At 43.9% G+C, this 72089-nt stretch overlaps 1 protein-coding gene across 1 annotated transcript; it reads right to left on the bottom strand.

Annotated features, from left to right (window-relative positions):
* Positions 1 to 22112: 22112 nt before the first annotated feature.
* th (tyrosine hydroxylase) lies at positions 22113 to 65865 on the bottom strand. Its single transcript, XM_041197582.1, has 13 exons — positions 65782 to 65865; positions 63033 to 63245; positions 50338 to 50509; positions 47632 to 47720; positions 41559 to 41626; positions 40772 to 40822; positions 38911 to 39056; positions 34428 to 34563; positions 26891 to 26960; positions 25178 to 25234; positions 24919 to 25014; positions 23712 to 23845; positions 22113 to 22272 (listed from the first exon to the last, which is right to left on the bottom strand). The coding sequence occupies exons 1-13, from the start codon at positions 65863 to 65865 to the stop codon at positions 22113 to 22115; spliced, it is 1476 nt and encodes a 491-aa protein (XP_041053516.1).
* Between the last annotated feature and the right edge of the window lie 6224 nt (positions 65866 to 72089).

The raw sequence follows: 72089 nt of genomic DNA, 5'->3' as shown, positions 1-72089 counted from the left end.
CTGCTCTTTGCCGTTGAGCTCATGCAGTGAGTGAATGCCTGTCCGGGTGCTGTTCAGATATGGCAATAGGACTTTCGACCCCATGAGGTCACAGTGGGGCAGGACTTCCTGCCCGTCCCACCACAAAATTTGCTGAGCACCTCGCTGATGCATAGTTAATAAGCTGAAAAGCGGAAGATTCTGTGTGTTCATCCACCCCATCATCCAGTGAGAATTACACCAACTTTCCCATCACCACTGCACATATTCCCTAGAATGGAAAATTCTGCTCTTTGAAACTATGGGCAGAATTTTCTGTTTGCCGGTCAGGTGGGCCCGACTGTCTCGGCGGTGGGCGGGCAGTCGATTGCCGTTGCCGAAATGGGCCACGCCGCCATTTTCCGCGGGTGGGCCATTTAAGGCTCACCCAGCGGGTAAGCAACTCCCATGGAGAACGGGAAAATAGTCGCAGGGTCGGGCGGCCTCAGACTGCCGGTTCCAATGGGGAGCCGGCAGTCTGTATAAAGAGTGGCCAGGCAGCCTGCTTGAAGCAGTGCACCATGGCCACTCGGGGAGCAATGGAGGGAGGCCTGAATGCACAAGTGCCTGAGCAGGAGGAGAGGGGGCAGGCTGCAGGAGAGGCCAGCAAGGGGCCACTGTGCCCCCCCGATACTTTGATGCAAGCCTTGCTGTCCTCCTCCAAGAGGTCTCCATCTGTAGGCACCTGCTGTGTCTGGAGGATGGGAGGAGGAGGGCCCCCCATGTCATCAGCCAGGTGTGGGAGGAGGTTGGTGACGCTGCCAGTGCCCATGATGATGTGCAGCGCACTCGCACCCGTGCCCAATAAGATTCAATGATTTGCTACGCTCTGGATGGGTGAGTACCATGTCGGCCTTGGCCATTTGACCCAGAAGGTGGCCTTAGCCTTTGAGCCCCCCACGTCTTGCTGTCGTTACTGCATTGGGCATTTTGCACACACTGAGTGGGCAAACGGGTACTGACCATGCTTACGTCAGCCTTAGTGATTGAGGAGAAGAAGGGTTCTCCCCACAGCATATGTTGGTGTTTGTGGCATTTGAGTAGTCTGGGGGCAACCTTCAGTATGTGGGGCTAGACACATACTCAGAACTCCAACACATTTCATATTGATGGTGATGAGATGGTGCAAGGTGTGCCTAAAGTTGTTGTGGCCAAATGTTATCTACTGGCATTTGCGCTGTACATAGTTGCGCCTCCTTGCCATGGGCGCCAAGACCCATGTACTATTCAAAGTGATGGACGCCGAATGTTTCCAAGGTGGCCACTGGGGAAGGGGGTGAGGCCAGCCGTACTATCTTCTGGGGACTGATCACCAGTACTGTGGACAAGAGCCGCTGGAGGCCTCAGATGGGCCACTGTGGTTGGGGTGCGACATGCACATGCAGAGTAGATGAGCGAGCAACCCCAATAAATCCTCTTCTCTGCAGAAAGACAGCACAATGCACAGGAGCCCAGAGGACTGGAGGTGGGCACACCTCCTCCAGCGCCTGACAACTTTTGAAGAGCAGGCCATGGAGCTAGGCAGGATGCGGGAGGCCAGGGAGGCTGGGGGCGGTAAGGCTGGGGTCCAGTGGCTAGGTATTTGAGGTCCACAATCTATCCACTCTGTCTGCGCACCATCCAAACCACTGATGGTTGCTGCAATCGTTAATGCTGAAACAATGCTCATTCAAAGACTGAGACTCTCTGACGTGTGGTTCATAGAGAAGGGACCCTCGTCTCCTTGAGGAATCGCGTCTTCACCACCTTCCAAAGTCACCTCATCTCATTTGTGACCACTAAGATCCTAACATGCCATTGGATCGCTGCTGCACAGCCAAAGCCTTATTGCATCTTAGGGGGTTTGGGACCTCCTCCACCCTTTCAGCCAGTGCGCCCCACATTACTTTATCCAAATGGTCCTCAGTACCTTAGCTGTGAACCTCATGGCACTCAACTTAGATAAATACCACCATGTTACTCATCCCTGAACCAAGGGGAAATGTTGCCTTCTGCCCACCTGGTCTATGCCTCTCCTAACGGTATGAAAGTCAATAATGTGACCTGTCAATCTCCTGTGATCCATGGCAAATGTTATAAGTGTTTGCGATATTTCCTCAGCCCCGCAACTATCCAGGCCAGCACGCAATCTGGTCAGGTACTTCTGCATTCTCCCCACTCCAATGGCACATAACATGTCATGTGGCATTCCTGAGGCCATCTGATCAGCCTGTCTGCATGTGCATTTAATGTTTGGGTGCCCTCTTGAATCTTTTCCACCCCACCAATGTTCGTTTCCTATGGGCCTTGAAAGGTGAGCGACTTATGAGGCTGGGGGGGAAAGGGATGTAACGCTTAACTGACTGTTTGCTAACTGATGCATTGTCCTCGTTGTTAATTTCAGCATCACCACCAGAGCAACGCACCCATCAACACTGAAGCCCCCTCCTCCACACCTGAGGCCCAACATGTGCAACTTGCGGCACATCGTTTTAGCTAGCCAGGCACCAGCGCAGGCACATACACCTCGGTGGGGACTAAACCATTGGCTAGTGTCCCGGGTCACAGTGGAGAGGGCACATCACAATTGCTGGAGGAGATGGTAGGGGCAGAGAGTGCCGATGGCGCCAGCAGCTGGAGGGCTGCAGGGGATGAGGCACATGCTGTGTCCGGCACTGATGACGTGCCTCTGGAGTTGTCCCCAATGCAGCAGCTGCAGGAGAGGCGACAGGAAGTGTGTTTGAATCGGGCAGGGTTGCATGAGGGAATGCTTCAGTTGATCTCTGCGATGGAGGAGTCCAGGCAGAGTGCACGTGAAGATTTGACCCTCAGGGCAGAGCTTCAGGCTTCTTCCAATGAGAGATTTGCGACTCTCATAGAGAGGGGTTTCAATTGGATGGAACATCTATGATTGGGTTACGCTCTGACCTGCAAGCCCTCACAGCGGTACTGGCCAGGGGTGGTCATTCCCAATGTGGGAGATGTTGTGGGCACCAAGCACCGGCACTCAGTGTCCATGTATCTGCAGTGAGCAGGGAAGTCGAAAGGGATCTCACGTCAACACAGCAGCTGCCTTTCATTGCTGCGAGCTCCTCTCAGGGCACTCCGGATGAGGGCAGCAGCTCCTCCGCCCCTCTGCCAGTCAACGTTTCTTCCGGTGAGGCTGTGACTACTGGGGAGGTGCCAGTTCAGGAACTGGCCACTCCCTCCCAGGCGGAGCCATCACAGGCTCCACAGGCCAGAAGACACCCACCAAGGTCTTTGAGGCCAATAGGACAGCAGAGTCAGCAGGCTATCTCTCAAGCCACTCTGAACGACGGGACGGCACCTAGATGTAGCACCCGTAAGCATAACGCACGTTAGGCACTCAATGGGAATGTCACTGGTGATTTTGTGTTGGCCTTAAAATAGGGACCCAAGTTCTTCTTGTTGGAATGGAGAATTGTGTGATTTTGTTTTGGACATAATAAAGTCCACTTTTGTTACCATGGCTGAGGGTGTTTCATTTGTGGTGCATTTTTCTTTTTCACGGAAATATCATGAGTGTTTGAATGGACATTGATGTTTCTCAGCCCTTAGTTGCAGCTGATGAGGTGGAAGATGTAGCACCTAAATGCCATGTGTGGAAGTTCCAGGCAATGCTGGTCCTGCAGATCCATGTGTGTGGAGCTAGCTGAAGGTTCGTTGGATTAAAGTGTCCCGGATGTCCCTGCCTCCTTGGTGCAGTAGCAGGTCGGCGTGCTGCCCCTCATCATTACTCTGTGCTTCCTCATCCTCTGAACCACTGCTGGATTCATCCTGTGCAGCCTCATCCAGGGCGTCAAAGTCTTCATCGTCAACAGCATCCCCCCTTTCCAGCGCAAGATTGTGCAGAGCACGGCACGCTACCACTATCACAGAGACACGATCTGGGGGGTACTGGAGTGCGCCCCCTAAGTGGGCCAGGCAACAGAAGCGCATCTTGAGAAGACCGATGACTCTCTCCACCACAGCCCTTGTGGTGCTGTGGCTCCTATTGTACCGCTGCTCAGCTTCTGTTCTTGGATGGCGTAGTGGTGTCATGAGCTACCTTCGCAGGGGATAGCCCTTGTTACCCAGCAGCCAACCATCCAGCCGAGCCGGAGCACTGAAGAGCCCCGGCACCTGGGAGTGTCTGAGGATGTAGGTGTTGTGGGAGCTGCCTGGGTATCATGCACAGACTTGTAGAATCTGCATCCTGTGTTCACACACCATCTGCATGTTCATGGAGTGGAATCCCTTCCTGTTGATGAAGGCATCGGGCTCACCTGCTGGCTGCTTGATGGCCACATGCGTGCAGTCTATTGCACCCTGGACACGGGGGAAGCCAGCAATGGCTGCGAAGCCTCTGGCTCGCTGTGCCTGACTTGCCTGGTCACAGCAGAAGTGGATGAAGGTCGATACCCGTCTGAACAGAGCAACTGTAACCTGCTTGACACAAGTGTGGACAGCTGATTGGGAGACACCGCAAAGATCACCCACCGAGCCCTGGAAGGAGCCAGAGGCATAGAAGTGGAGGGCAACTGTGACCTTCAGAGCCGTTGGCATGGGGTGTCCACCCACATAGTTAGGGGAGATCTCAGATATAGTTGACTGTCCTCCTTGACAGTTGGGGACTCCTTCGGCACTGCAGCTCAGTCATATTGAGGTAGCTGCTTCGCCATCTGTATACCCTGGCAGCAGGATAGTGGCGTCTTTTGTGGCCCCTTGCACCTTGGACAACTTCTTGGCCCTGTGCCCCTTGTGCCTGCGCCTGGCCCCCCAAAGGTGGCTCCCCTGGAGGCTGATTGTCCAATCCTGGCTTCCTCCTTATTCTATCCTTCCCTTTCTCCTCAGGGGAGCTGCCTCCAGTGGAGAGGTCAGAACCCATATCCCCAGGCTAAATGGAGGCCTCCAGAAAGCTGCAGGCCTGAGAAAGATAATTGTCTGCAGACTGGTTTCAAAGTACACAAAAAGCTCTTGAAAATCGATGCAAACTGCTCACAATCACATAGGCAACTTTAAAACACTTTCTGCAATTAAAACTTCATGGAAAACATGAACAACCCCTCTGAGTCCACATATCCCGACATTGCATGAGGTTTATTAAAAAATCTCCTACCCGCCTGCCTGTTGGGCCCATGTGCTGACCCAAAGTTCGCACGGGCCCCTCAAAATCCTGGACAATTGGCAAGTTAAGGGCCTTAATGAGGCCTTCAATTAATGGCAGGCGAGCGCCGCGCTGCTGAGCGCGCCCGCCGACCGAAATATCGTGATGCCGCACACTGATGTCGGCACGCTCGCATGACATTTTAAGCGCTGACGTGCTGGCTCTGCCACCTGCATGTCAGCCAGAAAATTCTGGCCTATGATCCTGTATATGGAGGTCTTGGTCATTAATATATATCAAAAAGAACAGTGGTTTTAATATCTGGGAAACGCAACTGTACATCCTTCTAGTTTGAAAAAAAAAATCCACTATTACTCTCTGCGTTCTGTCCCTGTCCCAATGTTGTAGCCAAGTTGTCACTGTCTTTTTAATTTCATGGGCTTTAATTTTGCTAACAATTCTATTATACGGCACTTTGTTAAATGCCTTTTGAAAGTCCACATATGCAACATCAGCCACATTACTTTGTCATCCCCTTCGTTACTCCATCGAAGAACTCAATTTCGGCAAACATGATTTACTGTTAACAAATCTGTCTGACTTTCATTTATTAACTCATACAAATGCCAATTAATTTTGTCTTGTATTGTGTCTAAAAGTTTCCCCACCACCAATGTTATGCAGAGTTGCAGGGTTTATCCCTCTTTCCTGTTTTAAACAAGGGCAAACCATTTGAAATCCTCCTGTCTTCTTGCATGTCTCCCATACCCAATATCTAAGGAAGATTGAAAAATTATGGCCAGAGCCTCCACAATTTCCACTCTTTCTTTCCTTGGTAACTAGGATGTATCCCATATAGACCAGGTGACTTGTCTGTTTTGAGGGCTGGCGATCTTGAAAGTAAGCTAAGGTAATTATCCATAGTCCACGAGGGACCATAGGCATCCCTCTCCCCACAGGCATCCTTCTCCATTAGAGAGAGACAATTGGTTAAATAGCTTGAGGGGCACCTGTCCACATCAAGCATGGGGCAAGATAAGGATGTAGGCCTTCATGAGCTATCACAGTTGGTACAGGGATTGAAACCATGTTGTTGGCAGTGTTCTGTACAATGCACTAGCCATCTAGACAACTGAACTAACTAATCCCCCAACCTTTTAAGTGCATCCTCTTTATTTTTATCATATCCAATATTGATACTGTCTCCTCCTTTGCTGCTACATTAGCAGCATCCTCATCTCTAGTAAAGACAAGTGCAAAGTACTCAAATTAAAGCATTCATGCAAAGTATCTCAGCTATGCCCTCTGCCTCAACAAGATCTTTTTCACTTTGGGAGGCCAGGTGCAGACACAAGGGGCACAGGGCCAAGAGTTTGACCAAGGTGCAAGGGGCCGCAGAAGATGCCACAATCCTGCTGCCAGGGTATACAGGCAGCGAAACAGCTACCTCAATATGACTGAGGTGCAGTGCCGAAGAAGGCTCCGACTGTCAAGGGGGACAGTGAAATACATCTGTCAGATGATTGGCCCTGGGATCTCCCCTAACTATGTGGGTGCACACCCCATGCCAGTGACTCTGAAGCTCACAGTTGCCCTCCACTTCTATGCATCTGGCTCCTTCCAGGGCTCTGTGCAGTGTCTCCCAATCAGTTGCCCGCACTTCTGTCAAGCAGGTTACAGACGCTCTGTTCAGATGGGCATTGACCTTCATCCATTTCCACTGGGACCAGGCAAGTCAGACACAGCGAGCCAGAGGCTTCACAGCCATTGCTGGCTTCCCCCGCGTCCAGGGTGCTATAGACTGTACACATGTGGCCATCAAGACACCAGCAGGTGAGCCCGGTGCCTTCGTTAACAGGAAGGGCTTCCACTCCATGAACGTGCAGATAGTGTGTGACCACAGGATACAGATTCTACAAGTCTGTGCAAGGTACCCAGGCAGCTCCCTAGACGCGTACATCTTCAGACACTCCCAGGTGCCGGGGCTCTTCAGTGCTCCAGCCCGGCTGGATGGATGGCTGCTGGGTGACAAGGGCTATCCCTTCAGAAGGTGGCTCATGATGCCTCTCCGCCATCCAAGAACAGAAGCTGAGAAGCGCTACAATAGGAGCCACGGCACCACAAGGGCTGTGGTGGAGAGAGCCATCGGTCTTCTCAAGATGTGCTTTCATTGCCTGGACCGCTCAGGGGGCACACTCCAATGCCCCCCAGATTGTGTCTCTGTGATAGTGGTAGCATGCTGTGCTCTGCACAACCTTGCGCTGGAAAGGTGGAATGCAGTTGATGATGAAGACCTTGACGCAGTTGATGAGGCTGCACATGATGAATCCAGCATTGGCTCAGAGGATGAGGAAACAGAGCAGTGATGAGAGGCAGCACACCGACCCACTACTACACCAAGGAGGCAGGAACATCTGGGACATTTTAATCCAATGAACCTTCAGCTAGCTCCACACACATGGATCTGCAGGACCAACATTGCCTGCTGCTTCCACAAGTGGCATTTAGGTGCTACATCTTCCACCTCATCAGCTGCAATTAAGGGCTTAGTACAGAAACATCAATGTCCACCCAAACACTCATGATATGTCTGTGAAAAAGACAAATGCAGCACAAAGGAAACACCCTCAGCCATGCTCAGAAATGTAGACTTTATTGCCACCAAAATAAATAACAAGCTTCGCTCTGACGCAGATAATGAAACTTTCCCTAATCTAGGGCCAGCACAAAATCACCAGTGACAAACCCGTGGAGTACCTAACATGCCTTCTGCATACGTTTGCGGGTGCTACGTCTTGGTGCTGCACCATCGTTCGGAGTGGCTTGTGAGACAGCCTGCTGGCACTGCTGTCCTGTTGGCGTCGATGACCTTGGTGGCCGTCCTCTGGCCTGTGGAGCCTGTGATGGCCCCGCCTGGGAGGGAGTGGCCAGTTCCAGAACTGGCACCTCCCCAGTTGTTGCTGCCTCAACAGATGCAATGGTCACTGGCAGAGGGGTGGAGGAGCTGCTGCCCTCATCCAGAGCACCCTGAGAGGAGCTCGCAGTGACAAAAGGCAGCTGCTGCACCGACGTGAGGTCATATTGGACCTCCCTGCTCAGTACAGATGGATGGGCACCCAGCGCCGACACTTGGTGCCCAGAACATCTCCCACATTGGGAATGGTCACCTGTGGCCATTAGCACTGTGAGGGCTTGCAGGTCAGAGCATAACCCAATCAGAAGATTCTCCATCCGATCGAATCCCCTCTCCATGAGAGTTGCCAATCTCTCAATGGAGGAAGTCTGAAAATCTGTCCCGAGGTTCATGCCCTCACTGACACTCTGCCTGGATTCCTCCACCACAGAGACCAAGTGAAGCACACCTTCATGCAACCCTGCCAGATGCTCCCGCCCATCCTGCCGCTTGTCCTGCAGCTGCTGCATGGCTGACATCTCCAGAGGCACATCATCATTGCCTGAATCATCATGTGCCTGGTCCCGTGCAGTCCCCCGGCTTCTGGCACCATTGGCACTCTCTGTCCATGCCATCTCCTCCAGCGATTGTGAAGTGCCCTCTCAATTGTGCCCTGGGACACTAGCCAATGTCATATTCCCCACCGATGTGGTAGCCACTGCGTTGGTGCCTGGCTCGCTGATATGATGTGACGCAAATTGCAAGTGATGCCCCTCAGGTATGGAGGAAGGACATAGACTTGTTCCTGGCGGCCATGCGGTGGTGATGCTGAAATTAACAACAAGGACAGTGCATCAGTTAGCGTTCAGTCAGTAACACCATTCATCCCTTTCCCTCCCCAGGCTCATAATGCACTCAACCTTCAAGAACCTAAGGAGACGAACATTGGTGGGGTGGTAAATAGTCAAGAGGAGGTCCAAACATTACTCATGCATACAAGCAGTCTGGTCAGATGGCCTAAGGAATTCCACATGTAATGTTACATGGATAACTGTGAAGTTAAGTACTTGGACAAGATAAACAAGGTACGGGAATACATGAGTAATGGTAGGACAGTGGAAAGTCATGACGATTATAGGGACCTTGCTGGGCAGACCTGTTAAGGTAGCAGAACAGGAACATAAGGCGTTTAACAAGGTCAAAGCCAGGCTTGCCTTTATTAGCCCAGGAATAGAATGTAAGAAAAGGGAGGTCATGTTGCAAGTGCAGAAAACGCTGTTGAGGCCACATTTACACTTCTGCGTTCGGTTGTGATCTGTGTTTCATGGAAGGGATGGCATTGGAGTGGGGAGAGTGCAGAGGTTCCTGACTTGGATGCATGCTGGCCTGGAGAGTTGGAGTTATGAGGAAACATTGCATACGCTTGCAAAATTTGCCGTGGAGCACAGGAGATTGACAAGTCTCATTATTGACCTTCATATTGTTAGGAGGGGCATAGAACAGGTGGACAGAAGGCAACATTTCCCCTTGGCACAGGGATGACTAACGTAGTGGCATTTATTTAAGTTGAGTGCCATGAGGTTGACAGGTGAGGTGCTGAGGACATTTTGGACAGAGTAATGTGGGACACACTGGCTGAAAGTGTGGTGGAGGTTCAAACCCTCCTAAGATGATATGTCTTTGGATGTGTGGCAGCGATGCCATGGCATGTTAGGCCATGGGGATAGTGGTCACAAATGGGATAAGGTGACTTTGGAAGGTGCTAGAGATGCACACCTTGGACACATTCGGCGTCCATCACTTTGAATAACACACGGGTCTTAGCACCCATGGCAAGGAGGTGCAATTAGGTGTGGCATTGAGGCCAGCAGATGGCTCTTGGCCACAACACCTTGAGGCTCCCCTTCCACCATCTTATCACCATCAATAAGACATGTGTTGAAGTTCTGAGCATGTGTCGAGCTGCCTCCCCTGCAGGTTGCCCCCAGACTACTCAAATGTGACCAACACCAACATATGCTGTGGGGAGAACCCATCTTCTCCTCAACCACTAAGGCTGATGTAAGCATGGTCACTATCTGTTTGCCCACCCAGCATGCGCCAAATGCCCAATGCAGTAATGACACTAAGACAAGGGGGGGAGGGGACCTCAAAGGCTAAGGCTACCTGCTGGGTAAAATAGCCAAGGCCGACATGGTACTCACCCTTCCAGAGCACAACTAATCATTGAAGCGCTTGCGGCACTGGATCCCTGTGCATCGCACAGCATCTTGAGAGCTTACTACCTCTGCCACCTCCTGCCACACCTGCCTGGTCACGTGGGGGGCCCTCCTCCTCCCGTCCTCGGGAAAAAAAAACCTCCCGAAGATGTGACTCCTCTTTGAGGAGGGCAGCAAGGCAGGCATCGGAGAACGGAGGGGCACATTGGTCCCCTGCAGGCCTACCCTGCAGCTTGCCTCCCTCCTCCTCTGCCCTGACCTCCTCAGGAGCTCGGTCGCTGGCCATGGTGAACAGCCTATAGGAGGCTGCCTGGCCTTTCTTTATACAGACTGCTGATTCCCCATTGGAACCAGTGGTCTGTACACGCCCACCGCACATTTGAATTTCCCGCTGTACATGGGAGTCTGAAACGCGCTGGGCGGGCCTTAATTGGCCCGCCCACGCAAAATGGCGGCGTGGCCCCTTTCGCGGGCAGAGATCTGCTACACGCCCACCGCCGATTGGGTCGGGCCCGCCTGACAAACATAAAATTTGCCCTCTGTCTTTGCTCCTATGATTCCTTTTCTTAAGATTGCCTCTCTACTTGCTATATTTGGCTTGGCTTGTTACTGTATTGCTAACATTACAATTTTTAAGCTTCATCTTTCTCTCTATCTCTTTTGTCATGCAGGGAGACCTAGTTTTGAATGCCTTTCTTTTTCCCCTCATAGGAATATATCTACCTCAGTGCCAAACCATTTCTTCTTTGAAGGCCTCTGATTGTCCAGTCACTTTTTTAACCTACTAATTTTTGATTCCAATTATACACCTGGGCCAAATCCCTTTTCAACTCACTCGACTAATAGGTTTAAGGGGAGATTTTCGACAGTGCGTTCTGATGCCGATAAAGCCATTGAGGTGGCTAAAGTGGGATCTTCAGCTAAAAAGTCAGTTTAGCTTCTGTTTAGCACAAATCTTGGTAAAGGAGGCAAAGCCTGTGCTAGGAATGGTTTCCAGAGGCTTCTAAAGGAGCTGTTTGACAATTAAAATGCCTGCTAACATTCATTAAGGATGAAAACCCTGGTTTAAACAGTCCAAAAGATGAAGATAGAGCGAATAGGAGGAAGAATTAAAGTTGCCAGTTGCAGGTAAGTCAGAGTTGTGGGCTGAACAGACATGTGATGGTCCCTACTAACAGTTACCAGCTGTTTGGGAGTAAGCATGGCATTGATGTGGATTTCAGTGCTATTTAAAGGGATACTCAACATTTCATGTTCACTTGCTGCTTGAGCTTTGAGGACCTTGAAACACACTGGGAGACTTTCTGGGGCACTTTATCAACACTTCAACAGATAAGCAACATTCATTCTGGAGATTCTCCGAGGACATCACCTAAAAAAAGTAGTGCTACTCCACTTGTAGTAGTCACCAGTGAAAACAGAGTGCTTGGCTTTGAGCACAATCCTTAGGTTCCCTTGGTCTGGATGAGGAATGTGAGGAGGTCATGTGCCCAGGCAGGTTTCTGGTTTAGCATCACCAAACAAGTTCAAATTATGGTAATCAGCAATTAGGAACAAAAATTGTGTGCTAAACCTTTCAAACAGGTGTGTTGTATTAGCACAGCATCCATTTACTGCCTTTTTTCACTCAAAGGGCAAAGTACCTCTCTAATGTTTTAAATCTATATAGAAATCCAACCCGATTATTTATGAGGTGTATTTTGGCCACTTGGTGATGACAGAGAGCAAGCCTCCAACTTGTGGCAATATTAATTGAGGAACATTTAACAGGCTCAGACCTCACTGATCTGTTCTCTGTTTTAGCTGAAGCATTTCTTCACTTAAAATAAACAGGTTGAGGGGAGTGTTAAAATAACAGTTCATGTTAAAATAGAGGAATCTCAAAAGAATGCGTCAAATCATTTGGCCTTGAATTGGTTGAATATAAGTCTTGCTGTCAGCTCCCTCTACTGGCACAAGGGTGAATAATATGAAATCCTGAAATAAAACCAGAAAATTCTGGAATTCTACAGTAGCACCTTTAGCAACTGAAAGAGAAAAGCTAGTTGTGGTGGAGAGACTTTGTCAAAATACACGAAAACTTTACTGTTTTTCACAAACTATGTCATCATTCTTTGTGCACTGGGCTTTATGTATCCGAGACCAAGATCAGTCTGCTGCCTCTTGCAGCTGATAAGAAATTGTAATTTGAATCAAAAGATGCAACAGCTTCTTTATTATATGGACGGAATCGTCCAAGATTTGCACTAAGTGCGATAGCGGGCATTAAACAATGTTTTACCACCTCCCCCGGCTGTGATGGTGGCTTTTCACATCATATCGCCCCAAACCTGCCCCATTATTTATGCATTTCCAGGAAACACGCTGTTTCCATGGCGGGTGGGCTCTCTTCGATCACCTCACCGCTTCAGCACACCAGGCGCCACATTTAAAGTACAGCTGCACTCAGTGCTTTCAGCCCAGGACTGCAGCAAAGAAGATATGGCCCCTAAAGGCAAGAAGATTGCAGCCCTCGAGCACCTTTTGGACACTGTGGAGGGCCGCTGTGATGTCCTCTGCCCCCCCGCTCTGGCCATAGCGGAGGTAGCTACCACACTGGCTTGATAGGCAATGGCAGCGGTGGTCAGTGCCAATGCTGCATAGAAGAGGTTGGCCATCCAATGCCGATAGAGGATGAATGATCTCATCTGTGGTATAGCCACCATCTCATCACTCTAAACTCACACACTCAATCTCATCACACATTCACTGGCATATCACTCACTGCCAGCTCAAGGGACATCACCATCTATTCTCACACACACACACCCTCACATCTCCATCTGTCCTCATCTCCTCTGGAGACTGCATCCTCAGCCCTCACTATCTTGAGGCCACTTGCACAGATCAACATGTGCCCCCCACACACACCTTGGGATACTCTCCTTCCCCAGTACAGCCCTTGTCCTTCAGCCTCTTCCCTTGCCTGAGGCCACTTATCCCCCTTCCCAAGCAAGCCCTTGCCTGCAGCCATTGAAAAGCCACCCACACATGGCTGATCTGGTAGGTAGAGACCTACCGGTGAGCCCCCCTAAAAGTGATGTGGTGCTGTCTTTGAAGCCTGGCACTGATGACTGCGAGTGCTGCCCGAAGCAAAGTAGGCAAACAAAACTTGAAATCCCGTGTGAAGTGCAGCCTGCCATGCGTACATCACTAATGTGTTGTTGTGAAACACGTCAGGGTGTTCTCCTGACGACTTGGGGGGACAATCCAGTGGGGTGGGGGGGGGCGCGGGGGAATGAGTCCAGTGGGCTGGCCTTATAATGATATGCTGATATATTACAATGAGGTTCCTGACATCCGATGGCGGGAAATGCACCATTGACAGGCTGAGCAGATGATCGCATACTGGTTTTACGCCATCGTGAAATTTATCACGCCATATTGTCTACTCACGCCATCAAATACGCCCGATGCCAGTGGGCACAGAAATTTCTGGCCTATGTTTCCAAACTGTGCTAACTTGTCATCATTTAAAATATGCAAATTCTTGAAGGTCAATCATTGCAGTTTGGGCAAAGTATCTTATCTGATTGCCAAATGGCAACCCCAGTATTGCAATCCAAATGTAAAACACATCTTTCTTTCAGCTTACAGTATCAGCTCACCACTGAGCACATTTTCCCCGTCCCCTCTCTGCTTATTTACTCTTTCACTCCACTGATTTTCAGCTGCCCTTCCCTGGGTACCTCATTGTGCAGCCTAGGTGATGCAACAGCTGTTCATTTGGTAGTACAGAACTTGAGTATTGCTGAAAAAAGAGACATGTTGAAGCTTTTAATCTTGCACTCATCAGGACACTTTGCAAGAATACCAATATAAGGGGAAAACAACAATTTATACTGTATGAGAAGAGAGTGCTGATTGATTGGCAAGTGGACTCTGATTGGTGTTGCCATAGAGAATGCACCAATGATATGACTGACAGTTAACTGCCAAGCATTGTTTGAAATTTAAACCATGCAGCTTGACCCTGATTGGTCAAGGCATTGCCCTGAAGAATGAGTCATCAAACAGCTGTCACTTCGACATATCTCCTTTTTTAGCAATTGCTTATTTATCTTATTTATCTTTGCACATGCCATTGTCCATGGCACTAAAATGCTCCTTCAATCTGAGATAGCATTGAACATCTATTTCTTATTCTGTAAGCTATGGCTCAGTGGTAGTACTCTCACTCTGAGCCAGCACATCAAGATATATTTCATTTCAGATATTCCAAGCTGACTCTTGATGCAGTACTGAGGGAATGCTACAATATCAGAGGTATATCATTGAGAAGTGACATTAACCAGAGGGTCTATCTTTATGCTGAGGTGGGGTGTAAAGATTCCAAGAACAGGGAGAGCAGGGAGTTCTGCCAGTGTCCTGAACGTATATCTCTCAACCAACACCAGCCAAAGCAGGCTATCTGGTCATTTGTCTCATTGCTGCGTGTGGGGCCCAGCTTTGTGAAAATCACAGCAATGACTACTTTGGTTGCAATTCAGTGTGACCAATGGTCCCGGATTTCTCAGGACTGTCCTGTATTTTAGACGCTTGTCACGCATCCCAGGATATCTGTATCCACTGTTTGTTCCATAAAATTTTATTTAGAGGGCCCATGATTTTAAATTATCAGCAGCCAATAATTCACTTTTAGAAGCACTGCTTTGGACATGTTCAAGAAAAGTGAGGGGATGGCATAGGAAGGGGCAGCAGTCAAATTGACTAATGCCATGGCCAACTCTGGCTGAATGATTTCTTGGAGGCTTGGTCGGGTAACATTAGATTACTGGGAATTTGCCTTCAATTTTCATATGCTGTTAGACTTGTCTTATAAAATTTGCATCCCCTCTATTTGAATGTTTTTGCTAAAGCTTAACTGCATTTTTCAGAAAAAAATACAAGAATACTTAAAGCGCTGTTATTTTGTGTAAAAATAAACTGTGAATACCATCATGTCTTCCATTTCTTTTCAAAGGTGCATCCACGTTTTAGACTTGTTTCTTTGGAAAACTTCCCAGTCACTTCCTTAAATTTGAAAGATTTGATAAATGTAATGGAGTTTCTAGGAGTTTATTTAACAAAAAAAATCTCCTATGTAATTCAATTTATTTTTGCATATGTTGATATTTATTATGGTTATTGATATAGAATGATCTCACATCATCTCAATTTTACTTCAGATGTTGCTCGTTCAGGCTACAGAAATAGCTGCTGAAGATTTCTAGTTTGCTGATGCATTTTAAGTGGGAAATAATAAAGTAAGAAACAGAAAATGCTGGAAATACTCAGCAGACCAGGCAGCATCTGTAGAGGGAAACAGAGTTAACATTTCAGGTCAATAACTTTTCATCAGAACTGATGGAAGGTTATCAGTCAGAAATGTTGGGCTGGATTTTCAACCTGGGGTTGAGAACCTGACACCTAGAGCATTTTCGGGCCTTAACCCCATGTTGTGTATTCATCAGTCTGGGTTTGTCATTTACTGAGGAGATGGTGTAGTAGGGTTTACAGAGGGCCAGTGTTGGCACATGCAGGAGTCCATTGTCGTAAGGTTGTTTGGTTTCTCACTAAGAGGTCTGGGTGTTTGTACAGTTGAACATTAAGCGTTTATTGACAACCCATAACTACATACATCTCCAAGGTACAGCTCTGCATGGGTGCTGTCTTCATACTGACTCCTTCCAGACTCTCCAACACACAAGTAGCATGGGAACTCTCTACATCACACGGTGGGCAATACTATTCTCCAATCCCTCATTAACGTTTGCTCTGCCCGAACACCCTTGTACTACACCTTCCCCCAAGTCTTTACCCAAATATATTTAAATAAAATCTTTACTTTACTTGCTACCCCATCTCCCCTACCACCCACCGCTCCCCACCCCCACCCCCAACTTCAAGTTCCTGACATTAAAGATGCAGATAGTTTGGAGGCTTGATAATTCTTCCAGTTCTTTGCTCTGTCACGTTTGGAGGAATGGTAGTCTCAGTTGTTTTGGGTTGACTTTGTTGGTTTGACATTGAGATTGTAGTGCTCAGTGTTTCCAGTACTTGGCTGTCTCTATTTGATTCACTTTTTATGCTCCTTGAGTTGCATTTCACTTTATTGCATTTCACTTTATTAATCCATCTGCTGTGTTTGGACACCATGGGTTTGTTCTGTTCCTTCCGAAGTTTATGTACATTCCATTCATTCCTAGAGAGGGCTCGGATTTTCCTTTTCCATGGTCTTCCTGGAAGCTGATGTTTCAAAAATGGAACCTTCATTTCCATTTGTTTCACAATTTCAACCAAATATTTGTTTACTCTCTTATTTTCCAACCCTTTTTCAAGCTTAAGAATCTTCATTCAGCTCAGAAATTACTCTGATGAGTTGTTTTCTTTGTTTCAAAGTTATCTGCTTTTAAAGTCTGGATTTGCTCTTCCACACTATGCATCTCATCTTTCATGTTCGTCAGATTGGATCAAAGTTGAAGAATTTCATTGCTCTTTTCACAATGCTTAATAGATACTTCTGATACTTGAAGTTCATCAAATTCTAATTTTTCATTAACAAACTCATCTTTTGTACATGAACATTGGTACTCAGCACTGAACTGCTTTTCCTTAGTAGAGCCGAATTCCTGTGTGCTATCCTTCAAGCTCACGCTCTTTAATTTTACTTCTGCTAGTTGTTTCTGAGACTCTTCAGTCTCTTCTTGTACCTCTTGGCTTCCTTCTGGAATATAGAACATTGCTGAATCTTCTCTGCCTACTTGTTCTTCAATTCATTCAGAGTGCCATTAAATTAATTTTGCTTCTCTTTGTAATTGTCCAGAGGAACAAATTTTGATATGAGGGATCCTTGTAGCACCAAAATGACCTGAATTGAGACGGCTGCAGAGATCAGCAGTGGAGGAGTGACCAAGAGGACATGGTCTCAATGTCATGAAAGATTCAATGACTTGATAGGATCGGGAATGGTGAGTGTTCAGTGACACCTGGGTAACAGGTCTCTAATTCAGTATACAACAGCATGCGCACGAGCTGAGCAGACTGAGTACTCATTGTTCTCACTTACATTGACAAAGCAAATGGCAAGTTGAATCACGGAGAAGTCACCCCCCCTCACATATGGGACACAATTGAGAAGGGGGCATCACTCAACTCCTTCAACTGTCGTTCACAAGAGCTTCTTCTGCCAATGCCTGCTGCTCAAGTGATGCCAGTAGCTTCACTTCTCAGGAGTTTCATCTCTCACTGATCACAAATGCAAGCCTCTCAGTACCAGCGATGGCAACTCTGTGCTACTGGTTGTGCAGTTGAGCATTATTCCCCATTTGCCCTCATAACTCTCCTGTGTTCACAACAGCTGCACCCTGACATGTCCCAGACACTGGAGCAGAGACCTGGGTGTATATGTACATAGATCATTGAAAGTGGCAGGACAGGTGGAGGGAGCAGTTAATAAAGCATAGAGTATCCTGGACTTTATTATTAGGGGCATGGGTACAAGAGCAGGAAGGTTATGCTGAGTTTATGTAAGACACTAGTTAGATCTCAGCTGGAGTATTGTGCATAGTCCTGGGCACTACATCCATGAGGATGTGATCGCATTGGAGAGAGAGTGCAGAAGAGGTTTACAAGAATGGTTTACAAGAACTTGAGTTATGAAGACAGCCTGGAGAGGCTGAGACTGTTCTCCTTGTGAGGAGAAGGCTAAGAGGAGATTTGATAGAGGTGTTCAAAATCGTGAGGGGGCTGGATGGAGTAGATAAGGAGAAACTTTTCCCATCTGTCAAGGGATCAAGAATGAGAGGGCACAAATTTAAAGTGATTTACAAATGAAGCAAATGTGCTGTGAGAAAAGAACATTTTCACAGAGCGAGTGGTTTGAATCTGGAATGCACTGCCTGGAAGTGTGGCAGAGGCACGTTCAATTGAGCCATTCGAGAGGGCAATAGATGATTATTTGAATAGAAACAATGTACAAGGGTATGCTGATAAAGCAGGCAAATGGCACTAAGTCATGATGCTCATTTGGAGAGCCAGTGCAGACACGATGGGCCAAATGGCTTCCTTCTGCACCATAACAATTCTCTGTGCCTCCTGATTGAAAATTTCAAACTGGTCTTTTGGGGCTTGTTAATTAGCTCATCAATGAACTCAGCAGCAGTTAATTAGAGGCTTGTGGGTTACCAGCTCATCCATTGAAAATAGCACCACATTCCAGATGCATCAGGATCTAGTGACATCCTCTGGGTAAGAGTAGGTCTGAACTTTGTGGATTCATTTGGATAGCCAGGATACCCCCTTTGGAGAAGTATGGGACCTTTTTGATATGGTTCTGGGACACCTTTAGGAGAAGCCAGGTACTCTTTGGGATTGTTAAAAGTAGAGATGATTGTGCATAAAAAGTGTACAAATCCATTGGAACTGTCAATGCTGTCAAGGGATTTAATTCTTTTGGGCTTTAACTTTAAAAACAATGTGGAGTTTCAGTGCTTGTTATTTCATTCTACCTGTTGACATTAGGTTTAGGATTATCATTATAGGATTTATGCTGCATGTCTGATTTTACAACCTAACATTATCACAGTGTGGTTTCTGTTAAATGAGCAGTTTGATTGATAGCTCCAAGTGGTTATTGCATGGAAATGTTTGTTTTCATAAGAGATTAAGTCCTTAAGTGAAATCCTTGCTTTCATAAGATTAGCTGGAAGAATTTCAATGTATTGAATGGTATTTCATCAATTAGTGTTTTATGTCAGCCTGGCTCCTGAGATTTGCCGATGGTGGATACTAGGTGAGTTGACATGGATGAGGTAAGGGAAAAGAGTGGTGGGTGGGGGGGCATAGGTTGGCATGAGTTGGCACTATGTTGGCATAGGGGCTATAATGCACCATGGGGATGAGTGGAGACTTGGGTTAGCATAGAGGGTTTGGGGATAGGTAGAGGGACATGGGGTGGTATGGGCAGTATTAGGGGCCAAGGTAGAGGTCCATAGGTTAACATAGAGGATATTAAGGGCAATGAGGGGACGGGTAGAGGGGAATAAGGACACATGGAGTTTTGAGAGGGTGGGTGGGACATTAAGTTGCATAGGTTGGCATGAATGGGGCATGGGAGCATGTGGTGTGATGAGAGGAGGTGAGAGATAAGGGCTGGAGGGAAGATTTTTGTTATAATCATGATTTTTAATACAACATAATGGACCTTCTGTCCAACCTGCCTCCACATTTGCTTTGGAGGTGGTGGGCCTGACTTCCAATCCAGCTCGCCCTCTTCTCAGACTGAAAATCTGACCTTCTGGTTCCTCTTTTCCTCAGGTTGGGTTCCCGGAGTTAGGAAATAACCCGTCTCTCCACTCCTGATGCAGGAGTGAAAATTTGGGGCCTAAGTCTCTATTTCTAGCTTAACATGTTTTGTGACTCCATTTCCTCTCTTGCCCAGTTTTTGCAGGTCCAAGCTTGATGACCACACTCAGGTACAGTAGTGTAGTGGTTATGTTACTAAACTGGTGACAGACAGTCATGAGTTCAAATCCCACCGTGGAAGCTGGGAAATTTAATTTCAGTTAATTAAATAAATCTAGAATACGAAGATACTATGGTGACCATGAAACTACCAAACTAAAAAAAAATCTGGGTCACTAATGTCCTTTGGGGTAGGACATCTGCTGTCCTATATATGAATTCAGATCCACAGTAATATGGTTGACTCTTAACTGCCCACTGATATGGCCTAGTAAGCCAATCAGTTGTCTCAAGGCTGATTAGCAGTGGGCAATAAACACTGGCCTTTCCAGTGATGTCCACATCCATGAATATTAAAAAAAAGTTGTTTCCCTGGTGATAAGCCCTAACCACAGCTTTTCATAAGTTCTGGGTAGAGAGGAGGACATGGAGGAATTGACGGCAGAACAAGAGGCTATCGTGTTAGAAGTCCCATTTGTGAAAACCACTGATGTGACAGATGATGACCTGAATCACAAACTCTCTATCCTCATTTTCTCTTGACTTGCTCACAGCAAGTTTTGGGAGGTCAACCTTTCAATTCCTGGTGAGTCCAGGATAACCCAAGAGGGTCAGCTACTTACTAGCTAGCTAGTTACTACCTACTTACTCCTTTTTTTTCATTCTCTGTTCCCCATCCAATTTATTTTTTCTTTACTTGCAGATATCAGTGCTATAAAAAGGAGCTTCAATATACTGACTGCCAGCTCTGATGAATAAGAGTCAGGTTATCTTTCTCTTTTGGATTCTAACTTGCTCGTGTAGCCTTTCAATCATTTTGTTTATTTTAATTGAAGATTTCTGGAGTTGTGTGTGTTTTGGATGTTGGTTTGTAAATGTTTTCTCACGTGGCTACTGGATTTTCCAGCCCCGTCATGAAGGACCCACCACTGGAGATTTGGCGGCCCAGCCAAAAGACTTTCAAAATGACTGGACAATCCCAGCAGAGGGTGGGGCCAGAAAAACCTGCCCAAGTCTTTGGAGAGGTAATTCAAACAAAATTACAGATGTTTTTTCCAATCAAGATGCTGTTTATTCCATTAACAGAGCAGAGACAACATTCTATCCCAAATGCTGAATATCCCTGGGACAAACAAGAATTTGACCATTGCCACATAATACGTGGAGGGAACAACAAAAATCAATGCGACAGCAACAGGCTTGTTGGTGAGAATGCACACTCTGAATGAGGGTTGGCCAGTGAAGCAATTGGTTGACACAAACAGGTTGATTTCCCAAAGCATTACGCATGTTCATTACTAATAGCATTTCAAGCAGAAGGTTACGACATCATTAACAGAGACACCAAATTATTTTACAGGGCAAAATTAATTCTCATATGGAGAAATATGTATGAATAAGGGACAGGTAGCACAGATTTGTTAATGGTAAATCATTACTAACTAACCTAATTGAACTCTTTGATAAAATAACAGAGGTGATGAAGGTAGTGAAGTAGTTTTTGTACATATGAACTTTCATAAGACATTTGTTAAAGTACCACAAAATAGATTTATTCAGAAAATAGAAGCACATGGTACTAAAGAGACAGAGGTAATGGGTACATAATCACATAATGGATAGGGGATAGAGGGTGATGATGAAAGGACAATTTTCTGACTGAAGAGAAATATGCAGTGTGGCTCCCCAGGGATCAATATTTGGATCATTGCTTTTCTTGTCATATATTTATGTGACATGGACTTGGGTAAAGGGAGCACAATTTTGAAGTTTGCGGATGATAGAAACTTGGCAAAATAGAAAGTAATGAGTAGGATAGTAGCAAACTTCAGGAGGATGTGGACAGAAATGGGCAGACGCATGGCAGATGTGAATAACTGTAGAGTGATCTCTTTGGGAGAAAATTTATGGAGAGGCAGTTTTGAGGGGGGTGCATGAGCAGGGGGGACCCTTTCAACAAACAATACTAAAGAACAAAATGGGGGAAAGGGATTGGTGAGACACACAAAGGGTAGATAGATCCCCATTCATTCAAACAGGCCTGGACATAATTTGGAACCAGGGTGGGGGATGTTGCAAAACAGGCCGATAAATTGATAGCCAATTTAACACCACTCCCCATTTTCTTTATCCATGTTAAGCGGGCTGTCAACTCACTATGAGTCCATTTTATGTTTTGGCAAAGACCAATTTCTAATACTCCACTATTCAGGAGGCAAAAGGAATAAAATCCGGCCAGCAGAAGCAACGAAGCAAACCCTCCAGTTGCTTGAACTTTACAACAGTGCCTGCACACACAATGCTACATCAAAATGAAAGCTAAGAAATCTGACCGACGAATGATGAAGCTTAGAATGCAGCAGTAATATAGCTGGAACACATCTGTATTATGGGACATGCAATGAGCCAGAGGTTAGGATAGTACATCCAGTGCATCAGTCAGCATCTTCAATTCATCCTTCAGATTGTCCAGCAACTTCCTGATTTTCTGAGGATTGTCCAGTACTTCAATGGTCTTGGAAAATGGATCATATTTCACTGAAAATGGCCGCTTAATACTCGCTGCATACTTTCTATAAACACAAAAGCCAAACTTTCTGTCAGAAATAAAGATCAGTGCAAACAACTGTTTGATTCAAATTATTAAATGCTGGGTTCAGTATATTGACAACATTTTTATACCATAACCTTTTACTTTCCACAATGGCCTTGATCAATGAGCATAACATCCACAAAGTTTGAACTATGAAAATTAAGGAACAAGTTTTATTTTACAAATTTAGGTCTATTGAGGAAGTAACCAATTTAAAAGGAAGTGTTGTTCTCCCTGGTTTAGTGTCTTCTCATTGTAGAAAATTATTACATTCTACAATAGTATATTACGAAAGTGACTACACTTTGAGAGTACTTCATTGGTTGTAAAGCATTTGATAACATCCTGAGACAGTGAAAGGCATTATATAAATGCTATTTCTTTCTTTTAATTTTGGATGTCCTCCAATTCAACCAGCAAAATTTGAATATTGAAGGAGGATTGAAAAATTGTGATAAATACCTCTGCTGATGCTTCCTAACTTTTAACAAAGTAGGGTGCATAGCATAAGGGGCTGACCTTTCCTCCTAATTTTCCCTCCAATTTTCTCCTTTTAATACTCCTATCCTGATGCCATTACCCATGCTAAGAGAATCATGGTTGAGCCCAGCTTTGTCCTCACCTATTCTCTCTGCACTTGCTTTTTTTAAAAAAAATCTGAAATCGCTGGATAGTGTTGAGGAACAGAAATCTGTCTAGCTCAAGGATGCTTAGGCCAAGAGACCCTAGGCCTCTCTTTGTATAATCCCAGAAGACAAAAAAAGGATGGCAAATCCACTTACACTGTTGACACATAGCCTCTACCACTGATACAGATATAAAATGGTGCCAGGAAAGGCTGAAGAACACATCCAGTAAAGAAAACTGATTACTACTTGGCTTTGAATAATATATACTTTTATTTTAGGAGGTAGGTATCACTGGAATTTAATGCCAATTCTTAGTTGCTCTGAAGAGGTGGTGATGGGAATTACTCATGAATCGCTGAAGACTTTGATGCAATTGACTCTTTGCTCGGCCGCTTCAGAGACCAGTTACGACCCAATTGTGTTGGTGTGGGAAAGGCAACACATGAAGGCCAGGTCAGATAAAGGTGGCAGCTTTCCCTCCTCAAAGTACATCAGTAAACTAGTTGGGTTTTTGGGCAAATCCAACAGCTCTTAGCCACTTTGACCAGAGGCAGTTTTTTATTTCCAGATGTTTTTTGAACTATCATAGTGAGATTTGAATTCCTTTTCTCTGGATTATTAATCCAGGCCCCTAAATTACTAATCCAGTAACACAATCCAACCCAAAAATGAGGTGATAGTGAGTGGAAGAGATATCTTTGGTGAATCATCTGGGTGATCAATGCAAATATTTTGACCTTAACCTAACTGTGCAGGCATTGCACTGTTGCATTTTGACAAAGCCACTTACCTCAGTTTGTCTTTAGCGTCACTAAAACTTTCAGATACAAAATACACCGGTTGGTATGTCTGATCCTGATAGGGCTGCATCGCAGTAGAGTTGGGGTCAAACTCCCGTAGCTCAGGTTCACCAGACAGAGAATGCTGTGAACAAAACATTTGTGTCAGGTGAAAATCAGCCAACCCGAGTTCTTAGTTAAAGTGTAATGCAGGTTTGAAATCTGCTTTCATACATTAAGGGGCATGCAGATTTTTATTTTCAAAAAGTACCAAAGACATATAGAATATTGCCTGTTATATTAAAAAACAATACTTTAAATCCTCTTTAAATCACCCAAAACAGATGCATTTTAAAACATGCTCTAGGTTCTGACTTCTCATGTCTGGTTGGGTTACAGATTCGTGAAAGCAAACAGTCATTTAGTATCTTGTCAAATTCACAGAATTTTTCATGTGTGAGGCCACATTAGCAAACTATTTGAATATTGGGACATCAGAGCAAAGCCCAATGCTCATAATGGACCAAAACAGGGGAGGAGGAGTGCCTCATTAAGAGGGCAATCAGAGAAGAGGTGATCACCCTAAAATTTGCAAAAGAGTTTGAAACTGAGATCAACACAGAATAGTAAATATTCTGAATGACTACCATGTTAATATGGAAGACATGAACAACATGCTCTCTCCAAAAAAGAGATAATCAATAACTTTAATATCAATGTGAGACAAACTTAATCAAATAAGTCTCCTAGAATCTACAATGCTTCTTCCATTGTGGTGCGAGAGACCACAGGGCGATCTGTGAGGTATTGACAATCATTGTGAAAGAATCACTGGACACTAGCGAGGTCAGGAGATTGCAAACAAGCCAGATTATCAAGAGAAAACTTAAAGATTATCTACACAATAATAACCTAGTTAACGGCAGTCAACATGATCTCTGAAGGGGACAGTGCCGCCTGATCAATCTCCTCAACCTCTTCAAGGAAGTAACATCCTAAGTGTACCACGGAAACTCCTAAACTGTGTTGTAGACTTGCAAAAATCAAACTCAAAGCCAGGGAATTTCAGCATAAATCCTCATATGAGTCAGAGGAAACACTGGGAGAGAACCAGAAAACAAAAAGTCACTCTTAAAAATCTCTTTGAAGACAAAAAAGAGTAACATACTGGAAAAATGATTATTGAGATTTTTAAAAAAGAGCAAACAAATCACTTACAATTAGCTCACCGTAGGCTGATAGTAGGCCAGCTCCATATGCTCTAATTTCTCCATTTTGCTTGCACAGCCCAAACTCCACAGTAAACCAATATAACTGCAACAGACAGGTTGCAAAGAATAATTACCCAGCATTTTTCAGTGCAGCGTGAGGATATAATGAGGTCATTTGGGTGGTGTTCGCTTTATATTGCTTATTTGAGAAATTAATTTAATAATCAATGTGAATTGCATGCAGGTGCGAATATAGTAAAGCTCACAGTGGAAAGCTTTTCAATTTCCTCTTCAGTTGCTCCGAGAGAGGCGAGACCAATGTTCTGAGGTGACAAAAAGAATTAGAACTTACAGTAATCACAGGTAAAGTAAATTAGCTGGCAATAGAGACACATTGATCATTAACTGATATTTTCCTTCTTTATTAATCAGGAGTCATGTTTCTCCCATCTTTAGACTCTCTTACAGTCTGGTCAGCAAAACCAGTGATTTCCACCACATAGAAGGACAAAGGCAGCAGATACATGGGAACACCATCAGCCCAAGTTCCTTTCCAAGTCACCACCCTGACTTGGGCAGTTTTTCCATTCCTTCATCATTGCTGGGTCAAATTCCTAGAACTCTCCAGCAAAATCCAAAACAAATCCCACTGCCATGTAATCTTGCTGTGATTCTGAATCTTCCTCTGCTCCATATGTTTATCCCATTTTCCCTTAAAAAATTCCATACCTTCCTCAATCAACAACTCTTAACCATCCCATGCTCTAGTAACCTTCTCTCTTACTTTCGATTTTAAACTAATGATCTGTTATCATTGACTCCTGAATGAGAGGGAAGAGAGGTTTTCTATTCAACCACTTAAAACGCTTCATGATTTTAAAAACTTTTATTAAATCTCACATTAGCTTTCTCTGCGCCAACATAAATAGTCCCAGGATCTCAAGATTCTCCCCAATATGAGTGCGCTCTTATCCCTGGCTTCAACCTCTATGCTGTAAGCTGGCTATAGTTTTAATGTCCATTCTGCAATAGGTACCCAGCCTGTGTCCATTACTCATGTAGCCTCATTATCCCCGTCTCTTAAGGATTATGGGGAAGGGAAAAACAAACGAGTCAGCTGATCAACAGTCTCTATGTGATAAGGAATTCCATGAACTCCTCACAGTGTTTAAAGATAATGATTGAGGGGTCAGGGTTTTTAAAGAGCTGGTAGTCAAGTAGTTCCAATAATTGAGATCAACTACCCATTCCACCACATGGCAATGCTGATTCTTTAACAGTTGGGTTGGATAACTGTAAGCATCCCAGTTGTAAAGAAGGCCTTCTGTGCCAGTTCTAGATGCTATAACTGCCCTATATTTGCAATTACATTGATATGTCAGGCGAATAGAATATATGCATCATAACACACAAGTTAAAACTTGACTTGCCTCCTTATATCAACAAACAGCTTCTACCTGTAAGAAATTCAGCAATATGCTGGGGCTACCGGTGTAATGGAACTTATCCCATTTATTTTTGCAGGATAGACATCACAGCATCCTGAGGCAATGAAAAAGTTATGACAAATACAACAGCTGCATAATTCGAGATATGATCAAAATCACTAAAATTAGTTCCAATCTCCTGCCCTTTCCCCATAGCCCTACAAATATTTTCCCTTCAAGTATGTATCCAATTCTTTTTTGAACGTTATCTGCTTCCACTACCCTTTCAGGCAGTGCATTTCAGAACTCGCTGTGTACAAACATATTCTCCTTATCTTGCCTCTGGTTCTTTTGCAAATTACCTTAAATCTCTGTCCTCTAGTTTCATACCCTCTGTCAGTGGCAGAGTTTCTTCTTTATTAATCTATCAAAAGCCTTCATTATTTTGAACATCTCTGCTAAATCTCCCTTCAATGTTCTCTGATCTAAGGAGAACTCTAATGTTTGTTGCTGTACATGATAGATATTCACAACAAAGGAAGACGGAACTACCTGAGAAAATTGAGCAAATGTCTTGTCAGCCAGCATGGGCACATGTCCCAACAGCTCATGGCAGCAATCCCTAAATATGAAGAGTAAGAAGATCAATGTCACCGAATTTTGTAATTATACCTCCATCTTAATCAATATGTTCTACAATGAACAATTCTTCATGATGCTGTTTTTACATTTCTTTTCCTCTTGCAGGCACTGAGCTTCTGGGACAGAATGTATCACTGGTATCACATGCCCTTCAGGCCCTTGTCCAATAGTGGGGCTAGAAAGCAAATCTCTGAAATCTCTCGGCTGTAAGCAGGCGCAATGGCTGATTTCCACCTGGAAAATCCAAGAGTTTGGAGTAGAACACAGGATTCTGCCCTCTTTGCACGAGCCCTTTAAACTCGAGCAGGGGGTCCTGTGGGTGGATCTTTTGCCTTCCCCCACTAAATCAGGAGGGGTTCTCTAAGAGTTTCCTGCTACCCAAGAAATTTCAGCTGGAGCTGGCATGAATCCAACTGAAGGCCTTAGAAGACCTCAAGCTTTATAGGGAAGGGTGCTATAAAGATCAAAGAAGATAATCTTCTGCATATGACCTGCTCATTCCAGGGGGAGCAGAAAACATAAAGAAAAGAGTTTTGTTAATTCTTCACTAGCTTCCTCTCTGCTTGGTGATGTTCCAATGCAATGTTGTCATTGCTGGCTGGCATTGCAGAAATACCATATCAGACAGGATGCACCCAGTCCTGCCATCTCTGTGATTTGGGATAATGACTGCAGCCAGCAGGGTGAAGAGGAAGGTGGTGGTATGAGGGTCATTGTTGGCGCGATGGTGGGGTAGGGGTGCAGTGGCAGTAGGGTTGACTTGCTGAGGGTCCTGCTCTGTTATGCTTGCGCCAGCAGAGTACTTACCCCGGAATCTCAAGACTTGAATATTGATAGGTTAATTTTCCTTGGGGGTATCATACACAACCTGCAGGTATCTAACATACACATTCCAATAGAAGTCATAGGATAACAATCAGTTGAGGGAACCATGGTTGATCTCTTTTTTCCTCTACTTTGCACAAAGCTATCAAGGACAATGCGTTGGCCTCACTACCTAAGATCAGCTAAAACAGCACTGTCTAAGGGTCAAACTTTGGACTTTCCTGGCAGATAATGCATTACCCACTGAACCATCAAGGAGCTCTTTCACTTAGAATTGTAAGCTGCAGAGGGATCTAGGTGTTCTAGTGCAGAGTCACAAAAAGTTAGTATGCAGGTACAGCAAGTTATCAAGAAGGTTAATGGAATACTATCCTTTATTATGAGAGGAATTGAACATAAAAGTAAGGATGTAATGCTTCAGTTATAGAGGGCATGGTGAGACTCCACCTCGAATACTGTGTGCAGTTTTGGTCTCTTTATTTATAGAAAGATGTAAATGCATTGGAGGCGGTTCAGGGGAGGTATACTAAATTGATACCTGGAATGAGAGGGTTGTCTTATGAGGACAGGTTGGACAGGCTGGGCTTTTTTGCACTGAAGTTTAGAAGAGTGAGGGATTACTTGATTGAAGTATATAAGATCCTGAATAGTCTTGACAAGGTGGGAGTGGAAAGGATGTTTCCTCTTGTGCGCAAGTCCAGAAGTAGAATTAAGGGTTGCCCTTATAGTACAGAGATGAGGAGAATTTTTTCTCTCAAAGGGCTGTGCACCTTTGGAACTCTCTGCCTTAGGTGAAGGGTGGAGGGCAGGGTCACGGAATATTTTTAAGGCAGAGGTAGATAGATTCTTGTTAGGCAAGGGAATCAAAGGTTATCGGGGTAGATGTGTATGTGGAACTCGAAACACAAACATATCAGCCATGATCTTTTTGAATGGTGGAGCAGGTTCAAGAGGCCGAATAGCCTACTTCTGCTCCTATTTCATTTGTTTGTATATTTGTAACTAAAGGGGAGGTAAACACTAATTGTCACTATTGATAGTATAAGTCCACTCTGACTAATACCACAATCTGTTGATTAATATACAATATAATATGACATCTTCCCTGAAGATCTCTGGTTCATTTCCTGCTCTGCATTAGTTGATCCCTGCCAGGTTGGCAACTGAAATTCTACTTTCGGTCTCATTAACCTCATTTTATGTAAGTCTCCCTGTTGAAAGTACCCTATTTGGTATCAAATAATGGCAAAAGCTGACTATGATGCCCACTGCACTAAAATAGACTATTTTAAATTTTTTTAAAAATTATTCGTGGGATGTGGGCTTCACTGGCTGGGCCAGCATTTATTGCCCATCCCTTCTTGCACCTTGAGAAGATGATGGTGAGATGGCTTCTTGAACTGCTGCAGTCCATGTGGTGTAGGTACACTCACTGTAATGTTAGGAAGGGAGTTCCAGGATTTTGACCCAGCGACAGTGAAGGAATGGCGATATATTTCCAAGTCAGGATGATGAATGACTTGGGGGGTTGCGGGGAACTTCCAGGAGGTAACGTTCCCATCTATCTGCCCTTGTCCTTCCAGATGGTAGTGGTACTGGGTTTGGAAGGAGCCTTGGTGAATTCCTGCAGTGCATCTTGTAGATGGTACACACTGCTGCTACTGTGTGTCGGTGGTGGAGAGGTTGAATGTTTGTGGATATGTTGCCAATCAAGCGGGCTGCTTTCTCCTGGATGGTGTCAAGCTTCTTGAGTGTTATGGGAGCTGCACTCATCCAGGCAAGTGGGGAGTATTCCATCTCACCCCTGACTTGTGCCTTCTGGATGGTGAACAAGCTTTGGGGAGTCAGGAGGTGAGTTACTCGCTGCAGGATTCCTAGCCTCTGACCTGCTCTTGTAGCCACAGTATTTATATGGCTAGTCCAGTTCAGTCTCTGGTCAATGGTAACCCCCAGGATGTTGATGGTGGGGGACTCAGTGAGGGTAATGTCATTGAATGTCAAGGGGTGATGGTTAGATTCTCTCTTGTTGGAGATGGTCATTGCCTGGTACTTGTGTGGCTTGAATGTTACTTGTCACTTGTCAGCCCACAATATTAAGGCTTACACGTGAATAAAAGGTACTTGGGTGACTTACTGGAGGGTCACTGGTATTATCAGTAAGGTGTCAGTGACCTTGGAAGTAAAGGAGTAGAGGGATTTTGGAGAACTGAAGTTCCTTTCATCTCTCTCCCGCTTCAGATTACCACATCCATATTTTTTTCCAATTAACAAGCATTATAAATTACCTCAGTTACGTTTGGATGAACACTTGTACTGTAGTGATATCCGACAGCACTTACTTTCAAGCTCCTTTAGAACATTCCATCAAAGAAAATCAAAAGTGATGCAAATGCGAAGTGTGACTGCTTCAATGTGTTCATTCTGATCAGAGTGGGTCATCTAGTGTTCAGTTAAAAATATGCAACTACCATCCATATGTTATAACCCAACTGCTAAAAAACGTATTCAGTGGAGTGAAGGTTCATACCAGCTTGGAACCAGCATGGATCAGTTCATGATTTTAGGGAAACCTCTCCAGGGTATAACTTTTGTCAACTTGTATTGATTTTCCTTCTCCAGGCAGCAAGAATTTGTCTCTTGCCATATTGATTCTGGGGAGTCACATGTTTAACATACAAAGTATAATTGTTGATATATGATTGACAATTCCAATGCTGTATAAAAGATGACAGGAGTCATCAGTTCATTTTTCCTATTTCCACTATTGCTTCCTTCACTACCTGATATTGCCTGGTCCTGTTTATCAAATTAGGCACAACTTCATTAGACCATCTGGTTCTTTTTACAAGAGAATATGAAGAAAACAGAGGCATAACAAAATTATGAAGAAAGCTCAAGAAGCCGTGAAAAGAACAATTATTCAAACTGACTGAATGCCTGCATCAAGACCTGTCAAACGACTTGAGCAGTGCTACGAATGTCAAACTCAATCATCAGTAATGGACAAGTATAAGATGTCTATCAAATGTCTGCTTCAGATCACAATAATGTCAATAATTGTCAGTTCTGCCTTGGCTTTTCAATGTGCCCTTAGGCTCTTTCACTCCCTGACCTTCAAAAGGACAAGCATGATAAACTAAAAAATGCAAAAAATCATGGAATGCTTAGATTGTCTGAATTGGACTGTGGTCTACTTTTATTGCCTTTCCTAGTTTAGTGATGTGTCCCTATCAGTGCTGACAAAACAACCCTACAGGGTAAATAACACAACTCCCCTCACTCCTCCAATTCTCTTGTACTATTGTCAAATTGATGTAAGAGTGATCTGCTTTCTTTCTTTCAGTCCTAGCCTTACCTGTCCAGTTGGTTCCAGCTCACCCACTCTTACTTCCACGCCTACTGGTACAACTAAGCTTCTTTTAACTCCAAAAGCTGGTTCTAAGCTGACACTGATCTTCATGCTACTCAAGCCTGTTTTGTTCATTGGTGTGTCATTCACATTCAGCCATTGCCAAACTCTGACCCGTCTTTAATTGCGATCAGTATGAGACACTCACCAAAGCTTCCCTCACCAATCTGCTTTCAGGTAATATTTATAACCGCCACAGATTTCCTCAGACATTAGGTCTCTGCAAGTTGTTTCCAGCAACTCTACAGTTCCTACATTGATAATTGAACCAGCTTCCAAAGATTAATTATTTTTAGGGGCATCACTGACAGTAAGTATCCTCCCAATGGCAATGCCCGTTTGGTACTTTGGACAGGAAGGTAGTGTCCCAAATGCCAATACGAACTACAATGGGCCCCTGCCTGTCAGACCTTCTCACATTTTATAACTTTGGGATATTCAAGTTTGAAAAGCCCTTTCATTTCTTACTCAACCTGGGGAGTGAGGCAATTATCATTTTTCCTTTATTACCTATGAGATAACTTCATTCAGATCTTTTCTGACATTCATCATCTCTCAATTCCCTATGCTATTCTGAGTTGGTAGAGTTTTGAGACACGGTAGCCCCATTCCCTGGGCGCATAAGACCCCCTTTGAGATCCTTTTCATCACAATGGCCACTTCAATCTATCAAACAACTGTTCCCCTTACACAAAAGCAGCCCATACCTCAGCTTAAGGTTTGAACTGAATCTTTGATTTTCAATTTGCCACATCCTACTCTTCATGAGCTGTTTAAATTTAGATAATATGAAAGGAGTAAAGGATTGTACCAATTGAAGATCCACCAAATCAGAATCCCAAATTTCTCAGAAGCTTTTAATTTAAAGTATCCATAGCTCTGGGTGTCATTCTTCCATAAGATTATTAAACCCAAGATGAAACCCTTTCTACAAAGTTCCCCATAAACACCTTCCTTTTATGTCCCAACATTTTCCTTTATGTCAGTCATTCGCTAGTCAACACCATCTGTAGCTGGCGGTTTTGGAGGGGGGTGGTGGTGGGGGGGAGAGCAGTGGTAGTGTGCAGTCAGAAGTTATCAAACCCTATTAGCTCCAAGTTGATAACCATTCCAGTTTCCTTTGATTCTGTTTCAAAGGGCAAAGCTTTGGTTACAAGGTTTTACTATTTTGCCCCCCTTCATCATGAGAATTTTCACCAAATTCTGTTGAGTGGCCACAGTGCACCTTTGCTGCTTCCAACACCTCCACATTTGGATAATTGGATTGTTAGGTCCATGCATGACATTTTATTGCATATTATTGTAATCTCATCGCTGAACAGGCAGAAGCAGCTGAAACAAGGATACGTGAATATAATTTGTCTGTGTGAGACAATAGCGGCCCCTCTATGAGGCCCTCGAAGCCAGTTTTCAAAATGCTGGTCAAACAGATGAGTTGGAATGGAAGATTTTGCAACGAGCTGCTCCCCTAGTCTATCAGCAACAAATGTGGGGAAGAAACAATCTTTGATTGGAGGAGCAGCGAACACCAGTGGTGGGGAGCTTGGAACCTAGGGAGCCAAGGGCTGGGGAGCGGAGATGCTGGGGAACAAGACAGGGAGCCGAGATGCCAGGGAGTGAGACCCTGCGAGCGGACACGCTGGGGAGCGGGGACCAGGGAGCTGAGATGCCAGGGAGTGAGACCAGGGAGAGGACATGCTGGGGAGCGGGGACCAGGGAGCCGAGCTGCCAGGGAGTGAGACCCAGGGAGCAGACATGCTGGGGAGCCGGGCCCAGAGAGTAGAGATGCCGGGGAGTGAGGCCAGGGAGCGGAGGGCAGGGAAGCGGAGGTGCCAGCGAGCAAGGCACAGGTAGTGGAGGGCCGGGGAGTGGTGGCGCTGAGGAGTGAGGCCCTGGTAGTGAAGGTGCCAGGGAGTGGAGGTGCCAGGGACTGAGGCCCAGGAAGCAGAGGGCAGGGGAGCAGAGATTCCAGGAAGCAAGGCACAGGTGGCGAATGGCCGGGGTGCGGAGATGCTGGAGAGTGATGGCCTGGTAGAGGAGAACAGTAGAGTGGAGGCCCGGGGAATGGAGGGACGAGGAGCAGAGGGCCAGGGAGTAGGGCCCAGGGAGTGGAGTTGCTGAGCAGTGGAGGTGCTGGGAAGTGATACACAGGGAGCGGAAGTGTCAGAAAGTGGAGATGCTGGGGAGGGGAGGTATCAGGGGGCAGGGCTCAAGGAGCGGAAGTGCCTGGAAGCAAGGCTCAGGGAGCCGAAGTGTCGGGGAGCAAGTCCCAAGGAGAGGAAATGGCGGGTAGTGGAGGGCTGGGGAGCAGAGCCCAGGCAGTGGACATGCTGGGGAGCAGAGTTGCCAGGGCGCGGAGGTGCTGAGGAGCGGGGCCCAGGGAGCAGAGATGCCGGGGGAGCAGGTGCCATGGAGTGGAGGTGCCATGGAGTGGGACCCAGGGAGCAGAAGTGCCGGGAAGCAGGGCCCAGGGATTGGACATGTCGAGGAGCAGAGGTGCTGGGGAGCAGAGGTGCAGGGATTCTGGGGAGGAGAGGCTGGCTGTAAGGCCCAGGAGTGAAATGCTGCGGAGCCCCAGATCGGGGCGGGGGGATGCGGAGGCTGACTGCTGTGTGTGGGAGTGAGAGTCAGTTTGTGTGTGTGTGTGCAGCAGCGTGAGTGAGAGTGTGATTGTATGTCTGCCTTACTCCCAGTCTCAGGTTTCTCATTGACTCTCACCACCGCACAACAACACAAATGCATACGCCCATTCAAAGTGGGTGAGTGTGAGTGAGTAAGTTAACACCCTGAGACTGAGAGTGAGCCTGGCACACACATTCGGACCCTCTCACACGCTGGTCATTTTTTATTAATTACTCTTCTTTAAAACTTATTGCATGTGTATATGTGAAACTCAGCAATTCTGAAGCAAAGTTACCAAAGTGAACATTTTTGCAAAAATATCAACACCTGATGTTTTAATGTATTATTTTTAAGAGCTGTGCATAATAGGTGAGGAAACAATCACGGCAAAGTCCATTTTGCGCAACAATAGCACAGATATTCATAACGAGAAATAAGAGCATAAAAGTGCTGTCAACATCTATAAAGAAAATGAACAGAGCCTCTGACTATATCATCAGGTGTTGACAGATCAGCTGTGCATTTTCAGCACTTCCTTATTTCATTATTGCAAATTTTTGCTACCTGTACTTATTTAATACATCTACTTACGGCTCAGGAGTGTGCATTGGCGAGGAGGCATGTCTTACATACTGTGTACACTGGAAAACTCGAAAAGCAAGGCTCGCCAGGAAGTCCCGGGCCGAAAGTAACCCGGCAACAGGCCACAGCTGAAACCCTGAGTGTTCTGACACAGACAAACATGGAACACATGTTACACTAAATCACAATGCACTATAAAATTAGCAGCTGATTTCTCTTTTGTTGTAGGAACATTAAACTTTTGATTTTATGAGTATATAAGTAGATACAAATTGATACAAGGCATAAAGAGGCCTAGAAATTCGATGACACGTGCCCATTTTTCCAGCACTAAATCAGTGCCTGAGCCTCCAATATGGCAGGGAAGAAGCACATGCTCATTAAAAGGGCAAAAGGAGATCAGGGCCCTCAGCTGAAATAAATGTTATCAACTTTGCATATGCAAATAAGGGGCCCATGCCTGCTTGAGGCCCACTCTGCAATATTGGTTTGCTTAATTCAGCCAGCTAAACACGGCATCAGCTGCAGTCTGAAAAACCAACTCTACATGTGGCCTAAAAGGCTGTTGCTAAAGAGACCACTGCAGGCCTCTGCCGAAAAAGTAAGCTTACTTTTTAAAATCACTTACCATAATGTGGAGCTGGGGGGTGAGCTTCTCACGTTCAAACTATACAGGCTGCATGGCTGCCATTTGCCCTTCACCACACTGATCCTGACCTTGATCACCTTCAGTGCTATCCTCCATCCTCTCCTGATCACTCCCTCCCAGTCTTCACCCACCGCCCCCCCAGCTCCACCCACCTGTCCACTCCCTGCCCCCTTTTCTTGCACCTCCTGAAGAACCACTGATAGGAACTGCCAGCATTGTAACCCTCTTCTCCAATGTGCTACCTGAGGGTGTCCAGGTGACGCCAATCACCAGTTCAGTGACCATGAGGCCAAGGGAACAATAAAAGCGCCTATTCTAGGAAGGTTCCCTGCAGCCTCTGGTTTTGGGCATGAACAGATTTTTTTTCCTCCAGCAACTTAAGGACAGCTCTCCTGATGGCTCAGGCACAATTCCTGATCAGCATGGAACTGAAGCCCTAAAGTGTTCACTAGGTTGATCCCTGAGATGAAAGGCTGAGTAAATTGGCCCTGTACTTTCTGGAATTTCACTGAAGCATAAAAGGTTCAGAAGGGGCTTGACAGGGTTGTTTCCCCTGACTGACTCTGAAGAAGGGGTCACAGCCTTGGGATAAGGGGTCAATCATTTCAGACTGATTTGAGGAGAAATTTCTTCACCCGGAAGGTTGTGAATCTTTGGAATTCTTTACCCCAGAGGGTTGTGGATTCTCCATCGTTGAGTATATTCAAGACTGAGATCAATAGATTTTTGATCTCTCAGGGGATCAAAGGATAGGGGAATGCCAGAAAAGTACATCTGAGGTAGAAGATCAGCCATGATTGTAATTGATGGGAAAGCAGGCTCGAGGGGCCAAATGGTCTACCCTTGCTCTTATTTCTTATATTTTGATGTTATATTCTTAACAATCAGGAGTGGGAAAACCAGGCGGATCTTTCCCTTCCCAAGCCCAGGGTTGATGGTAGCAGCCCTAACATCACTTTGGCTGAGATCATTGAAGTATTGTTATACTGGCATATGGTTTCTGGCATGTACTGATGTAAAAGCATGACTTCTGGGAACTTTTAAAAACTTTGTTTGTTTCTTTTTGTTAATTTATGAGAAAACTGACAATCCTCTTCTAACTTCTGGCTACCAACATCATACAGCCTGGGGGCAGATGTCTGGACCTATATCCAAGCACGTATATACAAAAGTCCTTTGTGGCTGCTGTCAGTGTAACCTGCACCAGGTATAATGCCAATCTGACAACTTTGTATCTTAATACATGGAATTTATTTCATTTCTCATCTGAAACCAGTGAACTATCTGGGCTGGGTTTCCCAGCCACAAATTGGACTGGTTGCCCCCCCCTCTCCATGTCCCCGCCACCCCCTCTATAACACCCCCTCCACAACCTCCAGTATTTACATAAAAGTGTGATGACTTCGGGTCAGCAATCTAACACCATTATGCCAGTCTCTGATATTATGGAAGGCAAGCAGGTGCCGAAATTGGAAGCCCACCTGCCGTTTTGAAAAAGGCAATCAATAAGCTATTGGGCCTGTTCAAGAAGCAATTGACTGCAATTTTACATTGCCAACTCCATTCTTCAGTAGGCACATGGGAGTAATGTTGAGACTGATTTACGCCAGGTATGAGGAGGTGGAATAAGGACAGATGAAAAGGGTGGCAAGCGGGACCATTGCTGTATTTAAGTAGCAGAGTTTGATGGCAAAGGAGGTTTGGATCTTATTACACTTTATTTATTCACTATTCTTAAGCTGCTATAACAAATAAGGAGACAATGGGAGGGAACGGGACCGAGAGACACGGATATCTTGGAGAGTGAGGACTCCAGCAGAGGAACCAGAGCTTGTTGCCTCTTGGGGGTTGTACAAGCTGGAGGAAGCTTCTCCAATGAGGTGAAAAGGAGGAGAAGGAGTCAGAGGAATAAGGACAGGTGCACCCTGTGGTCTAGGTAAGTTAGGGACCTGCTGCTGCGCAAGGGCCAGAACAAGACGGACAGTAACAGTTCAAACCTGCGATAGGAAAATATACTATCCTCACAGAGAGTCTACAGGCAAAAGATGAATCACCTTTAGCTCTCAGAGCACCAGTGCCTTCACAAAATCCATCTCTCCAGGGAGATAGTCACCTCCCTTTGTGAATTGCTGGCTAGGGGGAGATCAGTTTAAATTGTGTTGCTGGCCACCACATGCCTGTCACTCTCGAGCTAACAGTGGCCTTGAATTTTTATGCATTGGGAACATTCCAGGCACCAGCCAGAGACCTTTGCAGCATATCTCAAGCTTCAGCTCACCATTGCAGAAAGCTGGTGACAGGTGCAATGTTTAGGTGAGCAAAATAATTCAATTCATTCAGCACAGTTAACACTGGTCAGGCCAAGGGAGCCAGAGGCTTCGCATGTATTGCTGGATTCCTCAAAGGTCAAGGTACGATACATTGCACATGTGGCTATCAAAGCTTCATCGGGACTGTCAGCCGGCCTTTAAATTGGTGGCCATGACCAACTTACAGTTCATAATCTTTTTCCTTTCCCACCTAATGTCCTGCCCTAGAAGGCTGATTGGGCACTAGAGCTCCCCTTCCCAGTGATTGGACGCTAGAGCTCCGCTTCTCACTGATTAGGCGCTAGAGCTCCCCTTCCCACTGATTGGGTGCTGGAACTCCCCTTCCCACTGATTGGGTGCTGGAGGTCTCCTTTCCAACGCTAGTTGTCCACCTTCCCATTGACTTGGCTGCTAATTGGCCATCGACACTTGATTGGGGCAGGAGTGAATGGACCACATACTCCCTGCTCTACCTCCAACACTCCGCTGGAAACTGTAACATCCAGCCCTAAGTGCCTACAGTCTGTCTCAACATAAGACTGAGATCAATGTTATTGCAACAGAGTTTGCTTTGCTCTTTAAAAGACTGAAGAGGAAATGATATGTCTTATTATGTTACAAATCTGGATAATGCCTACAGATTCAAGCAGTGAGTTTAGATCATGAACTCTCTCCTCCATCCCCACCCCCTTTCCAATCCCCCTTTTTCCAATAATTTATATAGATTTTTCTTTTCCCACCTATTTCCATTATTTTTAAATGTATTTCCATCCATTGTTTTATCTCTATCTTTTAGCCTATTTCGATCCCCCCCAACCCCACACCCACTAGGGCTATCTGTCGTTTGCTCGTCCTGCTTTCTACCCTTAATGTCCCCATTAGCACATTTCTTAGCTAATATCACCACTGTCAACACCTCTTTGTCCTTTTGTCTATGACATCTTTTGGCAATCTTCACCTATCACTGGCTCTCTATCCAGGTCTACCTGTCCCATCCCCCCTTAAATCAGCTTATATTTCACCTCTTTTCTATTTTTCCTTAGTTCTGATGAAGAGTCATTCGGACTTGAAACATTAACTGTAGCCCTCTCTGCAGACGCTGTCAGACCTGCTGAGTTTTTCCAGGTATTTTTGTTTTTGATCTAGATTTCCAGCATCCGCAGTATTTTGCTTTTATTTTAATGAGTTTCAATTGATGAGTTGAAGCATTTATCCCAAATCCCTTCAGTCCGGCATTGGTACCCATGTCTTCAACTGTTTACGCTCTAAGTTCTTTAATTCCCTCCCCAAGTCTCTACTTCTCCACATGCTTTACGACATAGCTTAAAACATACTTCTTTGACCAAGTGTCACCTGCCGTAATGTCTCCTTCTATGCAGTGCCAATTTGTTGTTTAATAATACTCCTGCGAACTGCCTTAGGATATTTTGCTATATGTTAAAGGTAATATATAGATGTAAACTGTCTTTTTAATCAAAAAGTTTCAAATGTTAAATCACATTGATCAGATATTAAAATTTAACCCAGTGCAAACCTTTCAAGAAGCAGGAGACATCCTCAAGTTGAGGGATGTTGTCTTTGTTGTAATTGCATTGTTTCTCCAGGAGTCTGAAAGCCTCCAGGTGTTCAGCACAAGCATGTGTTGGATACAGGGTCTTCAGGTTCGCATACACTTCTCTCCTGGACAGCAACACATCAAAAAATTCAACAATGTATACAGTTAACTTCACAAACATCAGACCATTCCGAGGCTTTTTGTTATGCTGGTCTAACAAGTTACTCTTTGGTGCTGATCTCTTCCTCCTTGCTAAGCTACTGGTGTAATTAAGATAACATTAAATATATGTGCTTCAGTGCAGCACTAGCATGGAGATTATGTGACATCGAGAGCTGCTCTCCTCTGTTGTGGTTATTGCCATTGCTTCTGATATTCAAAAAACTCAATATTCAAAGGTGGCCAATGGTAGCTGACAAATGTGGGTCCCAATACCACTGGTCTTTAGAGGTCAGAAGCTACTCACTGGACACTGCCATTAACTGTAAGATACTTCCTATTTAGTAATTAGTAGAATATAATGACTTCCCCCTTAATTTTGCACCAAGGTCAATTTAGCACATTCACCACTGCACTGGCTGGGATTAACTAACATAGCACAGCCCGGAACATTCCTGATCAGGAGTATATTTGACTCATGGCTCATTGGCAAAGCTGGTTTGCTGTAGTTTTTAATTTGTGGCCAAAATGTGTTGAAATACACCCTTAATGTAGTACTTCTGTCATGTAGAGAAACAGACAGAGCAAGGTCCCACAAAAAATACAATGGGATAAATGAACAGATATTATGTTTTAGTGATATCGTTTGATGGATAATTATTAGTCAGGACACTAGGAGAAATCCTAAGCTCTTCTTCAAGTGGGAGCTTGAGGGTAGACAGGGCATTGATTTAACAACCCATCTGAAAGACGGCACCTCTGACAGTGCAGCAACTCTTTCATACTGCACTGGGGTGTCAGCCTGGATTTTGTATTCATGTCACTGGAGTGAGACTTGAAATCTCAACCTTCTGAGAGGCGAGAGTTTACTGACTGATCCAAGGCCGACACCACAGTCATATACACGAGGGGTATCGGGCAGAGAACTAGCATCGACTACGACCTGCTGGCTTTTGCAAAGCTGTTGTGCTCCCTCAATCCCAAACTAGCCCCTGAGTTAACACAAAGTTGGGGACTTCAAGAAAGGAGGACCCAAGGATAACCTGAGTGGAAAGTACAAAAGGTTGGGTAGGAGATGGTCTTGAGCTTGAAAGACCACCCTTTCAGTTGAACTAGAGGGGTCTTCATTTTGCAGCTGGCTGAATGCCAACTGAACTGGAAGTGTTTGAATCTGACATGGCTTGAAATTGTCCATAAAGCTAAAGGATATTAGCATTGAAGAATGAAGCAACTGAAGAATGAAGGGAGGTCGCTTCATTCTTGAATGCTAATATCCTTTAGCTTTATGGACAACTTACCAAAGAAAATTTGCAACATGGGATAATAACAGAACTGTTTTATTACTGGCAAGTCCTTCCAGATCTCAGATATAGACATCATCAGGTGTAAAGGGAGTGAAATTCCTCCTGTCAATAATTTAACCCAAGATATCAATGTGGAAAACAACTGCAAGTAGAGGATTAGAGAGGAAACATCATTGACATTCAAAACAGACTGAATGGTAGAAGAGGAGAGATGGGATACAGGAGGGTTGAGCTTAGTTAGGCCAAATGATCTTTTATTTACCTTGATGTTTCCATTTTTTATTCTGTTTTTTTTCAATTGACAATTTTTTTTCAATGACAAGAAGAACTTTTCCCCCAAAAAGTCTCAGTAGAAAAGAATAAAGAAGTTGACTAACCAAGTCGCAATTTCCTCTGGGGTGTATTCTACTCTGGGAATTGGCTCACCACTGTGGAGACAAGCAGCAGTTAATACTCATGGGTTTACATCACCATAGTAAGCGAAGCAAGTCAACAAAAGAGACGTTATAAATTCTAATGATACGGGAAGTGGGACCACAGATGTTTGGAGCTGGACTTTACAACTCGCTACCAATGGGTTGCAGGCAGTGGGGTGGGGGTGGGGGTCCCTGTAAAATGCCATGAGTACTGTGCCTTCTGCCTACTTGCCTGCCCTGCCTCAATTTTAGCTGCAGCAGAGAAGGCCTACGCCAAGTTCCCACCTTGGCAGCTTTGACTGGTGGCAGGCAAGAGGAGGGTGCCTACTTAACACACCTCCCTCCTCCCCCAGATCATCCTCTCCCCCACCCTGGTTCCCCTTCCTACCCTGGCACCCCACCCTCTTTTCCCCTTTGCTGTGGTCTTCTGGCTTGCTCCAGTGATATCACCCTCCCCCTTTACCATTCAGTGCATCTTTCACTCCAGCTCTGGCTCCACAACATTGGGCACTGTTGTAGTCCTAGATTGGCCACTGCTCCCATTGGTGCTGCTGGGATCAGAGAGCTGTCGGCCAATTAAAAAGTTGGCAGGTCTCAGAAGTGGGACTTCCTGCCTAAGAGGGGTTGGAAGTACCACCTTAAACCAATTAACTTCCCTCTAAGCATTGGATCCTTGCAGGCCAAACTGTTGGAGTCGGGATCCCAGTGCTCCATTAGGTCCAGCCCTTAGAGTGTGCAATGAACTTACTGTTTATAATTTATTGCAATTTCTGCGATCTGCTTCCGTCGTTCCCTGTAGTTAACATCAGAGTATCCCTGTAGTTAATCATCAAAAATAAAAATGATATGAAACAAAGTGGGAGCATTACATTCCACAATCCAGTAAGGTGACAGAAATTATGTGAATCCTCTTCCCCAGTTGGAATAAAACATACTTCGGGTCATGTCTGGACATGCCCAGATTAACAGAGATTAATTGCTATGATTTGTCAACAGCTCTATTATCATTGTAACATATTACTAACAGGATGGTAGAAGGTAAACTAGATGGATCACTGTTTTCTTTTGTCCTTGGGTGACATTATGGGTGACTTCAATGAGGTGAAGTGCTCAGCACAGACACTTAATGTGACAGGCGTGCAGATCGGAGAACGAGATTTTGGTTTTACAGCTCTACCTCTGATCGGTATTCTTGTCCAGTGGGGCTCTACCCTGGGAGAGGATCTTTACTGAACTTAACAATTGGAGTTGATATTGACTTTTTCTCTTGCTGAAATGGTGTAAATTTGACAAAATCTTGATAGGGCTCTCTTTAGATAGTACGAAAGCTATTGAGATTAAAACCAGAAATGAATGTTAGCAATCTGTGGACAAATTATTTACATGTTGATATGACTTTAATGGGTCTAATATTTTAATGCAGGTCTTACCCAGTCATTTTAAATGGGTTGACAGTTTAATGGGAATTTCGTATCAGCATGATGAGCACTTGACTTTTAATTATCCACAATAATTTGTAGATCTATACTGTTATACCTGCAGGTATAATAGTTAGGTTTCATAAACACACTACCTCATTGAAGGAGAAAATCATTAAATAGAAGGATAAAATGTTGCTGCATGAAAACAGGCAATTTGATCAATGGTGTTTTTCTCCATGAGTCACATAGTCTAATTTCACTCTACTGCTTACTCCCCATAACCATTAATATTCCCTTTTATTCAAGCAACCATCAGATTCCTATACATTTCAGAAATGAAGAATTGACAATGATTTACAGTACAGAGAAAAACACCTTCTAACCAGTGGCTGCAGAAAGTTTGTTTTCTAACCCTTGTATTATTTTTCTCATGAACTCAAGTCTAATTTTTTGTTACTGTCTTGCCCACCAGTAGAAAGTCAAGTCACCTGTTAATCCTCTATACACTGATGCAGAATAACAACCTCTTCATAACTGTAACTCATCTCTTCACCTTTTCATTGCTTTTGCATCCTTCTAACAATGGGATGGTCAAACTTAAATGCAGGCTAACTGTGATCTTTCAAAAGTTAAACATTTCCTCTTTTCTTTCTAGGTATCCAGATACAAAACCAAAGATTCAATTTGCCTTTTTTATTGCAGTTTTACCCATTTGTGCTCTCTCCTTTAACGACTTTTGTACTTGCACACCAAATGTTCCTTCTCATTGAATTTTTTAATATATTATCATCTTATGCGTGTTTTCTTTATCTATTTTAAAATGCATGACCACATTCTTCTATATTGAGTTGCATCTAGCCAACTATCTAACTTCTCCTGCAATCTTTCACAGCCCTCAAGACAATTTGCGATATGCTCCCAAATTGGTGTCATCAGTGCTTTTTTATGTTGCTCCCTCAGTCCCTAAAGGTCAATTATGTGCAGAGGAAATCAGAGGGACCCCACACAAATAATGTCTGTGGTGCACCATTCATCTCATCTCTCCAATCCTTTTACCCTCTCATCCGCGGGGCCATATTTATTTTTAATTCCATGTTCCATTCTATTACCCTTTAGTCTATTACCAATACCATATTAAATGCTGTTTGAAAATCCACATACACACAGCTACTGCATTTACTGAATCTTGAGGACGTGCAATCTTCTGGGATGTGCTCCTTGCTCAGGCCCCTTTAAAAATCATCCCCTTTGAAGTTGGGTTTACAGTTTGGCATTTTCCATATACCTCAGACGTGATTATAAAACCAGACTGTCCAGTCCAAACCACAAGCAAATGCATGCACTTACAATATATGTGTAGAGCAAGACATTGGCTGCAGCCACAATAAACTGTGTGCACAGAAACAGATGTGAAGTACATGATGTACTTTGGTAGAATGTTGAGTCTGGGTAGAGTCCCATAAACTTTCTGAACTCTGCAGGGACGAAGCTGACAGTTTATAGGATTTTAGACCCTGTTTTGTAATTCAGTGAAAACAAATCATAAAAAGTTACGCTGGTCTTTTTGGCAGGCCCGTACTTTCAGGGTACACGATGGGGACCAGGCAGTGACCAAAACAAAACGAACTACTTGAATGATGGTGGACCACGTAATCCTCCATCCTAAAGGGGTACTGGGTTAAGCAGTGACTCAATGTTAAAAGATGATTTATTTTAAACAAACCACCATTTAAGCTGTGAGGGTATTTATAATTTATTGAGCCAGGTAGTTATTAAAAAGGGCTTCAAACTGTTAGATGTTGTGCTCTGATTTCATCGAGAGAGTGTGTGTGTGTGCGTGTGTGTGAGAACTTGCTTGATGTCAGATACAGCTGGTAGCAGCAGTTAATAGAAGCTGTTAAGTAGAATCCTTCCACAAACCCAGATTTGGAGGAGATGGTCAATCCCAGCCTACTTGCCATGTCTCCTGTGCCCAATATAAAAGAGCTTAAAGAGCTGGTAAGTTCTTCCTCTGTCTATCCACCTGGTAATATTAGTTTAACAAACTCTGGGTTTGAAATGTTAACTTATAAACCAAAAAGCCAAGAAATTGCCCCCACTAAAAATAAACAGAATTAAAACAGGGTCATTTGCCACATTATCCTCTGGGTACAGTTAAAAAGCAATTCACTCCTTTTATCCCCCATTCCCACCCCCCTGCTTCTTTCTAATTTTCTCTGCTTTTCTTCCTTATGTTTCTTTCCTCCCTTTCTCTAATTCTTTTTCTTAAGTGCTGTTTTCTCTTTCCCTCTCCATTTCTCCTTGGATCTTGGAATTCGTAAGGGGGTTCTCTTGATTGGGAGCTTTAGAGAGCTTGGGACTATTTTGAAGCCGCGACTATCTGGATCTTGAAAGTCCCATAGATGACTGCTGGGAAACCATTGCCCTCAAAGCTTGCTCTTACTTCTCCTGCTGGGGAGAAATGTTGTGAATGACTGCCATCGTCAGTGCAAATGTGAATGACTGCCATCGTCAGTGCAAGCGTGAACGACTGCCATCGTCAGTGCAAGCGTGAACGACTGCCATCGTCAGTGCAAATGTGAGTGACTGCCATCGTCAGTGCAAGCGTGAATGACTGCCATCGTCAGTGCAAAAATGAAGGCCAGGCCATTGCAATCACGTGTGTCAGTCTCTCACTAAATCTGAACCTTGAAAGGCAGAGCAGATTAAGAATTCTTGCAAATCCGTCCCGATCCATTAAAACACAAACGTATGGTAAAGCCCGACAGAATGTTCTCATGCATTAATATGACAAGTCATATCGCTATATACTGCGCTTAAATGAAACACACACTTTGGTGTGTCTGTCTTCTTGGCATTAAATGACAAATAGCTCGAGAAACCTGAAAATCAGGAAGTAGGAAATGGAGGAAGGTCAGGTTCATTCGTTCAGCCATCGCTTTATTATAATTTTCATTTCGGCACCTGCACAATGACAAATGAAGGAGCTGGTGAATGACAAAGGGGCATCACCCCCATGGAAAGTAGTTATATTTTGGCTATTAATGAACAGGCGCAATGGTCTCACTTGTACCACATAGATGTTGTATAATATCTGCAGAATGATCCTGCATCATCTGCTTGTGGTGTGACAACTGAGCAATAGCCATCTGAGACAATATCCTTTTGGCCGTTCGTGCTGGTGATTTTCCTGATTTCACATTGCGTCCTTTGTTGTCCTCTGCTGGCCATGTAGAGAAATGACTGAACAGTATAGCTTACAAATGTGTATGGTGGCAATAGAAACAACTTGCACAATGCAATTTTATCAGAAAAATTAACTTTTTAGTATACGTCATTACTATTATGCATTACAATTTTGGACTTTTAGGTGAGGATATTTCTGGGATATAATCCAACATTCAGACATGCCGAAAGTCAGGAGGCAGATATCCAAAGATAAGCTTCTGTTCCATTGCTTCCGCCAGCATGGAATATACAAATGAGGGCTAGAACATTGAGTTGAAAAACTGACTCAGGGCATAATCTTTAGATTGGCTAACACAAAATGCATTTTTATGTGTTCAGCTCACCCACATCTATGGGCAATAAGATCAGACAGGAAGTGCTGTAACTTAACTGCATCAGTTCTGATCAAAGGTCATCGACTTGAAACATTATTTGTTTCTTTTTCTACAGATGTTGCTGGACCTGCTGAATACTTCCAGCATTTTCTTTTTTTCTGTCAGATTTCCAACATGCAGTTATGCTCTTTCATTGTTGCATCAAAATTCTTAACATGAGGCACTGAATTTGTGCTCTTAATTGGTAATTTTTGAAGAAGACAAAGGATAGATGTGAAACAGATTCAGCTGTACTAGGGGTAGACTGCATATACCCATCCTTAACCATGCAGCTGTGTGCACAGATTCAGGGAATGTCCAATGACAATTGGTTTTGTAGGCACCACTTTTTCAGGGCAACAGTGCCACCTGCTGGTATCTTACCTGCACATGATAATGAAGCCGTGAAAGTGGCTATAACTGAACTTTGAAGTCTCCAGTTTCTTCCCAGCCATGACCAGTTGGTAGCACTCTTATCTCTGAGTCAGAAGTGCGGTACTGAGGGAGTGCTGCACTGTCAAAAGTGCTGCCTTTTGGATGAGAGGTTAAGCTGATGCTTCGTCTACCTTTTCAGGTGGATGTAAAAGATCCCATGCACAATTCTGAAGAAGAGCAGGGGAGCCCTCCCTGGGAACCAGGCCAATATCCCTCAACCAACACCACAGTAGATTATCTAGCTGTTTGAGGGAGCTTGCTGTGCTTAAATAGGCTGCCACATTTCTTACACTACAATAGTGACTACACTTTGGAAGCATTCATTGGATGTGAAGAGGTTTGGGAGATCCTGAGCATGAGAAGAGCGCTATATAAATTTTTCTTAAGTTTAAATATTAAGTTTTCCTTTACTTTTTCTTTTTTCCCAGCTATGCCAGGGTACATTTACAACTACATCAATTTGCAGTATTATTCATCTCCATCCCTGCTGATTATCAACAAGAGCCTGAGCTGGCTATCCAACTTCACCACACTGCCACATTTTCTAAAGTATAGGTGGTTACTGATGGCACCACGTGGCCATCTGGGCAGCTGGTTTCTACTCCTCCACTGCCACTGCCACTTGCCATCCTCTCCTCCTCACAAAAGTGCTACTCCCTCAAGCTCCCTAACTGAATTCTCCAGGGCAGTGTGCACTGTGCTGGTGCAGAAAGATGGATGCAGAGTGATGTGAGTCACACCTCTAGGCCTACAATGACAGCAAAAGAACCAATGTTTGAATGCTTGCTGTAGTGCAGGCTTTTCCACTTTAAGATACTGAATGTGACGTATCTTCTTTCATGACTTTCCGCCAGAGGAAGCACCACACAATGGTTCTGCCACTTCATTGCCAGAAGTGTAAAATTTCCCCTTTGATCCAGAGCTCCTGAGAAGCGTCTGCTCCAGAGATACCATGATGTAAAGTAGTAAGCAGCAAACAGTACTTGGCTATTCATGGTTGGGCAGAACTGAACTGCATTATGCTGAGAGAAGTTCTACACAAAATGTAGAATCCTATCTGAAGCAGCAGTGCTAAAGCATACAGCATGAAAGGAAGGTGAGAGATGGCCAGTAAAGAATACATCTATCTCTTTTCACAACATGCGATAACTGTTTGGCAGTTTGTTTTTAATTGTGGCAGAGATGACAGAAGAAAAATGTTTTACATAAAATTTACAGTCATTTGGCCCAACTAGTCTATGCAGGTGTTTATGCTCCACATGAACCCTCTCCCACCCTGTTTATCCATCCCTTTGCATTGAAATTGCTTGGTTGATCTCCATCTGCCCAGAAGGATCCCTTCGAATAAACTCTCACAACTTACCGGGTGATCAAGATCCAGATCTGGGTCATAATTTGTAACTAATTGATGGCATCTGTCCAAATCTGATAACTTTTTTGGAAACCAATGAACTAGAGGCAAAAATAGAGACAAAATGCAAAAAACAGATAAATAGCTGTAACATCTCAGTGCATTGAGAAGTCCTGTGCTGTAGGAACCCGAGTATTATTAAGGGCAATTGCTTTACGCAGAGCCAGGAATGGAGAGAATAATTCTGCAGTATTTTAAATGAAAATCCAGCATGATAAATAGAGGCAATAAACAAGGGAGAGGTAGTATAGCATTTCACCAGTTTATACCTCCAGCAAAACTGCCTGTCTCAATGAACGTCCCATAAGGAATGCAGTGGGTTCTGACTCAATGAGTCATGGAGTGAATGTAATTATCAGCAACATCAGAGGCACGGCAGTTATTTAATGTTGTTTAATCCTTTTCTTGGTGCAACTGCAAAATCCATGCTAAGCATAAGCTCTGCTCGGGGGCATGAGGATAGAAGGGAAGGATTGCTATCTAGTTCTTTTCAGTATCTCAGTTTTCCAATATGCTATATAAATATTTAGAAGTGTGGGAGCTTGGAGCATTTATTGGAAGATGCATATTGATTGGAATCGTATATTATATAGTATAATGTAGAGCATTTATTCTAAATAGTATAATTGAAAGAATATATATATTATGCACATAAAGAATCTATATTTAATGCTGCTTAAAAGCTAAAAAAAAATCAAACAAATGAAATAAACTATTGCATGACATAAAGCATAAGAAATGCCTGGCAGTGTGGCAGCTCAGTTGGTAGCATTCTCATCTGAGTTGAAAGGGCTGTGATCAAGCCCTAGTCCAGGATTTGAGTCCATAAACTATGGTGACATTGCAGTGCAATGCTGAGGGAGTGCTGCACTGTCAATGGATGGAGTCCCAATATGCCTGTTCTAAGTGGGAAAGTAAAGATCCCATATTATTTGAGGAAGAATGAGGCTTACCCTAGGTCACCTGGATAACGTTCTTCCTTCAATTAACAGCAAAAACAGATTAATTTGGAATTCATCTGGTTGCTGCTTGTGGGCCATTGTCCCACTCACTGACCAGAACACTACACCACAATTCATGTGAAGCATGTGTGTGAAGCACCCTATGACATTCTTGAGAGTCACAATGAAGCATTGCATCATTACAATTTGTTTAAAGACATAATTAACATTACAGTTCTCATTGTTCCAGTTTATGATCAGACCATCAGGTCAATTGCTGTCTGCATCTCACCGACAGCCATAATGACTACTGCCTAATTTAAGCACCATACTCAAAAAGTGCAGTAATGCTACTGTCTGAGGCTGTTTTTTAAAAACTCTCTGATTTTCTTTCTGATTTTCTCCTTTTGCCACTCCTGGCTTGAAGGTGGTCATTCAAGCTGGGATGTAGTTCCACAGGTGCACAGTTGGATTGTTTTTAAACAAATGTGAGAGTTTCACTAATGGCTTGGTGGAAAATAAAGCACCTAATGTGATCAGACTTGGCACCCTAGTTGACACTGAAATGACCTTCCAACCTCATGTCCATCACCTAAGCCATTTACATCTACCTCTATAAAATCATCCATCACTGCCTTTAATTCAGCTCATCTGTTGCTGAAACCCTCAGCCTTGTCTTTGTTGCCTCTAATCTTGACTCTTCCAATTCACTCCAGGCTGGCCTTCCATTTACCACCCTCCATAAACTCGAGCTCATTCAAGTCTGCTACCCACATCCTAACTCGCAACAACTCCTGTTCAACCATCAGTTCTGTCCCTGCTGACCTATATTGGCTCCCAGACCAGCACTGCCTTAATTTTAAAATTCTCCTCCTTGTTTTCCTTGTGCTCTCTCTGTCACTGTAATTTCCTCCTGCCACATATCACTCTGAGATATCTGAGCTGCTTTAATTCTGGCCTCTTGCTTTTTCCCAATTTTAGTCACTCCCCCACTGGCAGTCATGCTTTTAGCAGCTTAGATGTAAACTCTGGAATTCCCTCTCTAAACCTCTCCACCTCTCATTGCTCCTTTAGGACTCTCCTTAAGATCTATTTCTGTGACCAGGTCACCCATCCTAATATCTCCTTATGTGCGTTGGTGTAAATGCTGATGGATTACTCCCCTGTGAGGTGCATTGGAGGATTTTGCAAAATTAAAGGTATCATATAAATGCATGTTGTTGGTACCGAGTCCTGAGGGTCATAAAGGACCGGATTAATCCCTGGTCTCCGCTGAGTTAGCTGATCTCACCTGGGACAACAGACAAGGTTCAGAGCCACTTTCAGCTCGGAAGGGTAGAAAAAATCACCCAGGCTTCCTGCTCATGATTGATATCCTGTTGCCACACCCACGCCTTCCCCTGCAATATCCTGTTGGATTTGATTGGACTCAGCTACGATACCAACTGTTAAGTCTCACAATAGCCAAATGGGAAAGTGTCCTGGGGCAGTCAGTAACCATGGAACTGTATGCCAGCATGATACAACTCCTTCAGCAGAGGAGGAAATTGTGGAGGATGCAGGAAAATTGAATGAAGATCCACAAAGAAATGGGTTCAGTATAGAGCATGACTGGGTAATCGTCGATGCTATTCACTGAAGACTAAAAGTAGTGGGGTTGAACTGCTGAAGAGAAAACGCACAATGGTCAGACAGAGTTAAAGGTTATCATTCTTACATTTCTCTTCTTTTGTTGTTTTTACATCTTCAGCAACTCTTTTCAAGGAACTGACCAAGGTGCTGATATCTGAACTGTTTGTTTCACAACGGATGAAGAATTCTAATACTTCTTTATCTTTAGATTTCCTGGACGACCTTGTTTCAATGTGGTGTATCTTAGCTTCGAAAGTCTATATAAAAGGATGAGGAAAAATCATATTTAAACAAACAGAGCAACATCCCATAATTACATTAGAAAACCCAGAATAAGAAAAGGTTACTTTGCATATTGAACCTAATCCATTCAGATCCCATGTCAGCTTATTCTATTTCAGAGTCTTCTTCCCACTACTCTCCTACCTTAGGTAACACAGAGTTCCTTCCAAAATTACTTTGAAAGTAAACAGTGATGATATCTCTATAACCATTGATCCCATACTCTGCATAGGTCAGTCCAGCTGCCTCTTAAAGGTACTCCAAATTGACCCTGTTCAGCAACCCTCTCTGGAAGCTTGGTCCACATATCCAATATTAAAGATTATTTTTTAACCTCTAACCTTGCCTGAGGTTTGTGGGTTTCATATTGTTGTCCTCTAGTCCTAGGTTTATTGTCCCAGTTACGTAGTTTTTACTCCATCCTGATGCCTTTCATTCAACTGGAGACCTGTATAATGTGTTTTCAGTCTTTTCCACGGTGACTTAAGCCTTTCTTCATAAATTAGTTCCCAAAACCTGGAATCACCTGGGTCATTCTTCTCTGAACCTTACTGATGGATCTATATCTTTTCTGAAGGTAGGGTGAGCAAAACTTCACAGAATACTCCATAACTGGTTTCATCAACGGCAAAGTCAAAAGTGATCTGAACACGAACAGACTTGTCAAGAGACATTTTTGTGAAAGCACGCAAACTTTTTCTCAAATATAGCTGTTTTTTTAACTATTTTGATGGATTTTCAACTTATATCACCATGGATTATCTCAACAAATCTCTTTAATTTTCAAATTAGTGACTATCCTATGATATCGCTCATGATCAAATAATATGCTATGTTATAAGTATAGGAGTGTTACACGATGGGTTTCAATTTTTTGGTCAGCATGAAGTAATAGCACTTGTAAAAGCCCATCTGGCTCACTGATGTCCTTTAGGGAAGGAAATCTGCCATCTTTACCCAATCTGGCCACATGTGACTCCAGCAGACTTAGCAGTATGCGGGGCTTTAAATGGCCAAGCAAGCCACTTAATTGTCTTAAGTACAGTTAGCAATGGGCAAGAAAGGTTGGCCTTGTAAGTGACACCCACATTCTGTGAATGACCAATCTAATGCACAATGTTAATACACTTCTGCTAGTATAGTTGTGCATCTCTTTTAGACTACAAAGTGTATTTCTGTTAAGTAAACACTGAAATGGTATTATTCAATGATCAATTACTATGCAGAATGGAGACCGGAACTTGGCCTTTACATGTAAGAAGACCTGTGGAAATTGTAGCTCTGTAAGCTCTGTTCCTGGAGCATTTTTACTTCAAAATGTCAACCTTTGAGTTTTTTGTAGGTTTTCCAATTGTGATGCAGGAATTTACATGAGACAACATGTGACAGACATAGGTAAGGTTTTCATGCTATAGATAGGCAGGCATTCCTTTTGCAGGATATTGTGTGTGGCTGAAGTTGTGTGGGTACAATGAAGTACTTTGAAGCACCCAGCAAGGTACCAAAAACAGCAATGAGATGATGACTAGATAATCTGCTTTTTAGTGACATTGATTGAAGGACAAATATTGGCCAAGACACTTGTGAGAACTCCTTTCCTCTTCTTTGAATAGAGTCATGGGATCTTTTACACCTGCCTGAAAGGCAAATGAAGTCTCTTCACATCTCATCCAAATGTTAGCAGAGATCTTGTGCTTAAGTGGGACTTAAATCCACAACCCTCTGACTCAAAGATACGAGTGCTACATCTGAGCCACAACTGATAGTTGTAATTTGCTCCAATCCATTGAATGTGACATCACAAGTGCAGCACTGGCAGTGTGATATGATGAACAAAATATGAGTCAGGTAAAATGTTTTGATGGGTAAATGGATGGAGGCGAAATATGCTTTTGGTGATTCTTTAGAAGTGTTTTTTTAAAACCCTCACATTTAGCATAGCATTGTGATGAATACTATATACCGACAGGTAAAGCACAATATACATAAGCCAGTATTCTCAGTGAGATGTCTGGAAGACATCTGAATGCACTGCGGCAAAGTTTTATAAGTTTAGAGCCAGTGCCTGAATCCTGAAAATGTGATTATAACTTCCAAATCACTCTGGGATATGTATCTGGGATATAGATTCTGAATCTGTAAGGGTGGATCTGCTCAGGATTTGAATGAATATTGCTTTTGCTGACAGCCACTATCACTGATCACTAACCAGTCAAGATGGTCAAGGTAACACCAATGCCACAGGATTACCAATGTCAATATGCTCAATGCAAGGGTTTTGCCATCACTAGTGTTTACCCTCCATTATCAAAAGAACTGTGGGTATTGGTCACCTGCTAGTGTCCTAAAATTGTGGTTGTTTTTCATGTGAGAACTATTTGATCCCAAGGGGCATTGTGGCTGATCCAATCCTGCCCTCACCTGCCATTTAGCCATGTGCACTTTCCGGTGGGGGTTGCTCACCCATGATCAAGAGTTGGGTTTCTTCCTCTCCCCTCGGGCTGCTGAGACCATTGTGCTGTCCAAGTTGCTCTCCTGGCTGAAATTAGCCAGTGCAGCAAATATTGTGGAGTTTTACGGGCTCTGAAGCATTATGTGGTGTGTTTAAACACCATACCATAAACCAGCAAAACCTTGAGAAGCACTTTAGTGCATTACAGGTTCTTATAGGACTTCCAGACACCATTTATCAACTGCATAATAATGTACTTTGTACACAGAAAAACAGGAGCCCAATAAACTATATTTGAAAAGTTTGCACTGCTTCAGCACTTAAGATCAAACATCATAATAGGTCAAACATCATAATCAGTTTTAAGACCGTTTTTTATGTTATCTTGTTTTCACATAATCATGTTGCTCAGTTCATGTTCCATAAACCCAAGATTGCAAGAAACAGGAGCAGGAGTAGGACACACAACCACTGAGACTGCTCTGCCATTCAATAAGATCATGACTGAAATTTTACATAATCCCACTTTCCCAACTTATCCCCATACTCCTTGATTCCCCAAGTATCCAAGGACAGAATTTTATGGCCCTGTTGTGTTGGGGGTGGGGCTGTAAAATGTGGCAAGCTGTCCAAAAGTCCATTGACTTTGGCAGGGCCATAAAATCCTGCTAGCATAAAATTCCGCCCCAAAAATCTATGGATCTCAGATTGAATAACCTCATTGACTGAGTATTCATAGCTCTCTGAGGCACTCCCTATTTTCTGCCAGTTAACCAATCCTCAATCTATGTTAACATATTACCCCCAAACCTATAAACCCTAACCTTGTATAACAAACTCATGTGACAGCTTGTTGAATATCCTCTGGAAATTCAAATATACTACATTCACTGCTTTCACCTCATTGATTCTTAGAAAGTGATACAAGAACACAAGAAATAGGAGCAGGAGTAGACCACATGGCCCATCAAACCTATTCCACCATTCAATACGATTGTGCCTGATCTTGGGCTTCCCATCTGCTCCCCATAACCCTTAATTCCTGACAGACCAAAAATCTGTCTATCCCCGCCTTAAATATATTCAATGGTGGAGCATCTACAACCTCTGGAGTAGAGAATTCCAGATATTCACAACTCTTTGACTGAAGTATCATCTCAGTCCTAAACGATTGGTCCCTCATCCTGAGAGTGTGCCCCTCGTGTTTTGGAATCCCCAACCAAAGGAAACAATCTCTCAGCATCCATCCTATCAAGCCCCTCCAGAATTTTTCAGGTCTGACAGCATCTGTGGATAGAGAAACAGAGTTAATGTATTGGCTCTGTATGGACCCTTCTTCAGAGCTTTGAGGAAAGGTCATACAGACTCGAAAAATTAACTCTGTTTCTCTCTCCACATATACTGTCAGACCTGCTGAGTTTTACCAGCATTTTCTGTTTTTATTTCAGATTTCCAGCATCCAAAGTATTTTGCTTTTACCCTTCAGAATTTTGTATGTTTCAATGAGATCACCTCTCATTCTTCTAAACTCCTGAGAACACAAGCCCATTTTACTCAGCTTCTCATCTTAGGAGAATCTCCTCATCCCAGGGACCAATCTAGTGAACCTTCGCTGTACAGCCTCCAATGCAAGTATATCCTTTCTTAACTGTGATCATTTCATTTTATTAAAAAAACAAGAATCTGGGAGGGATCAGAAACCCATAAGTTCAGTTTTGGGATTCTGCTGCTATTGATACTCAGGTTAAATTGTTGCTGGGTGAGAGTGTGAAGATGAAGTTGTTATATGTGCCGTTGAAAGCTTTGGCTGAAATGTCTTCAAATCATTTGCAACTACCTGAGATTTTATATTTTATTCTTAAACATTTGTAGAAATATACTAAAGCTACACCTTTGTAAAGTGAGTTAACATGCATTATTCCAGATGCTGACTAATACACTTACTATTTTTTTCCAGTATTCACAGTATCTCATTTTTATTGCCATTGTAAAGATGGTTTGGCAGCTGCCTCACTATCTTGAATGGATACTCTATTTTATGAACATGCAGACAGGGCAGAGGGTTCCCTTGCTGATTTTAAATGGTTTGAAATTTACAACATTCCCACCACTTTTTTGCCAAGTTTTTGTCCATGATATCTATTCCTAAAATGGCTCCATGGGCACGAACAATATTGTGGCACTTTACCCAAATAGCCATTTTCTTTATACAAGGCTAGACAATGAGTTCTAGATTTTACAGTCCCCTTCTGCTGATTTTTTTTGGGTGAACTGGGGCAAGGATAGACAGATATTTGCTGAGATAAATACTGTGCATTGCCTCTGCTTCTGTGCACAGTATTCACCCCAACCCATCCAACCTACACCCCCCATTTTCTGCTGACCGGGAGTGGTGACACAGAAAGCGACATTTTGGATCGGATGCAGCCTTCTGAGTTCAGCGGAGGGGCTGAAGAACATGTTTGGGGGAATCAAAGCCCGTGCAAGCATTTGCAGTATGCTGCCTTGCACAGATTGAAAATGAAGCAGTAAGTTGTTTTGAAAATGAATGATCTGTAATCACCACCCTGAAAGACTCCCTCACCCACCCCACCACACACTCCCTTCCAACACACACACACAAACACACACACACACACACCCCCCCCCCCCCCCCCCCCCCCCCCCACCCCCCACCCCCTCCACTGGCGAATTCCTCAGAATGCATCTTAATAGTGTGAATAGCCTCTGAGGCCAAATCTTCAGCTGGGGTCAAAGATACATCTCTATGCTGAGTGGAAGTCCCTTCAGAAATGCACCTCAATCAAAGGGGACCAGATACCCTTGAACTGAGTGCCAATGGGCTATTTATCCGACTAAGCACAGGCAGTTAATCAGGGAAGAATGTGCTAAAACAATAACTGACTTCAATGATTTGAATCCCCTCAATTCATCTACATCATCAGGAAAAATAAGTTGTAAATTCACATATTGACATAATTGACCAAATGTGATGCCATATCTCAATTCTATTTCTGTATGTTTGGTATTCAGCAACCCACCCTTGTTAAAGTCGCTTGTTCAATCAATTTAGATGGGGAAAAAACCTGACATTGAATATTAAATTATCCTTCTGTGTGACTACAATAATGTAAGGCTGGTTTCTGGCTATATCCCCAGAGGCTGTACTTTAGCATACAAATACTATTATACCTGAATCTCTTTTATCAATTTATTTGTTTTGCCAGAAGGGGCCTTGAAATGAATGCTGCAACCTCACATATCACTCATGTGGGGCTGCAGATCTTTGATCCATTCTTAAGCCAATTACTCTAATGCGAAACAGTGTATCACCGTCAGTGCATCTGCACACAGGTCTGGCTTTTTATAACTTTTATTTTCTTAGAAATACACACTCTTCTTCCTGCCTGCATCCTCACAATGTCTAAATGAAGATTCACTGTAGTGATTCTTACTCCAATCTATTCTGCCCCAAGACCTTTAAACTATAGGACCCTCAATCTACCCTTCCCCTTGTAATCATTTAAAGCCCAGCTTGGCTTCCTAATTCACTTCTATTTTTTACACTTTTGGCTAGGTTATGCAGTCCAGCCTATCACTTTAGGGTTATCAGTCCCAAAGTAGTGCACTGTTGCAAAGCAAACCCTTCCACAGAATCTTTGGCTGGAAATTCCTCCTGTGGTTCTCCCAATTGGCCATTGTAATTTTGGCAAAGGGTCTTGTTTATCTATCTGAGCTTTTCGCCAAAGATACGGTGATTGATCAGGATAGATCATCCCTTTCCTTTACCCTCCTTGAAGAAATCCAGCACTTATTTATCTTTCTCATGGCAGGACCATTTCCACTATGATCAGAAAAGAAACTCAAACCTCTTGTGAAGATGTTAGGAAGCAATTTTGAAGGAGTGATACCTTAAAAAGGGTCAGTTAGCTTAGGTGGCCAGAATATGGTGCAGACTAATGACAACAGTGCAAGTTCAATCTCCGTACCAGCTGCGAAAGCTCTTCGGGCCAGCCTCCTTGCCTTGTGCTTTGTGATATTAAGGGCTAGAACCACTGCATTCCATGTGGTGTAGTACATCCACATTGCTAGTGGGAAGGTGTTCCAGAATTCTGACCCAGCAACAGTGAAGGAGCGCCGATATATTTCCAAGTCAAGATATTGAATGACTTGAAGGGGAACTTGCAGGTGGCGGTGTTCCCATGCATTTGCTGCTTTGGTCCTATGAGTCGGTAAAAGTCATTGGTTTGCAAGGTCTGTCGAAGGAGCCTTTGCAAGTTGCTGAAGTGCATCTGGTAGATGGTACAAACTGCTGCCACTGAGTATCAGTGATCTGAATGTTTAAGGTAGTGGATGGGGAGACAGTCCAGCAGGCGGCTTTGTCCTAGATGGAAATTCTTGAATTTTGTTGGAGCTCCATTCATCCAGGCAACTGGAGAGTATTCCAACATACTCCTGACTTGTGCCTTGTAGATAGTGGACAAGCTTTGGGAAGTCAGGAGATGAGTTACATCCTGTAGAATTCCCAGCGTCTAACCTGCTCTTGCAGCTACAATGTTTATACAGCTGGTCCAGTTCAGTTTTTGGTCAATGTTAAACCCCAAGTTGTCGATGGTAGCAGAATCAGCAATGGTAACACCACTGAACGTCAAGAGGAGATGGTAAGATTCTCTTTTATTGGAGATGGTCATTGCCTGGCTTTTTTGTTGTGCAAGTGTTACTGGCCACTTAACAGCCCAAGCCTGAATGTTGTCCAAGTCTTGCTACATTTAGGCATGGACTGCTTCAGTACCTCTGGAGTTGTGAATGGTACTGAATATAGAGAGAAGATCAGAGATAAAGCAGCCGAAGATGGTCGGGATGGGAACAATTATGTCCTGGGGCTGAAATGATTGGCTTCCAACAACCGCAACCTTCTTCCTTTGTGCTAGGTATGACTCCAACCAGTGGACAATTGTCCCTCAGATTCTCATTGAATTCAATTTTACCAGGGTTCCTTGATGTCAAGGGTAGTCACTCTCACCTCACCTCTGGAGTCCAGCTATTTTGTCCATGTTTGGACCAAGGCTGTATTGAGGTCAGGAATTGAGCAGCCCTGGCAGAACTCAAACTGAGCATCAGTGAGCAGGCTTTTAATGAGTAATACTTGATAACACTGTCAATGACATCTTCCATCACATTGCTGATGATGGAGAGTAGACTGGGACCAGTAATTGGCCACATTGATTTGTCCTGCTTTTTGTGGACAGGACGTACTTGGACAAGTTCCACATTGTTGGTTAGATGCAAATATTTTATCTCTACTGGAACAGCTTGGCTAGGGACGTAGCTAGTTCTGGAGCACAAGTCTTTAGTACTACAGGTGGGATGTTGTCAGGGCCCTTAGCCTTTGCTGTTTCCAGTGCCTTCAGTGTTTCTTGACATCATGTCGAGTGAATTGTCTGAAGACTGACAGATGTGATGTTGGGAACCTCTGGAGGAGGCGGTTATGGATCATCCACTTGGTACTTCTGCCTGAAAGTGGTTGCAAATGCTTCAGCCTTGACTTTTGCACTGATCTGCCGGGGCGCCCCATCATTGAGGATGGGGATATCTGTGAATTCAGTTAGTTATTTAATTCTCCACCACCAGTCATGATGTAGAGCTTTGGCCCAATCTGTTAGTACTGGAATTGTCTGGCTATTGTCCAAAGTTAAATATTCTCCCAATGACTGTTGCTGAGGTATGCTTCTATTGTTATTGAGTACACTCCTGCACATCATTCAAGTAGCCACTACTCATGTTTCATCCTAAAAAATTAGTGCTAACAAGTTCTTCTATTGACATGGGCACCTCAATACAGCCTCAACTAATGTTCATTCACGTGCTCCTCCAGCAGCAGTTGCTGCATAGGGAGCAGAACAATGGACGCCATTTCACTCCTCAGTCCCTGAATTTCTGAGACCAACTGTAACCCTTGAAGACTGTCACAGATGAAATCAACTAACGCAGCACAGACTGTGAAAATCATGTACTGATGCTCTTTTCTACTGTGCTGTAGCTTAATGCGCCCACAATTTCCACACAGTGAACTAATGTGCTTAACTCTGATGTCAGGGTAAATGATACTGTATTAATAAGAAGTTAGATTAATAAGGATCTTGCTGCACACATCACCCAGTCACCTAAAGATCGTGCTAATAGATGGTCAATTGTCAGAAAATAGAATATGTCTTGAGGGAGAAGAGAGGGGAAAAATATAAATATTAATTCAAAAATAAGGATTTTGCCTCCTCATGAAGATTGAAGGAGGTCCCATTGTAGTTCCTGGATAAGATTGAGGCCTTCTATAAATATCTGTTGGGACCAAACTGTAGGGAGATGAAACTGCAAGAAAACCTATTCCCTTCACTAAAATAATGCAGCACTGCTCTTGGAGGCTGCCACCACCTTGGTCCATGGAAGTGGCAATAACACAGGAAAATCTGCTAAAGTTGTCTGCCCTGTCCTCCCCCTATGACCAATTACATGCAGCAGGTGAGGAAAAAGGGATGGGTGATGATCACTGTAAGAGTGGGAGAGAGAAATACGGATTGGGCATTGAGGTGGTGGTACATCTCGTTACCTGCATTTTCCTTCAGGCCTTACCGTATCCGATATCGGTCAGGATTATGGAGCAGAATGCCTGCAAACTGCTTATTCACTGTTTGATGCACTGCTTTTTCTGTAGTCCAGGTATAATAATGACCAGGGTAACATGTTTATTGCAAGGCTTGTAGGGTTCCCAATTAAATCTCCTGGGAACCTGGCCAGCAGAAAAATCTACAACACTTGTCCACTTAGTTCAGGACAGAACAAACTACTGAGCAGGTATACTTGTATAAATTCATTCTGTGAAACAGAAATATGGTAAAAACTAAATTGATAATTTACAATGCATAAACTAGCAAGTATTCGCTTAGATGTTATCATCAGTTTAGAGATAGATGGGGTAGGAATTATATTGCTCCCATTGTGCAGATGTAATGGGGCATAATTTTTGGACGAAAGTCCTGTGCCCCATAGATGCCCAAGAAACATTCAAGCCAAAATTACTTGCAAACTTGTGAAAAGATCCAGGAAAAAATGCATCTGGATTTCTTTTCATTCCAGGCTCAATACTGCACTGGTAGCTGTCTTTGGGGCATAGAACATTGATCTAAAAGTTGAATTCCACCACTTCTGTAAAGCAGGAGCAAAATAATCCAATTTCTAAACCCTCCTCCCCCACTCTGCCCCTCCTAACATTGATGATAACACCTAAGCAACTATTTGTTACACATAGAGATGCAATCAACATAACTAAGGAATAACCACCCGCCTTACAAGTGCGGAGTTGAATCAGATACCTCTTGCACACATTGAAGATTTAAAGCTGAGGCTGCAAAGTACAATTTAGAAGGAGCAAACCCAGTTTTATACAGCAGGCTACCCTTGGTTCAACAACTCATTGCAAGTGTCATGAGAGAACTCCAGACTTAACTCTCAACAGCTAAAGTTGAAATCTCCTGAAAGCATAGATAGGAATTGATACAGGTTCTGTCAAATCATTAAGGCCAAACTTTATGGCACTTGCCCACTTTGTAAATCTAGTTTAGACTGCACTGGGTGCCGAGTTCATGAGAAGTCCTCCCTAGTACTGCTGTATTCCAGAGTATCATTGTGATCTGATTCTGAAGTTAGATTATGGCTGTGCAGTATTGTGCTGCAGCTCAGTGTTACATTTACAGTATTCACACCTTTATATAAAACTATTGCTAACCAGAATGCTCTTTGTTAAAATATAACTTTATTATTAAAAACTAACATCTAACTCTATTAGGAATTTGGCCTGGTGGTATAGTAAAGTAGGAAAACTTAGAAATAGGTCACAGTATAGAAAAGATGCCAAGGTAATAGGACCATGGGAAAATCATATGAAAAGTTTTATTTAAAAAGCTTACTTGCAGTAAAAAGCAGACACCTTGAAACTGTGTGGGAATTGCTTGTGCATGGAAAAAACACAGGATTGGAATATCTAGGCCCATCTAAAAGATAAACCTTGGAGCCTTGAGATAAGAGACAGTCGAACAAAAGATAGATGTGTAAAGTATTATGTGATGGTACCATGCTCACAAGAGAGATACCTGCTTGGTCAAAGAAAATATGTTTGAAGGTAGGGTTGAAGATGATTGGGGTGAGGGCGGGTTTAATTGGATATGATAAATGAGTGCCTCCTGATCAGATTAGCACAGTGAAGAAAACTAGAAACCAAGATAAGAACAAACAAGCCATGGGAGATGAAGAGAGGGGAACAGAGAAGAGCCTGAAGACCAAAAGCTGCAAGAGAAGTCATCATGAGCTCCCCATCCAGTCTTAATGTGGGGAGCATACGCACCCCACCCCCCACCATTGGGCTGTAAATTACAACCTGAGTTTATTGCTATTGTTTACCTCAGAACTTAATAAACTTGTTCTGACTTTATCTGTAAGCCAGTTCCACGGCTGAACTTTTTTGCCAGTCCGTTCCCACAACATTTATGGGTTCAAAGATGATGGCCCAGCTCTTCCAATCAGGATCGAAAACCCTATTTCCAACCCTGATCAGACAAAAAAATACACACTTACCTTCCTCCAATTTTTCTGGCCAATCTTCCGATGGAGGATCCTGTGGAGCTGACTTAGTGGAGCAAAGCTCGGAGGGGCAGTGGAGAGAATCCGTGCAGGCACTACACCCTCTTTTTATAGCATTAGCTGCCGTATTCCAGTACGTAAAGAGTTTATATGTCCCAAAGCTACGGAGAAAAGGCGGGTAGAGTGGGTGAGGTAAGTCGGTAAGGGTGGAGGGTGGGTGAGGGGTAGGCTGGATGAGATAAGTGGGTAAGAGGATAAGGTGGCAAGGGGGTAGGATGGCAAGGTAGCAGGTAGGTGAGTTGGGTTAGTGCGTGAAATGGGTAGGGCAGCAGGTGGCTGAGTAGGTAGGTGGGTCGGGGTAGTAGGGTCAGGTCAGGAGGGGTAGTCAGGTTGGGGCTGAGGGAGTCGGAGAGTCAGGGGAGAGTCGAGGGGTGAGGAGGCAGTTAGGAAGTCAGGGGTGAGTCAGGGATCAGGGTTTAGTCGGTGGTGGGGGTCAGTATGAGGGATGGGAGGGAGGTTCAGTTCAGCAGTTATCCAAGAGTTCGACTACGATTTTTGTGTCTAACATTCCCTGGGTATCTATCCAGGTAAGTATATCCAAACTGTCGTAAGTCTCCGACTCAAACTCAAAGTTATAGATTTTTTCCGCGGGTCGGTGGAGTCGGGGAATTGCCCACTGGAAGTTCAAACTTCCCAGGAAATTCCCATTGCATTGGGACTTCCAAGGGCATCGAGGGTTATGTCCGGTCTCCGACTACCCGGAGGCCTGGAGAACATTAACTCCAAAACAGCCGGGGCGACATGTGACTTAAGCAACACTGAGAGACTAACCCTCCGCCAGCAGGAGTGAGCACCGGGCCGTAAACACACCTCTTAAAGGTGCCCAAACCTTGGGGAACTTTCTCAGCGGACTTCTCAGTGTTTTTAACAGAAGGTGAGCAATCTCACCGGCACTTTCTTCATTTTGATTAACAGCAGATTGTTGTTGTGTTTGGGAATATTATGCACAAACAAACGCGACTTCGAGCAAAATCGACTTTATTACTGCAAGAGCACCACGAACTCCCTCAGCTGATCATTCGGAAGACTTTCCCGCTCTTTCCAAGTCAGCCTTTTGCCTGTAGAGTCGCCACCACCTGGGCGTGTGGGGAACTGCAGCCCGCTGCGTGAAGACAGCGGCGAGCCTTTCACTCAGGGGCTCAGTACAGGTATCAGAGCTGAAACCAGAGTACTATTGTACCTTTCAGTTTCCCGCCTCAGCTTCTGAGTAGTGGTTTAAGAGTTTAGGAGACTGCGATCTTGGGTTCACTCGAGCCCCAGCCTGGGCAATTTAAGCGTTTGAGTCATACCTGATATCAACCGTGTTTTTCTGGTTCATTCATTTCACACAATGGTCAATCTGGGGCATGAATTACCTCAAACACTTTCAGGATGCGGGAGAGTGAAGAGTTCTTGTTGCAGCGGAGAGTAAAGAATAAGTTGACCATGGCCCTGCCATCCTTCTCCTCGAAGACCAGTTGCTCCCCGGGATCCGCCGACTCGGCGGCGGCAGCGGCAGCGGCGGCGGCTTCTCTCTCCTTCCGAGCATCTTCGATCAGCGACTGTCTGCGCCCGATGAAATGGGGGGACTGTCAACCGGCAAACAAACATGAAACAGGGTCAGATTGAAGCCAGCTGGACAGAGTCCAGTCTAAAAGGAATCAACGGGGGTATGGCGGGGGTGGGGGGGGGGGGTGTAGGATCCAGACTCAGAGGTGGAAAGGCAGGAATAAGAGGATCAGCGGGAGAAATATACGTGTTTATATATATATATATATACACACACACACAGAGGAAAAGAGGAATCCGAATGAGAATCAAAGAGAAGAATGAATAGTGAGAATAAAATCACTGTGTAAAATAGAGAATAAAATAGAGAGAAATAGAGCGAGAGAAGAAAGCTACACAAAGAGAGAAAGAAAAAGGATCAGAGAAACAACAGTGCCAAAAAAGGTGATTTGTGAGATCAGAGAGAAAGGGGAGCAGGAGTAAAAAGAGAGGGGAATCGGAAAGGCAGGGATTACAGTGTCAAGTCAACGGCAAACAGAAATCAAAGAGACAACGAACAGAATGAAAATAGAGCAATTAAAGAAAAAGAGATACAGCAAAGGAATATGAAACTGAATTAGAGAGAGGATCAGAGAGAGAGATTTCAGAGTAAGAAAGTGATAAGTGGGGAAACACTGATGGAGATCACACGGACACAGATACACAAACAAAATCAACCAGGGGATCCGTGAAAGACAGAGGAATCACTGTGTGAGCCAGGTGAGAGAATAGACACAATGAAGAGTCTGAAGGGCGGGTCAGATAGACCGACCGATGTGAAACCTTCACCATGTTTCTCTCTCCACATCTGCTGCCCGACCTGTTGAGTGTTTCTAACATTTGTTATTTTTAATTCAGATTGCTAATCGTGAATTACTTACGAGTAACAGCCACGTACAGCGAAGGAGTCGTGTTGGTTAAAGATAAACTGAGTGATCGATGGTGATTTCTAGACGCGGGGGTGTGGGGAGTGTAGATGTTTCCCTTTTTGGTTCGTGATTCAAAATAAAATCATGGAATCATTCTTATACAAAATGGAATAAGATCTTGCACCGATGTCATGTTCTGTTCCCGTAACATTGGGTGTCGGAATAGCATTAGGAAGCTGTACCCACCGCCTTGTGTTTAAACACAGACTCAGACCACAGTCAGTGGGCACTACCCACTACATTGAGCAATGGGCAAAGGGTTGATGCTACTGTTCAGCAGCACATCGTGGAGAGCGGCGAGAAGGGGCTGCGTTTGAACAAAACCTGTCAGCTTTGTTGATTTTTACATTCCAGTTCCTCAGGAACTTCCATGTTAAATTGAAAGCTTTACGCTCTCCATGTCCTATTTGGTTTTTTTTGGAATCGCATTATCTGTTGAACTGGACCCATTGCCAATGGGCAGCCCGAGTTCTTCATTGAGATAAATGAGTTAGGGAGGTAGGGAAGGGAGGGACTGGGGTGTGTGTTGGAGTTGGTGTGACTCCGACGCCCACTCGATTACACAAAGAGAAACCATCATCTTCCAAAACTATATGAAGAAGCAAATACATAATCCCAAAGAGAAAATGCATATCTTTCAGCTTCTAGTTGGTTGAATGACGACTGCCTGGCCACTGGACTAACCGCTTGGGTGTGCCAAAATAACTCTAACTGCATCTAATTGAAATTAACTCCGTTATTTAAAAAGAAAACACCGTTAGATCCTTAAAGTTCTAACTTCACAGTAAGCTCAGCATTACACCAAGTCACTCTGATTAAAACCCGACCCTACAATAAACCAAAAAATACTGGAAACAGTTCCAGGTCCGACTGCATTTGTGGATAGAGAAACAGAATTAACGTTTCAGGTCAATGACCTTCCTGATAGATGTGACAATTCGGAACTGAGCGCAATTTCTTCAGTAAATGTTATTTCACCCTATGGGTTTTATATAGAATAGCTCAGACCGCGCCTGTCTGTATTCTAACCAGAAGGTTAAATTAGCACCAAGGGTTTTAAAGCAATGTGAATAGATTCTGCCCTGTCATTTGACTTGAGATGCGACCGCGTCCTGGGCTTCCGTGGACCGCGCCGCTGTTATCATTTCCGTACGGCACGGAGTTAAAATAAACTCCAGGTCATCCTGTCCACTCCTTCACCTTCACTCTTGTGGGCGCGGTGTTTCAGATTGGAGTTTCTATCAGTGAAAATTACATGCCAACTTTCAACAGAAGGAATTGCTTGATCAAGCAGATCTTGTCAGTTCAAGGTGAGGTTTGCAGGATGTGTAGTGATTCTCTTTAATTCGAATTGAACACGAATAACTGCCATAAATGTTTAACCTTTTTAATTTGGTAAAAGACGAAATATTTTAACCCACAGAATGGTTTAACCCGGTAGGATACCGAATTCTCGAGGATTTGCTTATTTTTTGTATATCTAAAGTTCATGGATAAAATCTTTCACCTCTACAAATCCACTGAGTGTACAGACGGCGGGGGAGGGAGCCGCGAATATAAGCAATGCGCGCAGACTGATCCCAGGATGAGACCGGATGCAATCAGTATTTGTAACAAGAGAATAAGAAAGTGGGGATAGGAATCTCACCGTCACTGCCTCGACTTGTTTGGAATCCAACTCCGAAACTGCCCTGCGGAACCCCTTGGCTGACGAGGAACTCGAAGTGGGCATCATTGAACTGAAGGGGGGCTGCAAGTTCGCCAACTTGTGACCGGAGCCGCTTCCCCTCCGCTCCTATTTATACAGGAGCTGCCTCTTCTTCCTTACGTCAACGGCTCTCATTTACTTATCTGACACCCTATCGCGTCCAGTTATTGGATTTCTGAATGTCGAACATCTGTTCCCCACCACCCCCATCCGCCGCCCCTTTCACACAAAGCAAGGAAGTGAATCGGGAGAGTTTCTTGGAGAAGTTTCTCCATGTGAATGACAACGACATAGAAACAGTCACTCGGGCCAATCGCTCTTCACAGCCAATCTGTATGCTGCCCAGGAAGTCTGGTTCCTCCACTTTTAATCTGATTTTATCCTTCTATCCTTAACTCCGTGTGTTATTCCTCAGGATCATTGGAACTATGGAGGGACACAGCCCAGAAGGATTATGCTTTTCAACAGAGCTGTCCAACGATTCCAACTTCCCTTGCTTTTTTCCCGCGAGCCCTGGATGATTTCCCCTTCAAATAATAATTCCCTTTAGAGTGTTATTGTTGGATCTTTTGCGCCGTCCTTTCAGGCAGCGCAGACCAGATCAAAACAAAATGTTTCCTCCAGTTCTTTTGCGTCAGCTTACAGCGGGTTGTCTGGATTCAGTTCCTCTCCTGACTTTATCCAAACCATTCGTGGTCCAATCCCTCTTCAACCGTCTCTACTCTAAGGGGAACACCTCCTCCCTCTCCCCCCCACCCCACCTCACCAGTTTCTCCAATCTACCCTTAGTTGTAGTGTTGTCCGACAAAAAGACGAGATTTCCGCACCAAGTCAGTGGCTTTGAGTGGGGACCATTCCCCATCATTTCAGTTGAGGTGCTGCGTGCTGACGGTGGGTTGGTGGAGGTGGGCAAAGATTGGTTTGCAGGTCAGCTGTCCGTACTTGGAAAAGCAGAGAGGAGGCTACAAAGCCGGAGCTTTAAATGCGAGTTACCCAGGAAACCTGACCATTCTCATCTCATTATCACCGATTTCGCCCCTGGACAACATGGAGGAAGCTGCTCCATACTGTGCGGAAGGCAAGTCCATGACGTTCAGCATTTGCTGCACCTGTTGACAATCCACTTGAGTCCGAGCTGTCACTCAATAGTTCCTCAGACTTACTGGGACATCTGGTTAACAGAATTATCTCCACACCAAAGCAAAATACAAAGACACAATTCGGGCCGTGTAACCTTACGAAATAGTGAGCCAATCGTTTGTTAAAAAGGACTTGGAACGATTAAATAATGGGATGCCCTGAAGCATCTCTTAAAATTAAAGTTCTCCCGATTAGAAACTTTAAACTAACAGCTATCAAACTTTGCAGTTGTATCGGAAGTCCCAGCACTAAAACATTCAGAGTAATCCTCTTCTAACCTGAGAAAGGTGTGAGAGTTCTCATTGCAGAAACCCCTTTTCCGTTTACAGTACAGCATCAGAAATGATAAATACTGAAAATACAGATGTGTATGTCACAGAGAGAAATAAACCCAATGATCCGGGTTTAAACAACCAGAGATCCCGGTTTGAGGTTAAAGAAGCCCAAATGAATTTTTTTTAATAAAACAATCCCACCACAGGTTGAAAGGCGCGGTAAGTAACACACTCGAGTTACAGTGAAATTAACGTTATAGCCAACTCATTTTTACATTTTACTTCATGCCTTTACTTAGCACCAACAAGTTGTTAGGCCGTATAGAGCAAGAGGTCTGTTTCTGCCTCATTTTTCATAAATTACACAATTCAAAGGATTATAATTATTCTAATTTACACTGCATTAAGTGCAGCATGTGGATGGGAGCACGTCAAGTGATGGAGTTAAGTGCATGCGAAGGAAATTTTGACTTTTTTTCAGCTGCAATACACACGGTAGTTTGAAGAGGATCAGGCGATGGGGTGGGTACTGGCAAAAATAGAAATTATATTTATCTACAATGGCTATCGCATCTGCTCCAGTCTTACGAGCATCGCCAAATATTGCGGTTTCTGAGTTGCAGACATTGAAGCTCTGAAAAGGTTAAACTTCGTCCACATACAGTACTAAATGCAAAACTCCAGGAAGACTAGTCCATGAGGAAAGGCTGTCATAATAAACAGGAGAGCACGGCACACCAGCGGGAAAAAGATCGCATCCAAAATACGAATACAGGAGATTGCAGGAAGCGCAAGGGCCGTATGAAACAAGGAACCCGCCTGTCCCCACCACTTACCCTGTTACAGAACCGTAACAGCGCATTCGACCAGCTCTCCCAATGATCAATTGTTTGGTGCCACTCTTCCGCCTTCTCCTGGTAACCCTGCACATTCTTCCTTTTCATATAACGGTCTAATTTCCCTTTGAATGCTTGGATAAAACCAGACTCCACCACACTCTCAGGCAGTGTATTCCAGATGTTAACCACTTGCTGTGTGAAGAAGTTTTTCCTCATATCACTTTTGTTTCTCTTGCTTAACTAATCTTAATTACTTTAATCCGGTGCCCTATCATTCTGGAGTGGGAGCAGTTTCTCCCTATTTACTCTGTCCAGATCTTTCATGATTTTGAATACCTGTATCAAATCTCCTCTCAGCCTTCCCTTCTCCAAGGAAAATGGTCCTAACTTCTCCAATCTATTTTCATAACTGAAGTTCCTCAACCCTTTCTTGCAAACCTTTTCTGCACTCTCTTCAATGCCTTCACACCCTTCCTACAGTGTGGTGGCCAGACCTGGAAGCAATGCTCCAGCTGAGGCCAAACTAGTGCCTTATACAAGTTCAACATAACCTCCTTGCTCTTGTACTCCATGCCCTATTAATAAAGCCTGTGATGCTGTTTGATTTATTAACTGCTCTCTCAATCTGTCTTGCCACCTTCAATGACTTATGCACATATACACCCAGGTCCCTCTGCTCTTGAACACCTTTAGCATTGTACCCTTTATTTTATATTGTCTCTCCATGTTCTTCCTACCAAAATGAATCACTTCACATTTCCCCACAATGAACGTCTTCTATCAACTGGCTGCCCATTGTGCCAACTTGTCTCTGACCCTTTGAAATTCTGCACTATCCTCCTTTCAGATTACAATGCTTCCAAGTTTCATACCTTCTGCAAATTTTGAAATTGTGCCCTGTACATCAAGTTCTTAGTCATTAATATTTATCAGGAAAAACAAGGGTCCCAACACTGATCCCTGTGGAACTTCACTACAAACCTCTCTCCAGCCCAAAAAACATCTAACACCCCTTTGTCCTTTTGTCTATGACATCTTTGGCAATCTCTTCTTTGCCTTCACCTATCACTGGTCTCCTATCAAGCTCTACCTTTCCCACCCCCCTCTATGAGCTTATATTTCACCTTATTTCTCTATTTCTTTAGTTCTGATGAAGGGCCATACGGACTCGAAACATCAACTGTATTCCTCTCCGCAGATGCTGTCAGGCCTGCTGAGTTTTTCCAGGTATTTTTGTTTTTGTTCTAGGTTTCCAGCATCCATAGTATTTTGCTTTTATATTAACCACAACTCTTTGTTTCTTGTCACTCAGCCACTTTCGTATCTATGTAGCTGTTGTCCCTTTTATTCCATGCGCAATGACTTCGCTCACACATCTGTTGTGCGACGCTGAATCAAATGCTTTTTGGAAGTCCATCAACAGCATTGTCTTAATCAACCATCTCTGTTATGGCTTCAAAACAAAGTCAGTAATTTAGTTAAACACAACCTTCCTGAAGGAAATTCATGCTGGCTTTCATTAATTAACTCACATTTGTCCACATGATTATTAATTTAGTCCTGAATTATTGTTTCTAGAAGTTTCCCCATCACCAAAGTTAAACTGACTGGTCTGTAATTATTGGGCTTATCTTTACACCTGTTAGGTCAATAAGACATGAAAACAAACCCAAACCTGTATGCGTATCAAACATTTATTGTTTTTTGCTATTTCTAAAATGAGCTTTCTGATGAATCAAAAGGTGGCTGCTGCAAGTCACATGACCACTGATTGGCCCCTTGTTCTGGAAGCTACCAACAGCGGTTACAAGGACAAAATAACTTCTCTCTCAACCTTATTGTACAGACCCCTTGTAATCAATGAAAGCAGAGGAAGTGCAGATGAACTAGATCCCCAGACTGAACTATCACAAAATAGAGAGATCAAATTGTTATACCAGGGGAGATGCTGATAGCCATCTTGTCTCTCTCCAAAATGGGAACAATGGATTCTGGCTAGAAGCACAGAATCTTATTGTTAAGCTGCAATTAACCCATTAATGGGACATGTCAGATGACCCAAGCATCTGGCTTATTTTAATTTTAGATCTTTGGCCTCACAGGCAGTCTGCTGTTTAACATCCAACCAGTGAACAGCAAGAAGCAGACTCCATACAGAACAACAGCCTGCTCCTCAAAGCCTGTCTCTGTTGCAAGATTTCCTACCATCACCTGCAGGACTAACCCAGTCTCTGTGTACAAACTTCATTTTGCAGCATCAGTACTGACGTTAAGGAAAACTTTATAGTTCTGGTCTTCAGCCAGCTGAGCTCAAGCTCCACCATGAAAGATCTCCTCATTGGACCCTGACTCTGAACCCTGATAATCACATGAACTAATATTCATTTCTGTGGTTCCTTTACTGTCACTATCCATAGTTGAAAAACTTTCTTTTCTTCTATCCACCCTTACCTTGTGTGTGCAGTGGAATGGAACGTTGTGAATATGAATGTGAATAAACTAACCTTCCGAGTTAATCATAACGCGAGTTTGCTGCGAGTTATCGGTACATTGGATCACACCAACTGAGGGTTTAGGAAAACACCCCACAGCCTACTTTAAAATAATTCAAAAACACCTTCTGATTACCCTCAGTAGTTGGTGAGAGGAAAGGAACTCAGTTTGTCTTTTTCTCCTGCCCATGACACACCCTTATTTGAATAAGGGTGTAATGTTTGCAATTCTCCAGTCCTCTGACACTATCATGAGTCGAAGGAGGACTGAAGAATTATGGTCTGTACCTCCGCAATTTCCACCCTTGGTATCCTTGGATATATCTCATTCAGTCCTGGTGCCTTTTCCACCAACAGCCTATCCAGTATCTCCTTTTTATTTATTTTAAATTTTTCTAGTGCCTGAATTACTTCCTCTTGCACCATGGCCTTGGTAGCATCTTCTTCCTTGGTAAAGGCAGATGCAAAGTATTCATTTAATATCTCAGCTATTCCTTCATGTGTAAATCCCCTTTTGGTCACTACTCAGTCCCACTCCTCCTTTTGCCATCATTTTGCTATTTTTATGCCTATAGAAGACTTTGAGAATCCCTTTCATGTTGCCTCCCAGTCTCTTTTCATACTCACTCTCTGCTTCTCTTGTTTGTTTCCTCCCTTCTGAACCTTCTATTTGCAATTTCTATATCTTATGTCATCCAGGGAGTTTGAGATTTGTTTGCCTTCCCTTTCCCTTTTGAAGGAGTATATCTTTACTGTGCCCAAACTATTTCTTCTTTGAAGGTAGCCCATTGTTCAACTATCATTTTACCTGCCAACTTTTGACTCCAATTTATTTGGCCAGATCCGTTCTTGCAAATTTGTTCCTCTACATCCTTTCCACTATTTGGTGGCCTATAGATTGTACTGAGCAATTATGTACTTGCACCTTTATTTGTTTATTAGCTCTAGCCAAATAGATTCTGTCCTTGACCTCTCTGAAATATCCTCTCTTTCCAGCATTTCAATGCTCTCCTTGATCAACACCGCCATACCTCCACCTTTCTTCCTTTCCTGAATACCTTATCCTGGAATATTCAACACCCAGTTCTTCCCTCCTTTGAGCCAGGTCTCTGTTATAGCCACAACATCATATTTCTACATGTCAATCTGCACCTGTAACTCACCAGTCTTATTAACCACACTCCATGCATTCACAAACATTCACAGTAAACCTGATTTAGACTTTATTACTTTCTTCCTTACTCTGATCCCCACCTAATAACATACTATTCCCTAACTTTAGCACTCTTTATCTCTCCCAGTTTTCTATGCAGCTTGGTATTTCTCTGATATTTCCTTCTGGTCCCCTCCCCAATATCACTTTCAATTCCTAATGTTCCTCATTGACTGTCTTGAGTAATGTCAATCCCACCTTTCCCCATCAGTGATTGAACTCAAACCCACCTTTCCCAACCAGTCATACTGATTGATCTCAAACCCACTTTTCTCTATTCTCACGTTGT

The sequence above is a fragment of the Carcharodon carcharias genome, chromosome 10 (assembly GCF_017639515.1).
Source record: "Carcharodon carcharias isolate sCarCar2 chromosome 10, sCarCar2.pri, whole genome shotgun sequence".
Lineage (NCBI taxonomy): Eukaryota > Metazoa > Chordata > Chondrichthyes > Lamniformes > Lamnidae > Carcharodon > Carcharodon carcharias.
The sequence above is the reverse complement of the archived record's forward strand: the minus strand, read 5'-3'. Positions and strand labels throughout refer to the sequence as shown.

Bases quoted from the DNA above. Each gene is read 5' to 3' on its own strand.
- th (XM_041197582.1), bottom strand. From the start codon at position 65,865: ATGCCCACTTCGAGTTCCTCGTCAGCCAAGGGGTTCCGCAGGGCAGTT. The intron at 39,057-40,771 runs GTTAGTCAACTT...GTTGCTGTCCAG, and splicing joins CCAGAGGAAATTGCGACTTG to GAGAGAAGTGTATGCGAACC. The intron at 25,235-26,890 runs GTAGTTCCGTCT...TTGTCACCTCAG, and splicing joins CATTTGCTCAATTTTCTCAG to AACATTGGTCTCGCCTCTCT.